Below are 72,089 nucleotides of genomic sequence, written 5' to 3' on the forward strand. Positions count from 1 at the left end.
AAATGTAATCGGTTGTATTAGATAAATGGGGACTTCAGTTAGTATCATACAACCTAGTCCAAGCCTCGCTCTGAAAACTCCACCTTTTCATCCACGAAGTCCACAACAGCGTTTTCTACTGCGACCATTGTTTGCATTGATCTAAGTGATATCAGAAAGTTCTGAAATTTATATATATATATATCATAGAATTATTTCAAAATTATATAGTGTGATTTATATTCAAATGGATAGGAATGAAGAAAAAATCTTGTAACTGAAAAAAAGATGGATTAAAATAGAAAAAGTGGAAACTCCACAGGTCGCTCAAGACGACAGAAACGAAAATGTTGCAGGCTCAGTTTGATTGAGCATGTTCAGTAAATCAAGACTGAAACCAAAGCTTTGCATTACGGTCTTTAAATATTTATATACATGTATATATAAAAGTGTAATCATGTTGATTCGTTTTTGGCACACTATAATTTTTTATAAGTTTTCCTGCAACTTGTTGCATCTTTCTTGTTAAAAGATAATTTTACCAGAAGCAAAATCCTAGACCTTATCAAATACAGACGGCGAGTAATCAGTAGTATCAGAGTTCGTTTGTATATGCAAACTGTGCGATACATGTCATTTATAGTAACAGTGCGAATTTAGTTTCTATGTTTCATTATTTCCAGTAAACATCACAGCAAGTCTTACAAAAATAACAGTATATGGAACTGAAAATTTTAATTTAGATTGTAGTTTAAAAAATTATAAACGCACACTATTTTCGTAGCAATTGAGTTGTACTTTGTAAAGATGTCAGTCGCCTTTTCACACGTTTATGAACATCCCTCAGCTTATAAATAACATCATAGTCGGTGGTAAATAGCTACTGGTTAAAAAAGTAAGACCGCTTAATTTACCGCTTTCTACGTAAGTAAAAACAGTTTTATTGCCGGCAAAAAATAATAATGTCTGTCTTAAACATGCTAAGTCATTAACGGCAATTACATGCATTAGTAACATGATTTGCATGTTAAAACCTTTGTAATTATCATATCACTTACGTACAGAAATCGTTTTCAAATTAATGGAAAAAAATATCCAAGTAAAACGAACGTTTATATTAGGAAAAAATATTTAAATGGACAAAGTGATTGATGGGTTTAATTGATCAAATTGTAGAGCTAGACAACTTACATGTATATCAATTATATATAGCTAAAAGTACAAAGAAGTATGATTTCCTCTAAATATTAGTTAATTTCTGTAACTACTGCTTTACACAAAAATAAATAATCTAGACCTGTCGTGACATCAAATTATGTTTGTTTAAGAGGGATAAAAGATTGTACCTATTTTTAAACAAACTAACAGGAAAAAACAACTATTTTTAGAAGGAAACATGCCTAGATAGATATAGATACATGACATGTAAAGATGGTCACATGTTCCTTACCATCTTTCTGTCAATGATTGTTTTTCGTAATACAAAATAATTGAAAGATTTTAAATAAGTGAAGTCAAGAAATGTATAAGTATATCTTGAACTTTAAAGTACTCTAGGAATCTACTTCAGTCAGCGCTTTATTTAGTATGCGTACTGTCTGCCATACTGTAGATAAAATCTACAAGATGATCCATCGGAAGCGTAGAACTCAATAAAACACATTGGTAGCTGGCACGGGTTGACTCAATGATTTTAATGGAAAGAAAACCACCGTCACACCTCTACTCCCAAAGGACCAGAACGTATAACAACACCAAGTGCAAATATGATGAGTGGCCAGATAAAGTTATGCAATAATACAAATTAATGGAAATTATTTCAACACAATCATCGTGAATGATACAGTTACTAATACAAGAAGGCTGAATACACATGAACGCCGTCTTTGTTACATACATATTGCATTCTAGAGGCATCGGTAAACATGAATATCATCGGTTACTAAGAGAACGATTTCATTTTTCATTTTTAGCAGTAGTACATTATTTCCAATTTATCATATCAAAAATTTTCAAATGATCATTTTTTTTTCAACAAACTAGATTAACAATGACATTATTGTATCCATTGATTATTTTTTAACGAAAGTCTACAAGGGGTTGGATTAAAGTATATACAGTTTATAACGTTTACATTGAATGGCTTACTGCCGCTTATACAAAAGCAAACAATAATGCTATCGAATTATTGCATTTCCCTGTGTGAAACAAATGTACCAGCAGTGCCGCATCTTGCAGCAGATAAACATGTATTTGATGATTTTATCCGAGAACCTGAGTAACATTTAAGGAATCGAGAGCGAGGCTTTATGCACCACTTTAAACTCCAAAGTAGCGCTGTACAAGACGGTACCGCAGTGTGTACGTTGCCTTTTTGGTGACTTTAACTATTTTTATGTGTCTGTCTATCATGCCCACTAACATGAGGGGACTGCGTCCTTAGAAAGTGGAGTTTTCTATTGGATCTGAGCAAGTTTCATGTTTACTTTTTATCACTTAAGACAGAAGTAAATAAAATCTGTACGACGATCCTTTGGAAGCATCGAACGGAGCCAAGCGAATGGTTATCATTCTGATTAACTGAGGTAAAGAAAGACTACTCGCGTCCCTCAAAACTGATTTATACAGAGTTATTTGGTGTGTATACTGAATGGTCTCGATGGTCCCACATGACAGGAATACAGTCATTTTACAATAAACGGAAGTAAAATGAAGTATTAACGCACGCCGGTTACCAGTTGTCACTTTTATGTCATGGAACGTACGTTATAAATACGTCAAATGAAGTAATGGAAGTAAATTGATATAAGGTATTTTGTATGACAACCAAATGAACCTGTCACTAATTAACTAAATATTACCAGTTTATATAAAGTATAAAGACTATTCAGACAAAACTGCCATTTAAAATCGCAATATGCCAGAAACAATTAAAAACTTCTATAATTAATTAAGATACACATCTGCTGTTGCGTCCATGTTCAGTCTGAAGTTTACAATAAAGTCTTCTGCTTTAAAGTACTGCCTTTATTGTTGGCTCTTTGTTAATTTTGCGTACATTTTAATGCAGTTTTTAAGTTCGTGCTACCTCGAACTAGAAACAGCTGAGCAAACTTTCATCAGTATAAATTCCTTCAGTCGGTAATGAATACGGACACTGCCTTATCGTATAGTGCATATTCGCATACGGTGTAAGGAACAGTCTGTGGTTTTTATGAACTATTATTTCTTCTGGTTACCTCTTTCTGTAATACTGTATCATATGCAGATATTATAACCATCTTGGTAACTAATGTATATAGTTTGAGAGGGTGGTGCTAATCAGTTTACGCCTGATCTGATCTGGTGTAATAATTGATTTTTTAGATCCGTTTCTAAGTCGTGCACCTTTGTGCTAATATTGCCGATCATCTTTTATGTTCTTTTCTTATGGCAGATTTTAGGCTTATTAATGTTAGCAAGGATAGTCAAGATTAGCACCGCCAGCTCAAGTTTTGACTTTAGTTAGATAGGCTATGCAATATTGTTGTAAATACTATTATAACAGTCTCGTATAATTTTGTCTTAGAATGGTCTTGCAATTTTTAATTGTATAGATACTGCTGTTTTTATGAATGTATATGCAAGAATGAGACTATAATAAAAATGAGAATATAGGGAATGAATGTTTTCATTTGAATATCAAATACACCGGATGTGTTTATACGGGAAAACTGAAGGTTTTTCCGTCTATAGATAATGTGTACGTGTATATATGTCAAAGTAAACCTATATACCGTTTAACTTGGGAATAAGTTCTATACCTTCACCGGTTTTGTTGTTGTTGTTCTCCCATAATTCTATTGGACCTGCTGCCGTTCTTGCGCAATAAATAATTTTCAGGACGACATTTGATAAAATAAAATTTCTTATGAACGCTCGGGCGCCGCATTATTAAAACAAATTATTCTATCGAGTTGAAAGTTCGCGGTATCAATAGAAATCGGTGTTATTCGGGTTTCTTCATGAAACGAGTTTATAGATGATTCAAACGGCCCGCTTTTCGTTTCCAATAATGAATTATGATGTAAGCTACATTACTGCACTGTTTGAATAACAAAACCGTTGTTTATTTACTTCTTTGATTGTAGAAAAGCCAATAATTTCAAAAAAGGTCAATGTAAAACGAATATAGACACGCTGTCCTAACAAAATTTATTTATATATACAATTTTAGCACACATTTATGTCAAAAGTCTCTATGGTCCAGTGGTTAGCTCACAAAATTTCCATGCACGAGGTCCGAGTTCGAATCTCGTAGGTTGCTTGAATTTTTTTTATTTTATTTTTTTTTTTTTTTTAGCTGAGGCCCAATTTACTTTTTTTTCTTGATATTTATCACACTTTTTTTTAATTACTGGAACACAAATCAATAATAAGTATAGTTAACCAATATTCTGTCTGTAAATTTTGAACAAAATATTCGAAGGCATGGAAAAGCATATATCGATATTGCTTATCTACCCTCCCTTCCACAATCTTTCACATACATTGCAACTACTTTCTAAAAGTCAATTTATTGACTAGAGTTTTAGTAAAATTACACTTGGAAAAAAATGTTGGCTATAAACTTGAGAGGCTCACTACGATCCCTATCAAGCTAAGAAATTAACCTTAATCGTATTCAAAAAAAGGTCCCAGACTGTTAGCAGTTAGGTAAATTAAATTGAATTTCGACCAAGAGTGTTTGTGTTATATATAAAATTCTGGTCAAGAACTTTTTACAATGAATTTGAAATAAGAACTTTACAAGTAAATGGTTGTTTGTCATTCTCACATACACGAGTTTTACCATAGCTGTATTAGTGGAACACAATTTGTCCTAAAAGAGTGTCATTTGACAATAATGGCATTTAAAAGAATTAAAATAGTCCGTGTTTAGGATAGCAGGATTATGTAAGTTCCGGTATCTATACTACAAAAGAATATCAAAACAAGATGATATTGAATGTGATGTTACACAGGCATAATGTGTAAATTGTTTTGTTTTATTTTTTGGATTGTTTTGTCGTTTTTAGAAACTATTTGTTTATAACATATGAACTGAAAAGAATATGTGCATTCCTGGATTCAGAAATTTTTATCAGAGAAACAAATTGATAGCAAAGGCATGATCGTTGTAAACAGAAACAAAATTGGTAATATGATGTATAAATAAATGACTTGCATTAAAATATTTATCCAAAACTACTGAGGAAGAGTGTGTTTTACGCATGCTCGCTGACAACACATAAAGACCTGATATTGGGTCTCTTTTGAATGACTGTTGCACCATATATAATACTATGAGGAAAATTTTGTAAATGACAAAGTGTTCGAATTTATCAATGTTCGTACAGCCCCTATTTTACATATCCCTTTCCGGCGCTCACTTCGTGTGAGTTAAAATTAGCTTACTAAATATAAATTTGAATTATGTAAAGTTTTCAGCAAAAGCATTATTTTGATAACAATAAATGATACCAATTTGCAGAAATAAAAAAGTGACAGGTAAAAAATCCCTCGTTATCTGTCCGGGTTTATGAAACAGTTTTGTTTTTGTCGTGTTGAGCGGCATGTGAAGTTTCCACTTTTCTCTATTTTATCATCAGTACAACTAATGGTGCATTTTGGGACTAGATTCTGTGCACCCAAATATCAATATTATCTTTAAGTTCTCATGAACACTATTTTCCATTGTCTGTTTAGTCTTGATACATTTGAAGAAATAATTAGATCTATGTTCATTTAAACAAAACTTTCTAAAACATTTCCCCTTCTTATTTTTATAACAATAGCAAAACCATCCAGCTTACTGTCAAAACTGAAAGCCAAACAGAAAATATCAGAAAGAACAATTTAATGCAGAAAAAAAGAAAGAATCCGTATCACTATCACTAGGTTTTCCCGTCAGATAGGCAGCGCCTAATTTCATATTAATATATTAACACAAGTATATATTACGAAAAAAAACGACATTTTGTTTACGCTTAAAATAACTATGGATTTTTCTAACATGTTGCAATTAAGGATGTAGGAGCGTTTTTTTTTTAGGATATCCGCCATTTTGAGAAATGTTTCTTCGAATATTGCTTTCTAACAAAAGGTTTGCCAAAAATCAATGCTAAATAATTAAAATATGGCTAATAATATACCATTTGACCAAACAGATTCTACTTTTTGCGAAAAACAAATTCCACCATTATTTTTGCCTGGCATTTGCCTAAAATTGACGTAAGATTTACAATGGGGTAGGGGTAGGTAATTTCAAATGTCTATTAAAGTAGATCAGGTTTGGTTTTGATTCTGACTAATACATATAATGATAAGCTATAATTGAAATAAAAGTTTTTAAGATAGCACTTTATATTATCTAGAAAATATAAATTAAAACAAAAAGAATAAAAAAATATCAAAATTCACCATTTTTTAACAGTTTTTTTTTCTTAATAAATCTCTTAGACGCACGGTGACCCCAACTTTTTTTCCTTCCATTTTGAAGCATTGTTGTGTGTCATTAAAGCTGCAAAATATTTTGAAAATCTCAACGTCAATTTTTTTTTTTGGTAGGTCTAAATACGTTTTTACCATTACAAATGAAGTGGGTGGGGTAATTATGTCAACATGTAAAAATGAAAGAGATTTGTTAGTGACATTTATGCTTATACAATACTGACATCACCTGGTATTCATATTAACCTGTAATACCTGAAATCCTTATAACATTAAGTGGGATATTATATGTTTTATAAAGTACCACCATTTATTTCAATTTTACAAAATTTTAGAAATGCTTAAACAGTGGGTGAAGAAAATGCCCTATAAAATTAAAACGAGTTCGGTGGCCTGTGTTTTGTCCTCTCTTGTTTGTCTTAGAAACTAATGTTCTTCAAGCCCACAGAGTATGAAATAATTCTTAACGTTAGAAACAAATCGATCCTACATCCTTAAGTTTTATCTTTGAACATAAATCTGACATACTAAATTAATAGACAACAAGTTCCGGGTAAAGTAATTTGAGGTTAAAAGCAAACCAGGCTTTAAACCCTTTTTGATTGATGCAGCAGCAGATATATGTTTTTTATATCTTCCAAGGGATCTACTTTCCAGGTTTTATTTATATCGTGTAAACAACTAGTGGCCCGATTCAAGAAACCTCCTTTTTACTTTGAACTTATGATATACTGTTGAGTAAGCTGTGCAAAAACCTGTTTCACAAAACCTGTTTTAACATGGTTAAAATGTAAGACAAGTCAACTTTTGATGATGTCCAACCGTGACTTTTAATAAAACTAAATATGGTGACCGCATATGTTTTAATAGAGAGGTGGCGATTTCATACCTGCACGTGTACTCGTACGCGAGAAAAACAAGAAACATGGAAAAAATGTTAAAATTTATTTTGCTTGCTACACTTAGATGTACAATCTTAAAATACTTTAGATTTACTAGAAATTATTGAATGTGTAAGACTAAATTGTGTGAAAACTAGAAGTTATGGATTTTAACACCACATGTGCTTATGAAATGAAGAATAAAATCCTATATGTGTGCGTGCCCGTACAAGTATGACGTCGCAACCTCTTTAAGGAGAGAGAGAGAGAGAGAGAGAGAGAGAGAGAGAGAGAGAGATTTGAAACTGTCAGTAAATTAGGCAGCATTTTCATAAACTTGAGAAACACAGTTTTGAAGAAAAAATGAAAATATATAATTCCCAAATCGTTCATCTCTAAATTTAATCGCATTGGATAGGTTAAGCAACATAATCCTGCTGTAATATTTTATTAAATGCATCGCATATATGTTACCTTTTTACATCAAATTACACTTTAATGATATAACCATAATGCATTCAATATTCGAAACTTTCTAAGGCTATAGTGCTAGTAGAAGATCACATTTTGATTGGACATTAGGAAGAAATTCAAGAAAAGCACTATTACGGTCTTCATGCACCCAACATTAGAACATACGGGGGCTGTTTAAAAATAACGTAGACTTTTGCTGTCCAAAGCCACCTATTGTGTTCAGTACTAATGAAGCAGACGCCAAAATTATGTTCGGTCATCTTTGTTTTGATTTTCTTCGCAAATGGCCAAGAAGTGCTAAAAGACAGCGAATGTCGATGGAGAAAATAAATAAGTGAATGAAGTATTGCCATGCAATACAAAGTCCCCTACTGGAAGGCACCTAATTTTCTCTACTGCAGTATAACATAATAAACTTCTATCAATGATGTATAAACAATATTGTACTATATACACAATATGTTATAACAACATACTTGGATTAAAATGTGCATATATAAAAAACCACGGTTGTTTTCATATTGAATTGTTTTGGCTGATTATAAAAAAGTTATCAAATAAGTTATTTATAGTAACAAAAAAAATCTATATAAAATAAGTCCAAAAAAATCCTCTTGACCTTTGATCTCAAAATATGACCTTGACCTTTAAGCTAGGGTACTGGGTTTTGCGCATGACACGTCGTCTCATCATGGGGAACATTTATGCCAAGTAATATTGTAATCCCTTGATGGCTGACAGAGTTCCGGATCGGACAGGAAAAAACCTTATTGACCTTTGATCTCCAATTATGACCTTAACCTTTGAGCTAAGGATCTAGCCTTTGCGCATGACACGTTGTCTCATCATGGGGAACATTTGTGCCAAGTAATATTAAAATCCCTTCATGGATGGCAGAGTTATGGACGGGACAGGAAACATACCCTGTTCATGCTATGTTAACATTTAACTGCTACGTGTGACCTTGACCTTTGAGTTAGGGGTCTGAAAGTTGTGCATGACACATCGTCTTATTATGAGGTACATTTGTGCCAAGTAATATTAAAGTCCCTTCATGGATGTGCGAGTTATGGACCGGACAGGAAAAAAAACCTGTTGACCTCTGACCTCCCAATTGCAACCTTGACCTTTGAGCTAGGGGTCCGGGATTTGCGCATGACACGTCATTTTATCATGGGGAACATTTGTGCCAAGTAATACTAAAATCCTTTCAAGGATGGGAGAGTTATGGACCGGACAGGAAAAGAAGCCCTGTTGACCTTTGACCTCCAATTGTGACCTTGACCTTTGAGCTAGGGGTCCGGGTTTTGCGCATGACACGTCGTCTCATCATGGGAAACACTTGTGCCAAGTAATATTAAAATCCCTTCATGGCTGGGAGAGTTATGGACCGGACAGGAAAAAAGCCCTGTTGACCTTTGACCTCCAATTGCGACCTTGACCTTTGAGCTAGGGGTCCGGGATTTGCGCATGACACGCCATCTTATCATGGGGAAAATTTATGCCAAGTAATACTAAAATCCCTTCAAGGATGGGAGAGTTATGGACCGGACAGGAAAAAAAGCCCTGTTGACCTTTTACCTCCAATTGTGACCTTGACCTTTAAGCTAGGGGTCCAGGTTTTGCGCATGACACGTTGTCTCATCATGGGGAATATTTGTGTCAAGTAATATTAAAATCCCTTCATGGTTGGGAGAGTTATGGACCGGACAGGAAAAAAGCCCTGTTGACATTTGACCTCCAATTGCGACCTTGACCTTTGAGCTAGGGGTCAGGGATTTGCGCATGACACGTCATCTCATCATGGGGAATATCTGTGCCAAGTAATACTAAAATCCCTTTAAGGATGGGAGAGTTATGGACCGGACAGGAAAAAAGCCCTGTTGACATTTGACCTCCAATTGTGACCTTGACCTTTGAGCTAGGGGTCCGGGTTTTGCGCAGGACACGTCCTCTCATCATGGGAAACATTTGTGCCAAGTAATATTAAAATCCCTTTATTGATGACAGAGTTATGGACCGGACACGAAATTGCCACCTAAGTATGCAAATGTGAGCTAGGATGGACGGAATGACGGAAAAGCGCAATCCTATAGTCCCCGAAACTGGTTTTCAACCAGTAGGGGACTAATAATCCGTGATTCGATGCAAACATCAAACTACGACGCCTTGAAAAAAAGCCCAACCACTCACGGTGCGCACCCTGTCTTAGATTCTTGGCATAAGTGTCCATACTGTTTCCGCTTCGAGTGCAGGAGGTCATGGGTTTGAATCCCAGCCGCATTATACAAAAAAAAAAAAAACGTGCAAGATGCTACCAGTAGTTCTCTTGCGTGGCGTTCAGCATTAAAAGGGACACTGGCTTCGCTTCGCTCATACTCTCGTGGCGATGAATTTCATCAGGAATGAGGTGCCAAGAGAGATCCATATACGTTGTAGAATTTATTTCACAGTCGACCTAAAATAAATTAGTATAAACTAAAGACTAGAGACAAAGTCTACATTATTTTTGAGCAGCCCTTGCATGTACGGTTTAGACATATTCACTAAAAAACATGATTATATTTGTTCTTCGGTACAACCACTGTGTTTTTCTGGAGTACTTGCCTGTTTTAATGAAAGTCTTCCTCACAATTTACTGAAAATAAATTAGTATTTGTTTTAAATTTCTTATAGAGATTACAGATTAATGGCATTACTGCATAAGGTATTATATTACGGTTTTTAAGACAAGTCTTATGGTCTGTCTTAAATAACCACTATTAAGGAATGCATAAGTTAGCTCTGTTGAACAGTTTAGTTTATAATTTATGACACGCCAAAATTTTGTCTTAAGGTGTTACATGGGAGTGAAGTTTAGATACAACTCCTGCATTTTCGTATGACGACCACAGCTATAAACTCGCCCTAAAACAACCATTTCTCTTCGAGTTTAACTTATGCACCATTTTGCTGTGATAATAAGCCAATTTCAGTTACAAAATGTGTATTTCTCAATGGGATATTAATAGACGCATTTTTATCATTCATTTGTCAGAAACAAAATAAAGACGTTAGTGAATGTAGAATTAAATATTGGTACATGTATATTGTTTTCAAATAGTGAGAGCGGAACCTTCAGAAGTTTGTTGTATCCTCTGATATGTTTGAATTGACGTTCCTACTCATCTTATACGTGACGTGTGTTATACTTCGAATGTTTGTCCGATTGATTTGTTAACTATTACAACCGCAGTCTTTAAGTTCAGTGCTGCGGCCATAAAATGTATCTCCGTAATTGAACTCAGAGTTGATATTTTTGATGCTCCTTTGGGATCATAGACTCCATTCAAACAATTCCCCTTAAGTTTGTTCTAGAGAGATATGCATTATTGTATTCATTTGTAAACACTTAAAAAAGATCTGACAAAAAAATTAAGATCATCATCTATCATCTATTAGTCTGTCCGACTGACTAGTATTCAAAGGAAGATGTCACCTATTATGCAGACGCTACGGACACGTCAAAATCAACGCTACGTAACAGATTGAGAATACATATACGTAGTAACACCTGTTTCATTTATTCTATAATTTATTTGGAATTCATATGACACAAAATACACATTACATCGATCATGAATATCAAAGAGGTTGACATATTCGAATGGCACACGATGAAGAGAAATAACAATAATTGCCGTCAGGACATTCCGAATTGCCGTCACATGGGTTACAGCTGTTACCACCGCCTGCAGAAAATGAATATTCTAATGTGAATGTCAAAACTGAACAGAGTAGAAAATATATTACGAGGAAATGAATCTGCAATTATATGATTCATCAAGCTTTTGAACTGCTCAAGCGATATGCGATTTCGCTCAAGCGACGAGTACTACGGTTTGATTAACTAATTGACAATCCATCTAACATGTAGAACTGAAATCGTTGCAGACGTACTAGTAACTGAAGGTGTCATCTGCGCCACTTTAAGACTTTAGTATACCTTACATTCAAACGTGCATGAGTTGCTGAAGGCGTCATCTGCGTCATCTGTGCTAATTTATGACCTGTTATACCTTTCCTTCTGACGTGTCCAAGTTGATGAATGTGTCGTCAGCGCCAAAATTTGACTAGTTATATCTTACAATCAGACATACGAGTTATTAATTTATACCTTTCTATCAGACGTACGGGTTACTGAGCTTTACATTTCCTTCAGACGACGTGTACGAGTTAGTGAATGTGTCGTTTGCACTACTTTATGACTATTCAGACTAGTACGAATAAATGAAGTTGTCATCTGCATATGACAAGTCTATAGCTTACCTTCAGGCGTGTACAAGTCATTGAATAATACCTTACCTTCAGACGTTCGAGTTAATGAAGCTGTCATTTGCACTACTTCAATACTAGTACTAAATATACCATACCTTCAGACGTGTACCAGTAACTGAGTTTTACATATCCTTCAGACGTGTACGAGTTGCTGAATGTGTCGTCTGCGCTAATTTATGACTAGTTATGCCTTATATTTAGACGTGTACTAGCCACTCATTTCTACCTTACCTTCAGACGTAAGAGTTATTGAGTTATACCTTACCTTCAGATGCACGAAGTACTGAAGGTGTCGTTTGTACTACTGTAAAACTAGTACGACTATCCTTTTGTTCAATTTGAATGCTGCTTGTGGTCCTGTCTCTTGAGTTTCTCCACCCAATAGATGTAAAATTTTGTATTTCAGGATTCGTAGAATTCTGAAGCAATTGCAAGTCCCGCGATCTTCCAAGTTCATTTCGGAGCACATGATTAATTGCTGAAACAGAGTCACTATTCCATTTGAAAAACCATCATGGATATCAAAGAAAAGAGGTAAAAGGGATTATAGCTAGTACTGGTTCTTCCCAGGAAAGACGGCTTCGCGTATATCGGTGCTATACACACGGCACGTGATGTCTATTCGCAAAGAGCTGGGCTAAGTTAGCCGGACAGGCCTGTATCTAAAAGGACTTCTCTCTCTCTCTCTCTCTCTCTCTTTGGGGCTTTGTCTCACTCTGTCTCTCTGGTCAGATCACTCTGTGTCCGTACTAGTAGAGGATGAATTTGGCGTCCTGACTGGCTGCCCTTGTGAAGCGCCTTTGAACGTGTTTATTATAAAAAGGGCGCTAAATAAATCTGGTAGAATATAGCATACGAATGTAACAATCTTATTTGCATTTAATTTCAACGAATAAATATATTTAATGAGAGCACTTTCATGATTGATCAATTTAATAGCTTTCAATGTAAAAATGTTGAGAAAATAATCAATGAATTCAAATATTGCTAGAGAAAAAGGAGAAATACTTTTTGAAATTGGTTCGTAAATGCTCAATCATCTTTTCATAAAGTTTTGTTTGTAACTGCTTTTTATTGATAATTTGAGAAAGAGGTGACTACCATTTCCGATTCGGCTGTTGTTTCGTAGTCGCTGTTGTCTTTGTCTTTCTGCATGTTGCTGATGATGCTCGTTTAATGTTGATGTACCGGATTGTAAACGCTGTATACGTGGTAAGCTATTTTGACGGGGTACTATTACATGGGTGTTATCGGAAAATCCTCTATCCGATAACCTTTCTCTTCGATAAATAAACTGTCCGTCTATCCAGTCTGAATGTTGAATTAGGCTTCTTTCTTGTACTAAGTGACCGGCAAATGAAAAATAAAACATTAATGTGTAATGTGATCTTGAATACTAATAATTGCGCATTTCTTGTGCATACATTCATTTTAAAATCAAAATAAATATATACTTTTAAGCAGAGTGAAATACATTTTTATATTACGTTGTTAACGTCATAAATGCCGTCATCAAACATGTCATCAGGGCACGTATTCATGAACTATTAGATATGAAACTTAAACTTTAAAAAGCGTTTTGCTCTGTAGTTGTTAAATTAATACAAGTAGTACTGAAACGTTATATGGATGTAAATTATGCAGCTAAGATAAGACAAATTACATCATTATGAAAAGATTATAAATAAAAAAAATGTCAAATTGAATATCTGCCATGATTCTTAAGTCTAAGACTATGTTTCAGACTATAAACGCTAATGAGTACTGGCCCTGTTTTCTCATAGTCTACTAAAGTGGTTTTAAGCTAATTATTTAAAGACAATGTAGTGTCAGTGCGATTTGAAATATTAATGTACAGGTTGAATTAAATGAACACATGAGCGTTAAAATCAGTGTTGTCGTTACTATATACTAAATCGGTTCACTTACGATTGCATCTCTGTACTGAGCCTCTGAGGACGCATGCTATGTACCCTGGACATCTCCTCTGAAACCAAAGAAAAAGTATTCCAAAAAAAAAATGAAATTTTACTTTCAGAGACAGTAAGACATTTACAATACATAATAATATATATTTCGAATCCAATTACTTTGCCGTACGGGTGTGCCTTATTACATGTATATTGCTGACGACATTATCTTTTTCTACTTATAATATCCGCATCGGTATACATCATTTTAAAGTCTCATAATGCCTTTGTTTACAATGTGGCCTCCGCATTTTCCGCTATGAACATAAAATGCGTTAATTTCTTGTTAAATCCTATTTCTGATAATTTCTTTCTTTCTTTCTTTCTTTCTTTCTTTATTTATTGTTTGGTTTAAACTTGCATCGACACAATTATAGCTCATATGGCGACTTTCCAGCTCTGATGGTGGAGGAAGACCCCAGGTGCCCCTCCGTGCATTATTTCATCACGAGCGGGCACCTGGGTAAAACCACCGACCTTCCGTAAGCCAACTGGATGGCTTCTCATATAAAGAGTGAGGCTCGAACCCACATCGGTGTGGGGCAAGTGATTTGAAGTCAACGACCTTAACCACTCGGCCACGGAGGCCCCCAATAGCTTTCTTTTACATTTGTTAAAGGTTTGAATATTGCTGAATATACTAGAATGTTTTATTAAACCTATTGTTTGTATTACCTCCCTTTAATGCTCTAAATATAACAGTTCATGTATTAAAAGTAGTAGTGCTTTTCTAACCATGTAAGTACGCATAACACCTATTTGGAAAGCTGTTCCATCTGCTTTTACGATGAAAATTTAAAGCATTATGGACCTTTAATATTTCTCTGTATAAATATATATTTACTTTTGTGACATTTTTCTGCGTTTATTTCCTTATGTGTATTGTTTTGTTTTATTCAAAGTCGACGCCACTGTTAATGGTTTTCTGTTAAAATATTCACGATATTGCGGTTAACTGTTTTATTTATTCTTTCACGTCCTTATATATGTATTATATTAATTACCAGATGGCAATTCCATTCGTTTATTTCGTTACATAATACTATATTAGGTTTTTTCCCTTATATCTGTTGATGACAGTTGGACAGTTGCTAACAGGATGCAGGTGATAAATGGAACGGCAAATGACGCCCAATTAATATAGTATTTATTTTATTTTATTCAAGTCTCATCAGCATACATAAATAAAATCACAGTACATATTTGTATTACACATAATATCTTAAAACATATTTAATGCTGCCACTCAATACTGAGTTACTTGAGACTATATATCGTGATATAATTTATATCAGAGATTATATCATATAAAACAAACTCCACATTATATTGCACTTATAAAAAACCCATATTGTATGCTATCACAAAAGGGTTATTACTATTATATTAAAGGATAAACATATACCCTCTAATTCAACCCCCTATGTGATATTTACATCTACTATTGTAATCTAAATCTATATATATTTGATATATTTTACATTATTAAAACTTGAATCCATTTCGCTAATCTTTTGTAGATAAAAACTGCCATAAAATTTAGCTTAAAATACTGAAAACGCAAAACAGGCATTACTATGCAACCGTTAGAAAATGTGTGTAAGGAATCTGGTCCAACATTAATCAGATTAATGTTGGTTTGATTAGCAAAATGTATTCAGGGTTACATAAAATTAAGTAAAAACATCAATGTATTAAGAAATGACTACTTATTTACAAAGACATAAAATTCTTCTTTGTAAAATATCATGACAGGTTTTGGCTGTACACCTTATCATTTCCTGGTTGGACATAATAAAAATTATCTTTTCCAAATGAGAAAAGTTGGTAAAATATGCTTCTATTGATATTGCTTTAGTAAACAGGACCTGTCTTATATCATTGTAAATGTGGCAATGAAATAGAGCATGTACTTCAGTTTCAACTTCTTTACAAAACGGACACAATCTATTTTCAAAACTTAAACTCTCAAATCTCCCTGTTTCCACCCGCAATGGTGCTACACCACACCTGAACTTGGCTAATGCAGACCTGTGTTTAAGTGGTAAAATAAATTTACAGTACTGCTCAACTTGGAGTTCTGATTTATACAAACGATACATTCTCAGTTTATTTCTTCCTTTATGAGATGGACCAACAACACTTTGTATTTGACTCAATCATGTTGCCTTACATTTTTCTAATAATGCTGTCTTAACAGTATTATACAATGATGGAGAAATAGGGGAAGAAATGTCAACACTGAGGTCAATATTCAGCTTCCTCATTAATACAGTGATTACAAAATATATATTCTTACATGACCCAGAAGCTAGTTAATAAGCCCACAAAGCTATACGTTTGTTCAGTCTAGTTACATTAGTGTTTGACACACGTTGCATAGACTTAATTATACATAACACTTGTTTAACATAAGCTGGTTCCCATCCCATCTCTCCAATAAGTGCAGCCTTTGGTGTATACTTTCCCACCCCTAAAAAGAATCTCATGGCCCTGTTTTGAACTGCATTAATACATGAATACTCCTTAAACCCCCAAATGGAGGCAGCATAACTTATAACAGGCCAAACTACTGAGTTGTATAATTTTGTAAACACATCATATGGTAAACCACCTGCTAACTTACACTTAGCAATAAGTAAAGTATGTTAATTCTTCCTGTTTTCAATATAAATCAATCCGCAATCATTTCATTCTCTAATTTACAATACCATCAGAAAAATTTGCTTAACGACTTTCTAACATGACCCGATTTGTTTCCTAATTGAACAAAGAAATTATTATGCAATACATGCATTATTTTTACATCAAAGTTATAACGTCATAGTGTCAAACATTACAGCGGTGCGGTTATAACGTCATAGTGTCAAACATTATAGCGGTGCGGTGGAGAAGAAAACCAGATAAAACAGGTAAAAATTTGGTAAATATCTTCAAAGCTTGATAACGTGCTAGAATCATTGTTCAGGATACATTATTTCTTGAATAATATACAAGCAATGGCTGTTTGACCGTGCAAAAAAGTGATATTGACTTTGAATGTCAATATCAGCTCACTAATCAAGAATTATTTTAGAATATGAATGAATGAATGAATTAATTAATTAATTAATTATGATTATGAATGCTTATGATCACGACTGATGATAACTGATGATGACTCTGAATGAATAATGGTAATATTCATGATGGCGATAATGATGAAAATGGTGATAATGATGATTTTATGAAAGAAGATGAATGATGATGATCAAAGATGATTAATAGACAAATAATGATGATGACGACTATCATAATTACCATTACTATTACAATATTATACAATTATTGCCTTTTGGTGAGGTCGATATGTGGATTTACCGACCTGATAAAAGCGATATCGACCGAGGGCGCAGCCCGAGGTTGATATCGCTTTTATCAGGTCGATAAATCCACATATCGACCTCATCAAAAGGCAATAATTGTTTTATTATTAAATCCAGCCAACTCATAAGTATAAACTTTAAATACAAATATCTGCAGTCTTTGGTCATTTTTCGAGGTAAATTGTGTACGACGTCGAATTGTTTTGACGTCAAACCGTGATGACGTCATGGGTGGAGGTCAATGCGTGTTTTTTGGCTCCGCCTTCGAGTCAATACGACTTTTTATCACTGATCATGTGACTACATCTAGACCAATGGAAAGGACCATAAATATAAATTTAATAATAATATATATCAAGGTGATGATGTTTTTATGATTGATTGATAATGATATTGGCTGATGATGAGTGAAGATGAAGAAGATGATGATAATGAATGAAGATTATGTATGATGATAATAAGCATATAATGAATAATAATGACTAATGTTCATTACAATGATTATGATTACGGTGATGCTGCTGCTGCTAATGAATGCTTGTGATATGTAAACGATTACTTGTAATGTATTATAACCAGCAAACGATATTGATTTTTCAAGATGATAAATTGTTTAATTATGATTATAATTATGATGATCATAATTTATTAAATGAACGAATGGTGACTACAAATGGCTTACTAATGAGACGCACACAATTATGTTTTAGATCTTATATTCCAGATGCAGGTAGCGGTTTTGACCAATGAGAATGTCTGTAGTTATAGAAAATATTATAAAAAGATTTATAACAGTACTTTCGGAAATAATCATACATGATTTATATAAATGAGACCGATATTGCCAATAACGAAGAAGCCCTCCACGGTACTGCAGGAAATAAGCAAACAGACTGTATATGAGTTAAACACGAGTATGCTTACATTACAAATAATTCCATGTTGTAAACCAGTACGGGTGTGAACTCGATGATTATGAACTAGCTCCGTCCAGCTTTGGAGTATAATCTGCAGTTGAAATAAAAAGGGCCGTCAGACATTATTATTTTTAGAATATCTTTGTCTGTAATATTGTTATAAAGATGCAGCACTAAAATGTCTTAATATTTAAACACCTTTTAACAAATAAACTCTTGTTGTGGCTTTTCAGTACTTACACAATGTTATTTATAGAAAAAGTTCAACTGAATTATTCAATGCCTATTTCAATGATAAATGATTATGCAAATGGTGAATTTATATATACATTAATTAACTGATTATAATTTGAAATGAATAACTAGCGGCCAAATAATTAAAACTCGGACACGACCCACACTCGGACACGACATCAGATGTTTAAGTTTTCTGGTGATTTATATCAGATGTTTAAGTCTTCTGGTGAATAAGTATAATTATTTCTTATATATTTTTAATTTACTAAGTATTAAGAGTGTTATGCAGTGTAGATTTTGACAACAAACTTGAAACTACTTACCAGTACGAGCATCAAATAACCATGGCAACAAAACATACTGTCCTGTCTTAAGTTCGGATTATGTTTTAGAAGGTAATATTTTCTTCATTATACGCAAAGTCCAGCACGACTTATAAACCATGTCTTTATCAATCATTTCTAAACAAAGAAACATGTGTAATACTGAAACCTCAAACAATCTAATTTACTTTGGACATTTACTGCTTTTCCCTATTTTGAAACAAAACATCACATTGGATAACAGCAAAACAAACATTCATGCAACAATGATTTATTATATTCTGAAAACTATTTACCACAAAATTTGGGGCCGTATTTTAATATCAATATTAAAATGTCTGCATAAATTATGTGTTCTTTCGTAACTTAATGTTGAAATCAATCCTGTTTACTCGTGATTGAATACTTTAACCTTTTTGTCTCAGGCATTAACCAATTGTATTACAGGGAGAAATTGCAATTCATAAAATAATAATTCCTTTTTAAGTATAAATAACCAACTACTTGTAACTGTTACTATGAAATGAAAGCTTCCGTTTACGAGCAGTTATTCTGAATTAATCATTTCTGTTATGAAAACTGTCAAACACAGTAAGCTTTTAAACACTTGTTTATTTTGGAAGCTGTCGAAAACACTAAGCCTGTAAAACATAATTGTACGGTAGCAAATTAAAAGCACTGTTTAGGTTAAACAACAACAATGTCTGTGCTGTTGTTGTAACTCAAAAGTAGCAAAGGACAAGGTTTGTTGAACCACTAGTTCAAACACCTCAGTAAATAGTTCTCACATAGACGTACATCAGTTGGATGGTGGCTACTACAGAGAAATGAAATCTACTAAAAGAAAAAAAACGTGTACTTTTCGAGCTCAGCATCATATGATCATCCTATTCAAAACGCTGAAAGTACTGCATTTTTGGACTTACTAGTAAGTGAAGATAACAGAGCTTTCCTTGTCACAAATAGGAATGTATTTAGACTAAAAGTCCGATAATTAAATATTTTGCACTTATAATCATCAGCATCCACAAAACTGTTTCCGCAATTAGAGGTCGAGTTAAAGGGCAAATAATTTCTACAAAGACCTGCTTTAAGATTACTGGGTTTTATTTTTCATTGACCCCTGTTCCAGTAAGGAGGTCGCGACGAGAACAGTATTTTAGTATTTAGTTGTGCGCTAGTTGTGTCCCTTTGTATTTTGGACGCAATTTGTAATGTAAAAAAGCGGGAACTTTGGATTTGCTACGTTTGCATGGCCATTTCAATCCTCATCAGCAATGGAGAAACAAACATAGACTTTCACTGAATTTATCTTGCATATAAGCGATGATCGCGTGGTATTCATTTTATATAGAAGTTGTTTACTACAAGACTCAGAAAATGCAAGTTAATTCCGTCCTGAGGAGTTATCCACAACCTGAAGGAATATGATTGGTAGGCCTATAAAGATCTTCGGAATAAGTGTGTGGACAAAGCAGCTATCGTGGCTTTTGAAATGGTTACGGTCAAAGTGCATCTTCATTGATAGAAGCGTCTTAGACACAAATGAATGGTGAACCGGGTGAGTCGTATTCTTTAATTAAGTTCATTAAATTCAATTCAGTGATAGAAAGAATCTAAGTAATATTTTAAGAATGATCGAAAATGCGGTCATATTGTAGACAGTAGGTCAATGGCGTAGCTCAAAGAGGGAACTGTAGGCAAAGTGCTAAACAATTGTCCAAATAGCGTCACATATAGCTCTATATAAGGGCAGAGATATGTACCATAAGTACTATAAGCTTGAGCGTACACATGATGTCTGGTCTGCCAGGGCTGTTAAAAATTTTGTTTGCATGTTTAATTTGAGCCACAAGTAGTATTGTTTATATTGTGAACGCATTAAGCATTATTGTGAAAGTGTAAACATTCAAATAATATTATTTTCCATTCTTTAGCCCGTTTTTATTTTATTATACCCCCACAAAACGAAGTTTGGGGGGGGGGGGGGGGGTATATAGGAGTGGCTGGGTCGGTCGGTCGGTGGTTTTGGGTTCTGGATGATAACTCATGAAGGCTTGACGATTTGAATAATGTTTGTACACAGGTTAATTAGAAAATAAGGTCATTCGATGGAATGAGTCAAAGGTCAAAGGCACTGTGACTGAACAGTTAAACATTCCGAACTGAGAACCTGGATTTGAATAATTTTGGTACACAGGTGTAACATCAGAAATACAGGTCAAATTCGACTTTGGGATCTGTAGGTCAAAGGTCAAGGTCACAGTGACTCGGAACAGTTAAACGGTTTCCAGATGATAACTTGAGAACGCTTGGGTCTAGGATCTTAAATTTTTGTACACTGGTGTAGCATGATTAAATACAGGTCGTGTTTGACTTTGAGGTTAGTAGGTCAAAGGTCAAGGTCACAATAACACAAAACAGTTAAACAGTTTCCGGATGATAACTTGAGAACGTTTGGGCCTAGGATCATGAAATTTAATAACGAGGTTGGTTATGACCAGCAGATGAACCCTAATGATTTTGAGGTCAGCTGGTCACATGTCAAGGTCACAGTGATCCGGAACAATTAAATGGTTTCCGGATGATAACTTGAGAACACTTGCGCTTAGGATCATAATGTTTGGTACACAGGTGTTACATCAGGAAATACAGGTCAAGTTCGACTTTGAGGTCTGTAGGTCAAAGGTCAAGGTCACAGTGACTCGGAACAGTTAAACGGTTTCCAGATGATAACTTGAGAACGCTTGGGTCTAGGATCTTAAATTTTTGTACACTGGTGTAACATGATTAAATACAGGTCGTGTTTGACTTTGAGATTAGAAGATCAAAGGTCAAGGTCACAATAACACGAAACAGTTAAACAGTTTCCGGATGATAACTTGAGAACGTTTGGGCCTTGGATCATGAAAATTGATAGCGAGGTTGGTTATGACCATCAGATGACCGCTAATGATATTGAGGCCAGCAGGTCACAGGTCAAGGTCACAGCGATCCGGAACACTCAAACGTTTTTCGGACAATAACTTCACAACGCTTGGGACTAAGATCACGAAATTTAATAGGGAGGTTGGTTATGACCAGCAGATGACACGAAATTATTTTGGGTTCCAAAGGTCAAAGGTCATTTAAACCTTTTCCGGACAATAACTTGAGAACGCTTGGGCCGAGGATCATGAAACTTCATAGGGAGGTTGATCATGACCAGCAGATGACCTCTATTGATTTTGAGGTCAGTAGGTCAAAGGTCAAGCAAGTGCAGCTTTGACATTGGCTTAGTTCTGTGACAAGGCCATTGTGGGGGTATAATTCGTCACTCCTGTGACAACTCTAGTTCTTATTTTACAAGTACAAGCACCCGTCGAGCTCAGTTATAGCACATCAAACTACAAAAAATAAAAAAAATAAAAGAACTATCGAAGTGTGAGGGAGCACAGGTTCAAGGCCCACATTGAGCACTGGCTAAGCCCTACGTAAGATAAGTTTTCTAATTTTAATTATTAAGGTAATTTTATTTGTGCTCATTTTGAATCAATAAAAAATAAGGGCAAATTATTAATTGGGCGCTGTGAGTTGTTTTTCGTTCTTTATAAGTTTCTCAGCGGCGCAGTGGGCTAAAGCATTGAGCTGTTGTACCTTTCATTGTATCTTTTGGAGTAATGACTGAAATGTTAGCATAAATGTTTGGTTGCGGAATTATTTGTCCATATGTGCTATTAGCTAAAACGAACTATATATACTGCCACCCAGTTGTTACGGCAGCTTAAAAAATGTAATGATAAATATATAGGCTGATTATAAGCGTGTAAGCGTGCGTAAGCAGGGATATAAATAATCAGGGACCCAGTAGCCCTTGGCCCCTAGATATTTGGCTGGGCCCCTAAATTGTTGGATAAAATGCCCATATACCCAATGTTTAACTTTTAGTTTGAACAGTCTGGGCCCCTAAATGAAAACAAAAAGTTAGTTTATATCCCTGGTTTGGCAGATAAAATGCCTGCAGCCAGGTCTTCATAATCTGTGCAGCTATGATCTTTTGTTGTGGGGACACAAGTACATGCTTTATATTGGTTTAAGGGGTAAAATAAAGTAAATAAAATAGATAAAAGTAAAACCCCTTAACTGTTAGAGGCAGCCTTGATTATAAAAATGTCGGTTGAAGTGTCGTCTCTGCCGGCTTCCCTTAACTGACCTGCGCTTATATACTTCAAGGTAAAATGTGCTTCTCATCGGCCGTTCCCAGGGGGCGAGAGTTGCAATAAAAGTAAAATAAAAAAAATGTCTATGCTAAACCTCTAACAACCAGGGTCCCACCAAAGAGGACACCTTTGAAGCGTATCCGTCTGTTTGGTCAGTGCAGGTCTGTGTTTGGGAATAACTGTATGCGCAGTACAAGTATACTGTATCCCTTTGTCCTTTGAACAAGTAGGTTTTAGTTAAAATAGCAAAATTCGTACAAGTAAATTTTGTCTATAGCTAATTTGAGTTCCGCATATAAGGGCATGGCAGTTTTGATTCCTGTTTAATGATTATTAGATGACGTCATAGGTTGAAGGCAGTAGGATTCGGTAGTCTGTAGACTCGACGTGATCAGTTTTCAGTTACTTTGCTCAATGGCTGGTCTGCTATAGACATCAGGGTCGCATGTTTTGCTCGCCCCCAAGATACGTGATTTTTTCATTTGACTGTACATGCCTTCGTTTCACAGTGCAGACCTATCTTCGGGACCTTAGTTGCATAAATGGTCAGTGACATGAGTAAAGTGTACCAATATTAACTGTACGTCTCTGTCCCCTGCATCTTTTCTTCATACGGTGCATTTAATTATGATAACCACCGTTATTTCAAATTAATTCAGAACACTTTTATATAAAGTGTATATAAAATGCGCTTACATGTACTTTCGTGTTCTTCTGCTCCCACTGGTTTGTGAAGTTAGGCATGGCAATTATACGAAATTGTTACAGAAAAATGACAATCATAGAGTATTGATATACATTTTAGCATGCTTGAATTCGTTCCGTTTTTCAGTATTTCGAGGAATAGTCTGAGCATTTCAATGTGTTATACACTGGCTACGGAAACACGTTTCCTCTTGTCCTAGTTAAAATCGGGGAGGGGGTTTTTCGTGTGCGGCTCGTATTCCGTTTGAGAAATATACAATCGAATTTGTAGCGACTTTAACTGTATTATTTAATATACAGATTCGATTGTGGCATGCATATCAATTGATATGACGGCATCTCGTATACACTTCGATGCCGTATGTTTGCTTTTCTATTATCAGAATGTAAAACTGTTGATTACTGTTTTCTGTTAGAAGAAAGATACTTTTGTACTCTAATAACTTCTGTGTACGGTTAGTTTTTCCCCCTTTTACAGCCATCGCTGGGGATAATTGTTCTTTCGATTGACTCAATTTTTATCATATTTATTTAATGTATTTTGTTTGTACCTTTTGTGTGTCGCTGGGGCAAATGAAATTAGGTTATTTTCAATATACATCTTTAGCTGTTTGTAGAGTATGTGCATTTTAAACATTATCTGACCTTGCCAGTCGCCATGAGAAATCTTTAAATAAAGTCGCGGCCTTTTCCCACTAAACTGTGTTGTAGTTTTCATTTATACTGATAATTTAGTTGTAGTGGGTGTGACAGACGTATATGGTCGGACGCTAACTCATCTGCCAACGAAATGAAGATATTATCAGTCATTAATAAATTTATTCTTGTTTTCCTTTAAAATGGCTGATGATTTTGCGTCTTGCTAATGGCTGCTGTAATTCCCTGTTATATACGGTCCATTGATAAAATAATACAACATACAATCACATTAAATATTGGTATGTTCTAAGAATTTTAGATAAGTGATACATTTTCACAATTGTACAGACACAGAGCAAACTATTTAATTTAGAGAAAATGAATATAATTATTGATTTACTGGATTCTTGATTGGTTACTATTCAAGCATGTTATATATGATTTTATCAAATTTCTGATTTGATTTCTTTGTAGCATCCATGCATAACATCTTAACTCTTAGGCAAATTGAAATGACTATAATTTAATTGGTACATGCATATCGCATGTGTAATAAGATATCTTCAAATCCCGTGATGCACAATATTTTTTAATAACGTTATAAATAAAATGAAATTTACTAGGAAAAATGTATGTTGGCGTCATTTTGCCTGGTTGAATTCTTTTGCTGAAAAAGCATCTTTCTATTTATACATTAACTATCACAAGAGCAGTCTTTATGTGCCGTGTAGACGTACAACGGCTCCCAGTACTTGAACACAGTGCTTTTACGTTTTCTGGTACTTTGGTATTGTGGAGTCCATTAATATACTAGTATTTCAGATTAAGCAGGTGTTGGGGGAAGGCGGGGGCGTCTGCGGCGTTGCAGGTTTTATTACCTCTCATGAAGAGACTCGATCAGTCCGAGTCTCTGTTAATGTTTGCTTTACTGCTTTCTGTGCTTTCAATGGATCTTCTTATAGAATTTTATTTACATACAAAGAAATAAACTGTTTCCAATATATAGATTTAACGCACAACTTATTTTTTAACAGAACCAGTATCATATTTGGTCATTGGTAAATATAAGGTCAAATAAGCGTTTACTGGCTCACACTGTGTTTATATTAAAGCATGAAGATTACTTTACCATATATAAGTAAACACTCGCACTGGCATTAATTGTATTACCGCTGTGATTATACATGTAGTTTGAATTTAGTGGTCTAAGACTTGCTTTAGATGGCAGCGATTACTTGGAACATCATTAACTTGAATATATCGTGTAGAAGAAAAGTGTACATCTTTGAAATCATTTGCGCATTCTTCGTGCATAAAATGATTATGTAGGACGTCTTAGATGTTAACAATTTCTTTTTGAATTTCGAAATAGTTCATTGTCAGACAATGTGCCTGAGGTAATATGTAGCAGAAATATATAAAAAACTGCTCGAACCTCATTCATTTTATTTGAAATTTAATAATACAGTAGTATATATCATAAATATATTTGTATGTTGAATAATAAGCAGGCAGCTCTTCAGGGAAATAGACGCTGACAAATTTGCCTGGCACAGGTAGCGGAGAAGTAGCAGTGCTTCATAGGTGGACAGGTATGCTCAGGGTTACACGGTGTGCAAACGGTACTGTTTCCTACAATACAAAACATTCTTATTGTTACAATATAAGAAGATATAATTGATTGTGTTTAAGCAATAAGTGTTATACTAGTAAAAAAAGTTATTATTTTATACGACAGCTTATTACAACACGATACCGAGTTCTAGTTTAATTGTGCAATGGTGTGGAGGGGTACGAACAAGTCCATCAGCTAGACAAGGTAGATTGCCCGGATTATGATTTGCTTTCCTTTTGCAGTTATTCAGTCAGAGAGTGACTGTTTTACTTTCGTCTCTCTGTCAAATGTCAACCAGTCTCTTTATCAAAAACAAAATGAAAGCTTATTAGACTTTCTGCTAGCGATTTCATCAGGTTTCTCAAAAACAATATAAACGAGAAGATACACACCGCAGTTTTCTTCACAACGGTTGGTTTTGATAGTGTGTATACACATGTAATCACATATAGAAAGGGCACCTCAATTATCGTCACGACTAATCCCTTCTAATATTTGTCTTAACCTACTCTATTTAATTTTAAAAATCAAATTTAATTAAGATATAAAAAACTGTTATATTTTGACTGACCTTTCTATGCTACTTAAAGTATAAAACTTGTGACGTTACTGCAATCTGCTGTACTCACCCGTAAAAGCGTTCGTTTTCTTCTGTTCAGAATGTTGCTGTAATGAAGATCTAGAAGTGGTGTTACCAATGCCTGGACGCTCTTTCCTTGACTTCTGGGTCGTAGAAGAATCTGCCCTCATTTGACTTGGCCATGGAACGACTTCTAGCTTATTGTCTACATTTGGTGATTTAGCTTTGCTAGTACGGCGGAAAGCAAGACCACCATCAGCAGTCCTAACTAGTGTTAGTCCCTCAAATTTTGATTTTTGTTTGTTTGATTCTTTGTTTACCGTGGAAGGAAAGTTTTGAAACGACGGGGAATTTCCTGTGTTTCTAGTTAAGTCGTTGGAACTGAACAGTTCTGGTCTTTTACCAAGGGATCTAAATCCTTCCTGTAAATCATGCTTAAATAAATCAGAGATAACAGGCATACGGTCTTTCACAGGTTGTCGTGGTTTAAACCCAGTATTTACTGCTTTAACTGTCTCTAAACCGGCGTCAGGTAATTCTTTAATCAAGGTTTCAAAAATATCAGTAATTTGTCCTCTAGCGGCTTCTGTATTTGTATTTGTGACACTTGAATCTCGGAGTGGTTTGTCAATATTTGGAGATGTTATTATTAAGGAACCATCTAACACGGCATTGTGAGGATCTATATCTACAATACAAGAACGTCTGTTTAGTCTGATGATATTCCTTAATTTTGATATTAATTGATTTGAAAATTGCATCGATTTTGCGGGACAACTGGTTTTCATACAAACAAACGACATGAAGTATATACTCAGTTCATGAAAAACATTAAACTTCATTTTGTTTTGCAAAAACTGTCATTTTCGGGTTAGTTTACATACATCTTTATGAGGTAACTTGCTAAATATTCATTCTGTAGAATTATTACCCCTAAGTAATTCATTGGAACTTGTGAAAACGAACATTTTAGTCCAGAGAGTATAATTACCATTTTACTGTCAATATATAAATGTAAATGTATATTATAAGGTTAAGGTCGTTGATGGTGCAGTTACATTTCACAAGTGTCTAAATAAACCTACTTAATTTTCGTGTGTATGAATTCAAGAATTCACATGCCTTTATCTACCTGAATGAAAACTCGTCTGCTAATTTGCACAGACAAAAGTACTCTTCTACAAACAATAAAACAGTAATAGTTCCATGGATTGCAATTGCTTTGTCCGAATTGTTTACTTCGTATAACCATTTCGAACATTTAGTTTAGTTAAAACACAAATTTCTTTATGTTTCATTTCAACTCCTGTATGGCTTGTACGATAAATAGTAGAATAAATATGGATTTCATTTTATTTTTAGCCGGTACGTAGGTCAACATGACTTCGACGTTATCGTGTGTTATATAAAACAAACCTGATTTGTCAAATTTGAATTAAAACTTCAGTATATATTGATATTCACATATGTAAATGTTATTCTATAAAACATCAAGACTGTAAGAACTTCAGTTGCAGTACTTACATTTACATGTAACTTTTGGATTCCCATCACTAGTCCTATATACAACACACGTTGTTCCAGACTGGCAACGAGGCTGGAAAGGAAGTATAGATATCCTGTATTCTACAGCAGCTGCTTGATAAGACTTAGTTATGATACATATAAATTTTCTACCAGGACAGTTTACTATTTAGAATAACATTGATGGTTCTACAGCAACGGCAATGGGGTCAATATGAGTGCACATGAAAAACCCAAAACGTAGGTAATGTGAAATTAACATATATAAAGTCATGAAAATTAATAAATTTACATAAATAAGAATATGAACCACACTGTGGTAACTGAATGAGGCGGATAAGATTATGTAACGGCATGGCGGAAGTATGACAATGTAAATGCATATAACTGGCAGTGGAAATTAAAGGTCTTTTCTATTTATTGTCTTGATCATTCGATCAGTTTTGTTGTCTTCATTTTTCCGTCATGTCTCATTTGAAAAGTTTTTTTTTGTCTTTCCGCATTCTTTCAAAGGTGTGCTTTTTTTGTCATATAAAGATATTTTAAAAGTGCTCGTTTTATCGTGTCGAATTTTAACCAAGTTAAACGTGTACGTTTTGTTTTGTCTTATCAGAAACGTAGGTGTATATATTTGTCATGTCGTAATATAAACGTGTTGAACGTTTAGATTTTTGTCATATCGTACTTTAAATGTGTCAAACTTGTAGGTGTAGTTATGTCGTATTTTAAACGTATTAAGAAGTATCTTTGTCATGTCGTATGTTAAACGTTATGGCTTTGTACTCACCTGACATGAATTGCTGAGATGGAAACCTTTAGGTAAAACATGCGTATGACCCAGATATACAGTTATCTGCAATACAAAAAACATATGTCTAAATTGATTGACATTTTGATATTTTCTATACCAAATTTTATTTTACAGTTCTGGAGTCGACAAAATGGAAATAGCTGCTAACAAATAGACAGAAAAAAGTGTTTCACTGAAAAAAATGTGGACATTCTACCCTTATAGTGAGACCCGTTTTAAACAATATTTTTCATATTTTTCTTTCATTGGTAATTGATAAACATCTTCTGTACATATGACATCTTCAAAAACATAAATATAAAAGAATAATTTAAATATTAGGCCTCTATGTCAAAGGTCTAAATTTAAAGTTACTAAAACGTAGCTAAGCCTTTAGAAGAAAGCCATAGAAAACTTTAACCATATACGCATGTACTCAATGACTTTATGAAGAGCCCTACGAAACAGAAAAATTCAAACAAACAAATAAACCATGCCAGTCCCTGTGGTCCTTAAAAAAGTTATATAGTCTTACATCTGTTCTTTCATACCATGTCTAAAAGGTAACCATAGTGTTCAACCATACCGAAGAATATTCCTCCGGCCAAAAATCGATAGCGGTCAGATTTTCTATATAGAAATAAGAAGGGCATGTACACATTTTACCTAGTAACAAAATTACAAAAAATTAGAAACCTTAGGTGCAAAAATATTACCAAAGTTCAACATTTGATTCATCACATGGTACGTTTTAATTAAATTTTACTTTTATTTTTGATTCGTTCCTAACATGATGTTTAATGCCATCATTTCGTCATTTTTTCCCTTCTGTTTTCCATATAAAATGTGTAAAAATCTCATACATGCGTTTCTTAAAAGCAATTTTTTGGACAAAAAACCATTGATATGTAAGCTTAGGTGCAAAGGTCCTACTCTCAATAAATTTATCTTTTGAATGATATTTATTTCATTTTTATAAAATAAAAATTTGATTCGTTCTTAGGCGGTTAGTTTCCACTGATTTTGAAGAATAATTAATTTCAGTGCGAAGTTGTTGTTGTAGCGTCATATTAATGTCGCGTGAACATGCGGTATCGTGATCAAAAGGTTAAAGTAAATGATTTAATCAGTTTAGTTAATTTGTGATTGAATGTTTTATTCGACACAATGAGTGTAAGTTTTAAATCAATTTTATTTCGCGAATAATTACTTTTGTGTTAATATCACAAATTTTACAACATAAGAAATTCAATTAAATATTGCAATTAATATCCTAGTTCTAAAAAGAAAGAGATGCGCATTTCTTCTTATGTTGTTGTTCTTATGTTTTTAATTTTCACTTAAAAATCAGTGTCAGTTATGCCAATCACAATGTATGTCAATTAAATATGAAACGAGAAAGGTTTCTATCTGCCATACAATAATGAAAGGCTTATCTGGAGAACAAGGTATTTATATAAAAACCTTGGTATAAATGTATTTTTTAGTTTTTAGATAATAAATTGCCAAAACTACACAGCGCAGCGTAACCAAATAAAAACGAATAAAAAATAAATAATAAATTCAAAGTCCGCCTAGGTCAAATCAAAGAGCTATAATTTATACTTCTTTGGTCAAATTAAAGGCCGAAATTATGTCCGGAGGATTTTGATGTACAAGAATGTTTTTGTAATGTAAATAAAATATCTGCATTTAAAACAGAATTGATTTTCCACCACATAACTTTCATGAAACTTTTGCAACAATAATGACGGTCCTAATAAAAACTAAAATATATCACGATTACAGATTTTTCCATGAATGCAAGATAAATATAAAAATATTTTAAGTCAGTGCTTTTAACTGCATCAGCAATACGTATGTTTTCATGATATCAACTAACTTTTATGAAATTATAAAAAAAATGATCATGATCATTTAATTTCATTGTGTGGAAATATATATTTATCTACAGAATAACTTTACACAATGATCTATCTGTAATATGTTTGATTAACAGCAGATAAAAAATATACATTAACCACTTACGAGTATGTACAATAAATATCCGAAAAACATTTTGAAACCACACTTGAACTGTATTAATGCTGCTGTCATACGGAAAGTCTCCAAAACTTTTACATTTTGCCTTGTACTTTAATATTGACATGTTGATGAAGCGTAACATTACTTAACAGATTTGGATGCTTCAGGTAAACAGGTTTTGTCTGTTGCAAGACACATTGAAGAACAATAAGTCTTTGTTCTATAGCATAGGCGAGACATTTGAAATATATTACACACGTATTTTTTACAATGATTTTTATCAAAATATATAACAGCTATTCGCATAAGTTCTGCTGATCATTCTCCAGTGTTTATGAGGGAAATGGTAGGAATATACCAATGGGATCAAAAGGCATGATTTAGTGTTAAGGACATCAAGTATTATAATTGCGTAAACTGCTATAGAAAGTTTTACCGTTTAACATTTGAGACGCAGATAAAATGACAACATTAAAACTGTTAAAATTTCCTGTTTTGTAGAATACATTGTAAACCGACCGATATTTAATATTGTTTAGCTAAATCCGTCTGTCTTGTTTTATGTTAATTTCACATAGCAAATTGTACGTTTTGTTTTTACTTTTTTCAACAGTATTTTAGTAATGTAACGCGGGCAGTTAACCTAACCAGTGTTCCTGGATTTTGTACCAGTTCAAACCCGTTCTCCGCAAGTAACTGCCAACTTCCCCACATGAATCAGAGGTTCAGGACGAATGATTTCAGACACATTTTCTTTGGAGTCAGTGTTGTTATGTTTTCTGGTCCTTTGGGATCATGAAGTCCATTTAACATAAGCGTAACAGAGTTCCGCTTAAGCCGGTGCTAGGGGCGTGAGAGGTGTTCCATATTTCATTATCTCTCATGAACAGACTTAATCAAACCGAGTCTGTTATTATTCTTCTTGGTTGCATTCTTTGCTTCCAAAGGATCTTTTTACAGATTTTATTTTTTTAACAAATCGTCACGGAGAAATACGCCTCGCTAGCATATTTAATGGGAGTGGTTTGAAACTTCACATAATTGTTCCCAGTGATGACCTTAAATGCAGTGCAAAGGTTCCATAACTGTATTTAGCCTTTTTCATTAAGATCTTTCTCATATTTCAACTAAGCAAATTTTAATATTTAAGCTGGTATCTCGGCACCCACTAACTGGAGAGGATTAAAGCTCCACACATTTGTTCACCTCGGTGGTCCGACAAGCAGAGGTTACGTAACTCTATTTAGCATTTTTATAAAGTTATGCCTCTTTTCTGACAACAATTTTTGATTATGTTTTTGTATATATAAGTTGAAATCTAAGTAACCACTTGTAGTTCACGGACCCAGTTACTGTGATAATGACATGAACTGCACTGGTCTCATAACTCTGTTGTTGTTTTCTTTTTCAAAGTAACGTTCTTTTCTCAACTCGGCATTTTTGCATTATTATAACTTTATATAACAATTATGGCATCTGATTGCCCCGCTTTGTTGTCCTTCGACAGCTGTTGTTTAGTTTTGTGGTCGTTTTTGCCTGTTGAATGGCATTTTTAACGTTAATATGTGTCAAGGAAAATTCTAAAGCCGAAGAAGAAATTCCGCCCCTTGAAAACGAAAATCATGACACTGCTATTTCTTACGTAGATAAAGCTACATTTTTGAACGATTACTTCGTGTCAGTATCAACTCTCGATGATTCCAATTCTACCCGAGTTTACTTCAAAGTTTAATGCAACTCTTTCCCACTTTACTATTTCTGAACAAGATGTAATTGACGTTTTAGATAACTTAGTTGTCAACAAAGCCTGTGGGCCAGATGGTATTAGTCATAAAATGTTAAAGGGATGTTCAAAAACCATAGCTAAGCCACTTTGTACTTTATTCAATAGATCTCTGATCTTAAATAGATACCCAGCTTCATGGAAAATTGCTAATGTTATGCCGCTTTATAAGAAAGGAGAAAAATCTTTACCATCTGACTATAGCACAATTTACTGATCTGTTGCGTAGGTAAAGTAATGGAACGAGTGCTTTTTTAAATATTTGTACAATCATCTAAACTCAAATAACCTTATATATAAAAATCAGTCAGGATTTCTTCCTGGACACTCCACCGTGTACCAACGTGTAGACATTTATAACCAGATCTGTACATCTCTAGACGAGAAAAAAGCAACTTGTATGGTTTTCTGTGATATATCGAGAGCTTTCTACCGAGTTTGGCATAAAGGCCTTATATTTAAACTGAAGCAGTATGGTATTTCAGGAAACTTGGTCAATTGAATAACAGATTACCTGGAAAATAGATCTCAGAAAGTATTTGTAGGACAATCGTTTTCAAATAGTAGGCCATTAACTGCAGGCGTACCTCAAGACTCGGTCTTGGGCCCTCTTTTATTTCTTGTATACGTAAATGATATTGCTGATTCTGTAAGAAGTACCGTTAGACTATTCGCTGACAATAGCTCACTTGCTATATCTTCAGCAGACTCCGTTTATATAAAAACTGTTTTAAATTCAGATCTAGAAAAAAATTCCAGTTGGGCGAAACAGTGGCTAGTAAAATTCAATCCTTCTAAAACTGAAGTCATGTTTTTCTCCTTTAGAGATATAGCTCAACCTTCGTTAACCTTTGATAATACCCCTCTAAACTTCGTTGACGGTCACAAACATCTAGGTCTTACAGTAAGTGATGGCTCTTGGCACACCCATATAAACAATATCACTTCCTCAGCTTCCAAAGTACTCGGCTCAATGAGAATGTTAAAATTTAAAGTTAAAAGATCTACTTTTAACAATATTTATATATCGTATCTAAGACCTTTGCTCAGCGTCAGTTGTATTGGATAGCTGTTCCTAATGTGAAAAGGATACTATAAAAAAACTTCAATACGAAGCAGCTCGCATTGTTACTGGTTTGACTCGTTCCGTTTCCATTCAAAATTTACGAACTGAAATTGGCTGGCTTTCTCTTGCAGATCGTAGAATTATGCAGAAATTAATATTAACGTATAAAGGAAACAACAGACTACTTCCGGATTACCTTGTAGATATTTTTCCACCAACAGGTCATAATTCTAACAACTATGAACTTAGAAATAACACTAACTTTGATACATTGCCTAGACGTCTCGAAATTTACTGAAAATCAGTTATACCCGATTCAGTAAAACTATGAAATAACCTTGACCTTCCGACATGCAATGTTAACACGCTTACATCTTTTAAGAACAAATTGAGTAAATTTAAATCTCCAATTGTTCCGTCTTTTTATCTAATAGGAGAACGATTCTATAATGTAGTTCAAACACGTATTAGAAACCGATGCAGCAATTTAAACAATGATCTATTTTATAACCATTTACGAGACTATCCCGATTGCTCTTGTGGACATGGTATTGAAGATGCGGAACATTTCTTTTTTAAATGTAGCCATTTTGCCAATGCTCGTCGATTGTTATTTATTAATACTCGAAGATTCCATCCTCTTAGTACTCACAAATTACTTCTCGGAATTGATTCACTAACTGATGAGGAGAACAAATCTTTGTTTTTAGAAGTACAAACTTATATAAAAAATACACATCGTTTCTCTAGCACTGCCTCCTGATCGTTTGACTATATATCTGATTTAAAAACTCTGGGTTGGGCTGGGTGTTGGGATTCGTCAGCAGGTGCGATGAGGGTGCACTGATTCATTTTACGCTTGACTGTTTTTTTTTGTTTGTTTTTTTCGATTGTTTTTTCCCCGCTTTTCTTCTAATTACTTTATTATCTTAACTCTTCTACTATATAAGTAAATTTATGCAAGCTCCGTAGCATTAGCTCCATATAACCAAGGTATATATCTTACACTCACTTTATGAGCTCTGTTTGATGATGTAGTAAATCAAATCAAAACCCAACACGTATCTTTGATTGAAATCTGTCATTTAATATCTAAATGACGAATTTGAAAACACAATTAACAATAAATGGTTCTGTTACAGCATCATACATAATATGTGATAGGTGACTAATTTTATCAAGAAAAGACAAATATTAACAGTTGATATGCATCATCAAAGGTGGGGATCTAACCTTTATGCCAATAAGCAATGAATGAAAGTCTTACATCTAGGAAAATACTAAAATACATATCCATTAATTAACAATGATCAGTATAATATTATGTTGAATGTCAGTCTTATAGTCAAAAAGTAATGGCACAATAACTAGCATAATAATAATAGCACACTGAATGTCAGCCTTACAGTTAAAAGTAATGATATCAATATATTTATATTTACATGTGAAGTATCAATACAGCATTTATAAATGTATGTTGAATGCCATGCTAACAATTAAGAAGTATGAGAAATATCTATTATAACAATGACTATCATATGTTGAACATCATTTTTACAATGAAACTGTAATGACATATCGATCAAGACAACAAAAATTGACTGACACATGTTGAACTATCTACAACTATAGGTATACTGAGCATACCAGGGATGGGAGGGAGGGTTTGAAGTTGTTGATAATTTGCGCGTAAGCTTTTCGTGCTCCGCAATTGAATAATATTAAAACCCGTACGGTCCCGTACTTGCATAAATATATTTATTTTTCAATAAATCTGTATTTATGCAAGCTCCGTAGCATAAGCTCCATATAACCAAGGTATATATATATCTTACACTCACTTTATGAGCTCTGTTTGATGATGTAGTAAATCAAATCAAAACCCAACACGTAACTTTGATTGAAATCTGTCATTTGATATCTAAATGACGAATTTGAAAACACAATTAACAATAAATGGTTCTGTTACAGCATCATACATAATATGTGATAGGTGACTAGTTGATATGCATCATCAAAGGTGGGGATCTAACCTTTATGCCACATATTGCAAAAACATAATAAATGAATTTCATTTATTAAGTTATTAGCAATAACCCCATCCGAAGAAAGTGAGTGTATCATTTATTTATCAACAGCTTACTACTGTGTTGTGTTACACCCTCTAACATGCAGAAATTGTAGAAAATGGTATATTTAACATGACAAAATACAGGTGAGCAACCCTTGGCACCATCACTCAAGCAAAGTATCAGTAACTCATAAAAACATGCAAAATTGCCTATACTATTAAACTTCATGTAACATGATAAATAAGTGCGAGAGACCCATGACCCCATCGCACCATTAGCAATAAGAATTATAAACATAAAAAACTAAATATTTACTTGATAACAATCATCCACCCCAACAAAGATGTATGATTTCTAAAATCCAATACTGATATTTGTCTTAAGAGGATAATAGAAGAATACTTGTTAACGTATTACACTCTCTAACATGCAGAAATTGTAGAAAATGGTACATGTATATTTGACATGACAAAATAGAGATAAGGATCCCTTGGCACCATCACACAAGCAAAATATTAGAAAATTGCCTATTAATAAACTTTATGTACATGTAAAATGATAACTTAAGTGCGAGAGACCAATGGCCCCATCGCACCATTAGCAATCAGAATTACAATATAAGAAAACTAGATATTAACTTGATAAAAATAATCCACCCCAAACAAAGGTGTATGATTTCTAAAATCAAATACTGATATTTGTATTAAGAGGATAACTGAAGAATACTTGTTGAAGGGTTACATCCTCTAACAGGCAGAAATAGTAGACAATGGTACAAGTATATTTAACATGACAAAATAGAGGCGAGCATCCCTTGGCACCATCATACAAGCAAAATATCAGTAACTTATGAAAACATGCAAAATTGCCTACTAATAAACTTTGTGTACATGTAACATGATAACATAAGTGCGAGAGACCCATGACCCCATCGCACCATTAGCAATAAGACTTACAAACATAAGAAAACTAGATATCAACTTGATAAAAATAATCCACCCCAAACAAAGGTGTATGACTTCTAAAATCCAATACTGATATTTGTCTTAAGAGGATAACTGAATAATACTTGTTAACATGATAATCACAAGGTGAGAGACCCTTGACCCCATCACATTTGTGACCATGATGTACCTATATGATTGGAGCTTGGACCCCATCTAATTTTTCTCCCATAGGAATGCGAATATACTTTTTATAAGCGTTTGAAAACCACCTGCCAAAAGATTGATTTTTTTTTCTGAAACTCCCCATAAACCTCTTTGCAATGCCGCACCAATGCGGAAACTATGACCTTTGTAAAAGTCATTACTATACCCTAACCGAGTGAGTGACATTTGAAGCTTGGTACCAAAAACAATATATATATATCTTGTCACTGGATGATTATCAAAACCGGAAACTGTGGGCCAGGTGGAGCGTTACTTAATGTATAATACGAGTACAATGCATGCAATGGGCACATACCTAATTCATAGTGACAACATGATATATGCAGTTTATGGGTCTTGCCTTGACTATAATTATAGCTTTTCAGAACCAAGTCAAAGCTATTTAGTTCGATTGAATGTTATATATACATGTTCTACTACTATAATATACGAGTCGGGAGAGGATGAAGTAAATTCTCCAACTCGAAGGAAAACACGAAAGGTCAATAAATAAATGGCTGTTAGCAGTATAAGTAGAAATTGCGAATTGCAAACTACGTCCATTGACCGTATTAAGTTATGCAACTGGCAAACGTGTGTCTGTTTTAGGAACTAAATTATGATAACCTTGCAATGTTTTTAAAATGTGTGTCTTAAAACAAAAAGTTATATCTCAAACATTGTAGAACTAATCTTTTGACCAGGCATATAATACTTAGGTCCTGAGATGTTTGTTTATTTACCAAGCCTACAACTGAATTGGAATGATTTTAAATGCATTTTGGACATACATTTTGACAGAAGCGCACCAGGTCCAATAGTTTTCACAAGTTCTACTGCATCATCAATATTTTGATATTGAGCAAAACACAATTCTGATGGGATTCCAGCCTTAACAGATTGACCTTCTGGAAATGATAAATAATATATTCCACGAAATTCACTGGGTTCTTGATTTGGTACTAAACCCAGAGTTGAGGTCATAAAGTTGCTGAAAGGTGGTTCATTCAAAGGACCCGGAACATGACCCGCATCAATTTCAACAGTGATTTTATGCCCTCTAAAGTTTCAGTCGCAGATTTTAAATTCCCAGGAAATTTATTAGAATGAGTACCTGTAAAAAGGTATTTTAAAGCCCTTGTGAAGCCATTCATCAAATATTCAGTTAATTTCAAGTCGCACCTTGGAGCCAGTATCGTAGGTTATCAGAATTAATTGGTGTAACAATATGAAAAGTAGCCTTATTTAAGACTGCAGGCACCATGCATAGGGTTACGTTACCAGTTCTTTGACTTGAAATTTGATTGCACCTTTTAAAAAACACACAATTCGTCCATGAGGACCGGGGCACTTGACATCTGTGCTGAAAGATGCACGATTTTCTGGCACTAGACCCATTGTTAAAATCAAAGCACGGGTTGTTTTAGTGGGATCTTGTGCCAAGAAAAGACTGTTTTTGTTTTGGCTTAATTAACCCCATGACCAGTGCCTGCGTGTATAACTGGGTATCGATTTCCCCATATGAAATCGAAGCCAATCTTGCTTCTTATAAGAGACTAAATTGTCTATCGTAAAAATGGCAGCGGAATCCCCCGATTGCTTTGCAAGTTTACGAACTATGTCGCAATGTTTCATTAAAGTAGCAGCAGATGTTGGGTGTCTGTCTGTGTAAACACTTGTAAAAATATGAAATGTATTAAACCCTTGATCCAGCATTTTTATACTGGTCGACGATTTAAAACTTTTTTGAACGAGAGTTTCCCACTGCCATTTCGACTAAATGATATTGATAATCACCTTTATTTTATATGGAATCTTACTCCACAAACTGATCTGATACAATCTTAGCCTTGATTTTTTCATCAATACCAAAAAAAAGTGGATGCAAAATGTCGCAGAATTTTGATTCATAACTGAAGCTGGCAAAGTTGGTGTTGAAGCAGATGTTGAAGTGCTTTGTGTGGATTCCAAAGGTATCTGTTCTTTTCCGAAGTTTTGGTTCTGAATAGTCAGGCGGTAGTACCTTCAAGTCGAGATCTTTTAAAACCTACGACATACCTCGTGTGACAGCAGGAACAGCATTTGATATAATTGTGTTCAAGTCTTTTTCTGATAAATTGGATGTGTTGGCTTCTAAAACCTGCTCAATTTGGTTTGTTCTTCGTTTGGTTTAGCTGCTTCCCCAGCTGCAGCAGCCTTCGCTGTCTTGGTGGCATATGAAATAGAAAACCATATACGAGAACATGTAAAGATCAACTTCCACGAGAAATACTGTATTTACAACAATCTCTTCTTGTAACATGTTACAAGTGTATGGCAGTCCTCCTGTGTTTAACCATACAGTAAAAATAAGCTATCGACTAAATAAAGTAGTCCATATGACTACATATAGTCCATTTGACTATACGAAGAAGTCCATCTGACTATAAAAAGTAGTCAATCTGACTACACTATAGTCCATTTGACTACATCAATACGGACATAATATCTGAGTAACATAGACTTAGTAGTCCATTTGACTCCATGCAGCCCATTTGACTACATAAATGTAGACAGCTGTCAAGTACAATCATTTTTTGTTGTCCATTTGACAACTTGCGGTGTATTTGACTACAGATTATTTGTCTGTAACCATTATGTATATAGTGGAACAGAATATAAGAAAATAAAGACAATGTGTCTGGATTTTATAATTCTAGTAGACCATTTAACTACATTTAAACTAATCGGCCACAAACGTATAAACAAATACAGAAATCTGTTTACACTTTATGATTTTATTAGTCCAGTTACTTACATTTAGTCTTTTACTACAAACGGGCAGACAATTTGTGATATACAAGATCTGCCATGTTCATAAGCCTGCAGAAAGTCTTGTTTATCTAACTGAAATGGTTCTATCATATATGACAGGCTAATATACTTACTATATCTATACTTACTAAAACAGCATGTAAAGATCAACTTCCACGAGATAATACTGTATTTACAACAATCTCTTCTTGTAACATTTTAAAAGTGTATGGCAGTCATCCTGTGTTTAGCCATACAGTAAAAATAATCCATCGACTAAATAAAGTAGTCCATATGACTACATATAGTCCATTCGACTATACAAAGAAGTCCATCTGACTATACAAAGTAGTCCATCTGACTACACTATAGTCCATTTGACTACATCAATACGGACAAAATATCTGAGTTACATAGACTTAGTAACCTATTTGACTCCAGGCAGCCCATTTGATTACATAAATGTAGACAGTTGTCAAAAACGATCATATTTTGTTGCCCAGTTGACAACTTGCGGTGTATTTGACTGCAGATTACTTGTCTGTAACCATTTTTTATATAGTGGAACAGAATATAAACAAATACAGACAATGTGTCTAGATTTTATAATTCTAGTAGACCATTTAACTACATTTAAACTATATAAACACATACAGACAATGTGTTTAGACTTTATAATTCTATTAGTCCATTTAACTACATTTAGTCTTTTACCACAAATGGACAGAAAATTTGTGATATACAAGATCTGCCATGTTCATAAACCTGCAGGAAGTCTTGTTTATCTAACTGAAATGGACCCCATATGGGTTTGGTTCTATCATATATGACGGCTAATATACTTATTATGTCTATACTTACTGTTATATGATAATATAGATACAACTGTGCCACCAATTAGAATACAGTATCTTCCAGTACATGTGTGAATTACATATCTGCAATGCACTTCAAAATCATTTCTCTCACATTGTGGAAAAATTTCAAATCCCAGGTTGTTGAAATGAACACGTACCATCTATCTGTAAAATGTTAGCATTAGAATGTTTCATTCCTTTCAAATTCCAGTACGTTAAGTATTCCAAGTTCTTACTTAAACACCCTGTTTGCTTTTCTCAGTAATAAAATCATTGTATATGTACGCTGGGATGTGGCGGGTGTGTTGCCTTAGAATAAATTGGCAAATAAAGATATGTTTCGGATTGTAGCAACGTAAGAAAAGTTTAGCAATTGAAACATTTCGTAATGCTGTGTTCTCTGCATTTAATGCAGTAGAGCCTGGTTAATCAATATCGTTACTACCAATGAACATGACACCATAGTCAGGATGATGCTTCACTAATCAATCTTGAAAGAACAGGACATGGTTCGAGTTTGTTAAACAACCGCCACTAATTCCACAGAACTTCACGTCAATTGCCGAATCAATATTAAGTAAATCATATCTTTGCAGTTTATAAATATACGCCAGAAATTGAGCTCTATGAGAATCTCCCATGAACAGCAAAGACATCTCTAGCACAAAATTGTAGTAAAACATCAGAACTGTACGTGCTAGAATCTCTTCTATTGACAATCTTGAAGTTGTTGATAATTTGCGCGTAAGCTTTTCGTGCTCCGCTATTGAATAATATTAAAACCCGTAACGTCCCGTACTTGCATAAATATATTTATTTTTCAATAAATCTGTATTTATATCTGAAAAGTATATTTTTGTTAAGCATATACTTTTTTCCATTCTAGTCCAAACAAAAATCCGCCATTTATTTTAATCTAGCATTAATTTGACAGCCAGGGACGGGCCGATTTCTAATGTTGGTAAAACTTGTGGTCCAACCCTTTTGTATTTTCGCACCTTTGCTAAGTTACCGAATGTATCTTAATGTACAGTAGTATTATATATGTCTTGATGTAATGATAGTTTGCTGTTGTATATATATAAACATATGTATTTGTATATTATTGTCTTGATGTACATTTACCATAATGTCTTGTGTGATAATTACCATAAAATATGATTAAACTAACGTGTTGTTAAAAAACGTAGGTTCGGGGATGAGGGTTTCTACTCCATTGGTAAAATAACACTTCAATTCCAGTTTTCTATGTTAGTTTATTATGAGATGTATTTATAGTCTAAGTGATGTAAATATAGTCATCAAAATTATGATTCTCTCATTCCTCTGGTCTAAAGTCACTTATTTCATTATAATTGTAAAATATTACATTTCTTGTTTCTAGATCCTATGAACTGTATTTTCAAAGTCCGAGCCAAAAGTAAAAATCCCCTCCCAAGTTCTGACCTAGGTTTATATACAAAAGTATGTACCCTTCCATATTTGGAGTGTATCATAGTAATGAAAGACAAAGATTACCCCTAATATTTATGAGGATAACCGTTGACTGATGGTACCATCCCAAATATGGAGCCACCTCTAACTCTAACAAACCAGACATGTTTACAATGGTACATGATGACAACATACCCTGATAAAATGATACTAAATGATACACATTCCAGTCCCAAGCATTTATGACTGGGTAACTGGTGAATGACAACTCAAGTAGCAGAAGCCAAAGTTTCTCATCAGTAGAATCAATTAATAAATCAGCTTTAATAAGACTGCTAAATTAACAACAGTGTATATGCATGAAAAAGGGTGAGTTATAAATGTGTAAATATGGTTTAAGAATACTAAAAATTGTAATATTGAAAGTAATTACCTTATATCGGCTTTATTATTAACATACTTAGCAACTTTGTTTGTTTTATTAGAATTTGTTCCCATAACAGCAGTCAGTTTCTGTCGCAAGATCTCGGGTGCTAAATCAGAAATTATTTCAGGCACACACAAGCAACCATCGACCTTCCACAAGCTAGATGAGTTGACACAGAATTCCAGAGTTCTAAGTGGAGTTCCAAACCCGCATAGGTGAGGGACAAGTAATGTGGTGTCAGCAATCTCTGATACTCTACAATGGAGGCTCTACCGGATGACGATTTTATACAATGACTTTAGAAGCTGTGATGCACGTTTCATTTGCTGTTGTGAACAGATGTGTGTTTATATTTTATTAACTATCACAAAAGTCGTCTTCAACTGCCGTTTTGGCGGCCGTAAACAGTTTACCCCGAACATGGACTCTGTGTTGCCATCACTTCTGATATTTTGTGATCATGGAGGTCACTGCCATTTTCTGTCATTTATGCTGATGCCAATTTCACGATAACTTTCATTTATAAAAAGTTCAGAACACGTTTTTCCTTTGTGTTTGTTTACTTACTAACTAAACTAGCCTTAAAACTATTGTATGTCGCTAACTGTTTTTGCGTTAGAGACGTGTTTTATTTCCTAGCTAACCTTCGCTTGTCATTTTCAAGTTATTTTATACGATCATTCATATTAAATATTCAAAGCGTGGTGTACATGATAAATAATAAGTTTTATTGCTAGTTTAAATAACATTTTATATGCACATGCTGTCTTATAAAGAAAGTTGGTTGTGTCTAAAGTCACGTAGTATATTTAGTCGCAATACCGTTTACCTGCATCCGTCATTGATTTTCAAATAACTTTCCTAAAAGGCCACTAGAATAAATTATCATAAATTCAAAGTTGTTTACATATTTACCATATAAAAAGCGGAAGACATGCAAGTTCACATTCCTTTCGCAGATTTTAAAATATGAACAATTGAGTGGAGTATGATCAAATTTATCAGCAAAACAGTACATTTAGGTTTCAGTACATGGAATTTATACTTATTCAAGAAAGAATGCTTATCTAAAATGATAAAAAAAAACTCAAATGAATAAGAGCAAAGTCCCCTTAATGCATGTAATGGCTACAGTAGTTGAGTTGATCTAGATAAGAGCGTAGAAATGATTCCATTATCAATTGTGAACCTGATAAGCAGCTCTTTTAAATGTTAAAACAAATAAACAAATTTCAGAAAACGCGTTTTTTCTATATTTTGCATGAACTTAAAATGTTCTTGTTGGATTTTTGAAGCAACCGTATATAATATTTTTCCGTTACAGCTTCTTTTTGTTGTGGGCCTACTTTGCACATGCGCGGCTCTGAGGCTGTGTTTGTGGTGCTCTGTGCTTCCAATGAACGAGGTTAAAAGGTCCGGTCGATGCGGTTGCGGGTACAATATTGGTATTATGTCTCCCCCCTTCTGGCCATCCGTCCGGCCGTACGTCACACTTCATTTCCGATCTGTAACTGGAGAACCATTTGATCTAGAACCTTCAAACTTCATAGGGTGGTAGGGCTGCTGTAGTAGATGACCCCTATTGTATTTGGGATCACTCCATCAAAGGTCAAGGTCACAGGGGCCTGAACATTGAAAACAATTTCCAATCAATGACTAGAGAACCACTTAACCCAGAACGTTGAAACTTCGTAGGATGATTGGTCACGTAGAGTAGATGACCTCTTTTGATTTTGGGGTCACTCCATCAAAGGTCAAGGTCACAGGGGCCTGAACATTGAAAAATATTTCCGATCAATAACTTGAGTACCACTTAACCCAGAATATTGAAACTTCATAGGATGATTGGTCATGCAGAGTAGATGATTCCTATTGATTTTGGTGTCACTCCGTCAAAGGTTAAGGTCACAGGGGCCTGAACATTGAAAACCATTTCCGATCAATAACTTGAGTACCACTTGACCCAGAATATTGAAACTTTATAGGATGATTGGTCATGCAAAGTAGATGACTCCTATTGATTTTGGGGTCACTCTGTTAAAGGTCAAGGTCACAGGGGCCTGAACATTGAAAAACGTTTCCGGTCAGTGACTTGAGAACCACTTGACCTAGAATGTTGAAACTTAAGGGGATGATTCATCATGCAGAGTAGATGACCCCTATTGATTTTAGGGTAACTCTGTTAAAGATCAAGGTCACAGGGGCCTGAACATGGAAAACCGTTTCCGATCAATAACTTGAGAACCACTTGACCCAGAATGTTCAAACTGCATAGGATAATTGGACATGCAGAGTAAATGATTCCAATTAATTTTGGGGTCACTCTATTAAAGGTCAAGGTCACGGGCCTGAACATGGAAAACCGTTTCCGGTCAGTAACTCGAGAACCACTCCACCCAGAATGTTGAAACTTCATAGATGATTGTTCATGCAGAGTAAATGACCCCTATTGTTTTTGGGGTCACTCCGTTAAAGGTCAAGGTCACAGGAGCCTGAACATTGATAACCATTTCTGATCAATAACTTGAGAACCTCTTGATCCAGAATGTTGAAACTTCATAGGATGATTGAACATGCAGAGTAGATGACCCCTATCGATTTTTGGGTCACTCTGTGAAAGGTCATGGTCACAGGAGCCTGAACATGGAAAACAATTTCCGATCAATAACTTGAGAACCACTTGACGCACAATGTTGAAACTTCATAGGATGATTGAACATGCAGAGTAGATGACCCCTATTGGTTTTTAGGGTCAGTTTATTAAAGGTCAAGGTCACAGGGGCCTGGTCGTGTAAAATCATTTCCGGAAAATAACTTAAGAACCACTTGATCTAGAATGTTGAAACTTAATAGGATGATTGGACATGCAGAGTAGATGACCCCTATTTATTTTTGGGTCACTTGATCAAAGGTCAAGGTCACAAGAGCCTGAACAGTGACTTGAGAACCGCTAGGCCAGGAGTGTTGAAACTTAGCGGGATGACTGGACATGCCAAGTAGATGATCCCTATTGCAGCCAACCAACAGTGTCTCTTTGACTTTCGCTCCTGACCCCTATTGACTTATTGTCTATATGACTTTGCATTTGGGGAGACATGTGCTTGTTTACAAAAGCAATTTCTAGTTTATTCTAGGTTTCTGCTAAATATTCAAACATACCCTAGTTTTCACTCTATTTTATTTCATTAACGTTTCGGCATTCGTTCCAAATAGCACAATACTATGAATTTAAATCCACGAGCGAAATATTATCTCCCTGACGTTTTTGACAGGAGATATTTTGTCTTAAGACATTTGTCTTCCATCTCTGGTTTATGAGCGACCTGTGGAGTTTCCACTTTTTCTATTTATGTCGTTTTTAGCGGAAAACAATTTAATACTGGTTCAAAATTAATGTACACTGGTTAGTTGGACAGACCCTTAACTGAAAACTTTTGTAAATGGCTTTAAACTACGGATTCCGAATCTTGTTTTGTATCCTACCATATTTCACTGACAAGTTATCAAAGAGCGGTGGTAAGATAGCAGGATTGCAATGGTCGGATAGAAGGATGGTAGGAAACGTGTAAATAAATGAGCTAGTAAAATAATATGAAGAAACATATATATCATTTTTCCTTTTGTTAAGAACTTCAAAAACAATGTTATAAATACATTTATTAAATGACTTTACAAATTAAGTTCATCTTAGCATGTATGAAATTCTTATGATTTGTCGGGACAAGGTCTTAAACCGTACACCTTTTGCGAAAATATGTTTATTTGTTAAGGATTCAGATGTAGAAATTAGACTTTGTTTTAGAAAACATATCATCATTATTTGATGTCCGATTCATAAATGATACTTTTTGGAATAATTATTACAAGCCCATACCTCAATGACTATGATCAAGCCAGATTCAAAGGCCGACGCTCAAAGTCCTAGGTCAAAGAAGAAAACCCGCACCCCCTCCCCCCCCCACCCCTCCCTCCCCCCAAAAAATCTACAAAATATAATTGACTTATGCCGACTTTACTTAGTTTCAGCGGCCAAATATGAGAACGTTGTATTATTATTCCCTGTAACAGTAACAAGCCCAAATCGTATCTGTATCAATATCAACCATATTTATAGTCTCCCGTAGTAGATGAGGACGAATACTATTCATGTAAAGTAATAAACGTAATGGAAGGAGACTATGGGATGCTGTAGGATGATAGTTTGTTAGCGAAGATAACGATAGTGAGATGATAGGATATCGATAGAACGAATCATAGCAATATTTTAGCCTGTCGTTTTACAATGTTCTATCCTACTGTCGCTATCCTGCTATCTTACCATCGTCAATTCTCCCATTCTACTAGACTCCTATCACCGCCCTTCTGTGCTAACATCCCTTAATCCTAAGATCGCTCGTTGATATTTTGGCAGAAAGAGATTGTAGGACTTTAACAAAACGGGAATCAGCATTGTACGCCTAACAAGCAACTTGCTTTTCAACGTACCATAGTGATGGTTTCGTTTGTAAACACCCCATGTTATCACTCTTACCAGTATGTTATACGTCTTATTTTGTCTATGCTCTATTTTTTATATTTTCATGATACACATTTCCATATATACACTAAAAGTGATTCGATGTGAGAGGGTTGCGTTCTTTGTAGTTGGCGCTTCCTTATTTGATCGTTGCCTTGTGTTTTGTCTTAATGCTTCACTCATCAATTACTCAAACAATGAAGTTTCCGCTTATCCTTGCCAAAAGTAAAAGCACATTTATTTTTGTGCTGACCAAATGCATATTTGTTTAACAAAAAGCGAAACATTTTATTTCATGTGATCATAAAATATCATATTTCTTTACTGCAGTCTCAAATTATAAAAATCAAGGTTAGGTTTCCCGGAAGCACAAAGCACACACAACACAGCCATAGAGCCATGCATCGCTAAGAAGGCCCACAACTAAAAGAAACTTAACGGAAAAATATTGCAGAAAGGTTGCTTCAAAAATCCAACAACTATATGCAAAGTACAAATTGGATAAGGGGTAGAAAATGTGGTGGGTGTTGGGGAAAGTGGACATAATTAGCATAAATAATTAACAGGGAAAGTCGCGCTCCTAAAACGCAGTCTCCCTACAAACACACGCACGCACGCACATAGGAAAAATGGCATTAAAGGGCAATAATTTATACTTTAGTGGATCACTGACAGTAGATTTTGCATGAAGGGAAATACACGGAAATAAAATGACTAAACAAAATCGATATCTTTTATTATATCAGTTTTCAATCAAATTTAACATGCTGACTGTTCACGCTTCAAATTGTTTATAATTGGAACATAACAAAAGTCATGGCATGTTTTATAGCTTTTAAAGCAATTATAACATAATGATTATATTGTTCGGAAACAGTTTATCTCGGGCCATTGGTGAGTTTCAACTATTCATCTTCACAACTTTGGGTAGTGCAGGCAACTTGTCCGTCCGTCTGACACGTGCATGTGTTACAGCCGTCGGTTGAAGGGAATTCTGCACCTGGATCATATCCATTCCCATCGTACTCACATGCTGTAAAATAGAAATGTTTTGAGTTAAATATAAGACAAAAAAGCATGCAAAAACATATCTATATCAATACCGAATTGTTCACTATTTTAATATAGTATTTAGAGAAAAAAACTACAAAGCTATCTGAAAAACCTGACATATCTTAATAGATTTAACATACTGACATGCACACGCATATCTCTGAACAGTAGTTTTATGTTTATTATCAGATATCCTGCTTCTGATGGTCAAAGAATAATCTGGCGACTGGTTTGCTGCGATATATAAAAGTACATTCGTGACGATTTAATATTTACCTTCCTCAGCCTCAGCGTGTTTTAGACTGGTTGCTAAGACAACAGCCAAGAGAAATAATCCAAACTTCAAACACTTCATTTTACCTGCAAGAGTAAGTTTTCCATCAGTTAGATATGTAAAGTAATATAGAATTATTGAATTTAAGACGTTTTGTGCACTGACAACAAAAAGAAATAAAATACGAAGAATGCTATTATGACAACCTAACAATTGATTTATAGTAATGCAAGACCTGAAGTTTTTTTTTCATAGCAAATGAAAGAAACAAAATATATGAAACAATGGACGCGGCAACAAACAGATCAGGTACGAATTCACCGCTCTCTTCATGTTTAGGTTTTTTCAAGATTTGATTCAAAATATTTGTTGTCATCTTATATGAAAAGTATTTAGGCAATGCTTCTCTGTATTTCTGATATGTGCGAATTTAATTAAAACTTTGTATTGCCCCGTTGTACCTTTCGTCAAAAGAATCATATTTGCAAAATACAGCAATACCAGGTACAAACACCACCGAGAGGTATACAGACAGTCGTTCTAGTACCAAGAATGTGCATTCTAACAGATTTGTTCGACAATCTGGATCTGGAGTTTGCACTAAATATTTAATCCCACATGTCTCCGCTATAAAAACAATAGTTTAAACAGCCCTTTTTACTTTTTTATATTTTATACGTCAAGAAAAGTTCAAACGAAAATTAACCATTAAACTTACCTCTATTTTATTCAAGCTGAAAATGAAATGAACAACATCGGCTGCTCACTTTTATGGCGGCAAAATAGTGCGACAGACTGATTTTAATAACTGGAATCATTAATAAGCTGTCTAAACTGACCGTAGTGCTTGTAACATATGGTAAAGTTCAAAGTTCATGAAACATAATGACATATTATGCTTCCGTTGAATATCAACAAGAAAGAAAATGTGACGCACATGCATAACTCGAACTTTCGCTGAAAAGGGACCGGTAAAATGTGTAAGCTGCAACATGATAAACTTTACTCCAACATCTGGTTCTTAAATCGCTACAAGAAAGTTCACTAATTGATAAATCATAATTATGCACTTTAAGGAAAATCTGGCCCCAGTTTCACGAAAAAAAAACTAAAGTAATTATTTAGTTAAGTCTGTCATTTTAAAATCGTTCTGTTGCTTCAGTTATTGTTATTTAATTTTGACGTTTTCTATAACAATGTATTTAGAGATAAATTATACTATGGGTAGTAGTATTTGACTGTAGTACTTATTTCAGTCACGAAAATATGATATTTCTATCTTAGCATGATATAACGAACTTAAGTTTTCTGTAAATGGTTTGATCTGCGAATCTATGAAAAAAGTCAGCACTGAAGACGCATAAAGAGCAAAACAAGCACATGAAATAACAGACTTAGCTAAGCAATTACTTAAGTTGTTTCGTGAAATTGGGGCTGATGTGTCTCATCATATTCTGTTCATGAGTGTAGATGGTAATATGCTACTAGACCATTGTTACTACTACAATGCCGGTAGAACATATGATTCCTGGTTGTGTGGCAAGGTTTCAGTTTATTCATACTCACAGAATATAGCTGCAATTATCACCGAGGTGTCAAGATTTTAACACGCGTTAATATTTAAAACGTGTAGGTCATGTCGCCATTTACAGTTACTAGTATTAGTAGGCGCATATTATAACGAAGAAGGAGAATTACTTAAATGAGTATACTTGTATTAAATTTAGCAAACTCTGTAACTGTTGCCACGGCTTTGTGTGCAATAACCTGAAACGAATGTGGTATCTTTACCTGTAAAACGTACCTTTTTGTTATAATGTTTTAAACATAATTTTAGCATGTGTCAGCCGTCGTCTATTTCAAACTGTTTCTTCGTAAGTGTTTGACAACTTACCTACATTGCACATGGTTTGTAGACAGCTGATCCTATCAGAATTGAAACGGACATATTATGCGTAACTTATGTGTTTAATACTAAATACACAAGTTGACTAGAGTAACTTGAAATATTTTTCAGCAAATTAGATGAATATGAGGGATAAAAAAGTAAATATTGACCATTCTAAAAAATTTATTGATTAATTTTTAACAGCAAACATCACACAAGTACAAGCTGAAAAAGAATGAAATATTATTAGATAATTACAGCGAATACACATATTTTACATTTTACAATATTTTTAGTATAAAAAAACTTGAATGTTTCTAAAACTTTTTTGCCAGATTAATGCAAGATTTGTTATTAAACATTATGATAAACAGTAAAATCAATGTGTATATGTATAAATATTGTTAACAAAGCATTGCAAATGCATTTATATTAACAATAAATAATATGCGTAATTAATAAGCAGAAAACAACATCATTTATTATACATTCTGATATGCTTTTATCTGTTAAAACACGCTTACACTAAAATGACGTCACGTTAACGTGCAATGACGTCAATGTTTTTGCTGCGACAAAGAAAGAGCGCGCTACTATATTTTTTCCACTGTTTTAGATTAAGGGCATATTAGAATCGGAATAATGTATAGCAAAATCGTGTTTTACCTAAATTAATACACTCAAAATCGGTTATAATCGACAGAATAACCTCTTTCCGTGCATTAATAAAACACGATTTTTCTATACATTATTTCGTAAATATGAACAATATACGTTTGGATCTGTTTTACTGCAAAACTTAAACCTCCTGAAAATCCGTATTTTAAGACGATATATTTACATTCACTATTTATTTTGTATGGAAAGAAGAAAGGCGTTTATTTTCATATAAATAACATTGATGTAATGGTATTAAAGATTGCCATTTCCACGAGATTGCAAGTACAATCTGACGTCATTCACAAACACATAACAAAGTGACGTCGTTTCAAAATTGGATACCAAAATTTCAGAAAGAACATAAAATTATAGCGAAATCTATTTTTTTCACAAGTAAAAATTTAATCGACACGACTATATGACTTTTTATATAGGATATACCGATATTTTGAATAAAAAAAAGGCAGAAACTATTTTTATTGGAAGGTGAATTACAACTGAACGTTGGTGGGTCTTCTTGGCTGTTCTATGTTGAAAAGATAGATATCCTGGCATTTGTTCTTTTGTATACTCATGGAAAGCAAGCCACTTATTTTTGTAGCAAGCTACTGCAGGACATGTAAATATAAGAACTGCATTTTTTTTTTCGTTTAAACCATACTGGAACATGAATCGTTAGCGCGATTCGTGGAATTGCAAGAAGTCCCAATGTGGTTTATACCTATATCACCGCACAAAAACAGCATTTAATTCATGACAAAACGCACATATCTAAAACACTTACTAAATTAGGTAATCATGGCGCTGGGCCGGTACATGACCAGTCGGCATAAGAAGCATCCGGGTCTTCTTCGTTCTCAACCCATACGCATGTGCAAATCCTCTCAAAACCTAATTTGTTATCTGTCACACCATCGCCTTGATCGTGGTAATCACCATTGTCGTCAACGCATTCTGTATATTATAGACAGTTGTTTGTCCTCAGACTGACGTCAACATATCATATTTACCATAACGACGTCTACAACTTTTTAAAAGATTTTAAATGAAAGGACCACAATCGATAATTGAATACAGCTGAGTCCCACTATTTCACTTGAGACGTTACAAAGTGACATATAAAGGAGATTTGCATACTACACATATTAAATACTTCGCAAACATGTATGTAGTGATATACTGTTTGCCGTCTTTAAAAAATACATTCCTTTAAGCTTTGGGATTTCTAAAAGGAGTTTAAAATGGCCACTCTTAATAATATTAGGCTGAAATAAGGGCGAAAAGAAGCTGTAACGCGTAACAATATGCTTGTCAATGCAGTCGCAAAAGTCCGTGCATTGTCATATGCATAATTTTCACGGTTTAAATTTTCAACAACATGGAGACACTCGATGTATATAGAACACTTAAAGCAGTAATATTGTAGATTATGACTATGACAGCTATTGGCTATTATTTCACTCAAAATGCGATTATATTTCAACTTTCTAAAGTATAACTACATCTATATTTCTTAATAGTTTCGCATTGTACATGCAAGTTACCTATTCACCTACTTGAGATTTCCTCAGAATTATAATATGAATAGATACATAGGTTCCTCGGCAAATTTTACTGTCGAAGCAATGTGCTGCCTTTTGAAATATTCCTAGAAATGTCATGTACTTAAACAATGGATAGAAATCACGTATACTAGTAATAGAGTTCATATTTTCGCAAGTGTTATTATACAATACAAAACAAAAAACAACAACTTACGGTCTTGTGACAGGACAGCGGCGACGCATGTAACTACCAAAAGTATTAAAAGCTGACTGCGCATTATCAACCTGTAATATATATATATGTGTGTGTGTGTGTTTTCTTATTAAAACAGTAAATAGGGTACTCTGATTGGTAACTAGCTGAAAAATATGAAATCTTAAACTTAAATTCAAAGGTGTTTTTGGTCGAAGGTTATTGTAGCCTAATAACCATAACCATAACCCTACGATTAGATTTAGGTTTAGAGCATACATTGTATAATGTATGCCATCAGGGCATTAAAATTTCCTCTTACAATAGAGATTCGCTGTAACTGTCTGATAACACTACCTCTAAAGTATGAACAAAGTTTACGCTATTCTTGTTATTTTCATCTTCTATGACCAGAATATATTAATAGAATTACTTTTATTCTGGCAAATGAAATATTTGGTAAAATGGGATGAATTTGATAAATCATGAAAAGTCACCGAAGTTTCACAGAAGGTAAAAAAGTTATTAGGCTCAGAAAATAATAAACATCTAAATCTGAATTCTAGTTTAAATTGTACATGCTAACAAAATTTTAATATCTGTAAGAAAGAGTAAAATGCCCCAATCAGATAGGACTTATAACAGTTAAATCCACATTACATGAGCTTTGCCAAATGTGCAAGATATTTATCTTAATATATATTGAGAATGGAATATAATTCGCATACATTAAGTTCTTTAAAATACTTACAGAAAATTTCTTCGACGATCAACCGGATTTAGACTCCAATTTTAGAATTCAGATTATTATCCCAATGTGCTGGCTTAAATACTTCTATTGACAATGATAAATGTTAAACTGGCTTAGGCAAAAAGTTCAACGTTTACCTATTTTCCTTTGATACCAGTAAATCGGCAAAATGTTTAGAAAATTCTGCTCTAGGCAGATTCCATTTCTGTAGTTGATCTACTAATCTTTAGGCAAATTATATGTTTTGTTACCTGGGGAAATCTGCTTACATCAGATGTTTCATCAACAGAAAGAGCAATGTTGATAGAGTGAGTACATTTAATTAGAATCGAGCATCAGTACTTTTTTTTTTGATTCATTATAAACAATTTCATATGAGTATCATTTCATCTCAATTTTGTCAAAAATGTTCATACACAATTGTACATTATATCATAAGACTGATTTTTATGTCCATGTATATGTAAATCCTAACTAAATTACTAAAACATTAAATAAGTCCCGGTTGGAAATATTTACTAATGACAAACGATATTTTATTTCAGTAAGGAAACGGCTAGTTACGCTAGTAGATCTATGGAAAATAACAGAAGAACATGAAAAAAATCGGCTTAAACGGGGATTGTTACGACAGTTACCACAAATTTACAGGCAAAAAGAAAATTCGACAAAAACTGGGACTAAATAATCTTGTACGAAAGTACTGGAAATAAGAAAATGTGATAAAATCACTGATGGTATGTCAATAATCTAAGGTTTCTTGAAACAATTTTCCTATACGAAATTACAGGAAATAAGAAAGATTTGTTGAAACAGGGACTGATACATAAATAGTCATGCAAAAAATTACAGGACATAAGAAAATGGGCCAAGAACAGCGATTGATATGTCAAAAGTCATATAAAAAAAATACCGGAAGCAAGTAAATATGGTTAGAACTGCAGCAAATGCGTCGAGAAAAGTTATCGATTTATCAATAGCCCTATAGAAATTACAGGGAACAAGAAAATGTGACAGGAACAGTAAATCGTCAATTATCTTATATACAGTTATAGGAAAGAAAAGTATGTGGTATGAAGAGAAATTTATACATGAAAATCCTATGCAAAATTAAGGAAACAAGAAAGTATAACGGGAACGGGGGATGATACGAAAAATATGTGATAAACAAAAAAAAAAAAACAACAACAAAAAAAACCAACAGAAAACAATAAACTAAAATGGTTATATCATAAAAAGAAGAAGAAAAAAAAAACACTTTAAAAGATCCCTTAGAAGTACTGAACGTAACCAAGCAAAATAACGGCATACTCGTTGTGTTCACGAGAGCTTATGAAAAGTGCATTTATGTCCCTTCCGTTCCTGATATATACTTTATATATCATATAACTCTAGATTTTAGAATGCATTCTTACATTTGTATAACATAAAATTATGTGTCCAGTTCGTGTTAAGTGAAAGACTGTAATATTGAATCGTTCAAACTGTAAGTAAAACTAAACAATACACAGCTCTTGTTGTATCTGTATCAAACTTACGTTCTGATACTATATGACAATGCTTGCTATATTCTAACAACGTAATCATGTGTACATTGTTTAGTGACATTAGACTTGTAGATTAGACTTATAGAAAATCGTCCACTCAGCGTTTCATATTTTCTTCATGCAAACCCCTCGGCATATTAAACAAAATATCGACAATGAATAGTTTGTGTTTTTGTCACCGACACATTGACTAAGCAGTGTAAGCATGACATATTAGTTTGTTGACAGCGTTCCACTAAATATAACTATTATGAGGGCGTTATATGTACCACCTGTCCATTGTCATTCTCATATAGCTGTCATACATGTCGTTATGCAGTGTCCTTGTGACAAATATATATATAAAAAACACAACAATTTGATGCATCAATGATTTTGGATGACATTGTTGCATTTTTAGAAGAATAATTTTGACTAAGCCCTACAAAATTGTCTCTTCCTTTTCTGTTGTAATTCATTGATCCAACATGTAACATAGTTAACATGACTAACTACTGTATCTATCAAGTGAAATCGTGGTCATTTGTGAGGGACTAATTTTCTTGGATTTCTTGGATGGGTTCGGACAAAAACAAAATGCATTGTACCTATATCTCTAGCAAAGAGACGAACACGGTTTTCAGGGACATGTCCTATATTCAGATATAAGGTTCGAGAAGTTCAATGTATTTTCCTCCACCATCAAAGCCGGAAAGTCGCTATATGACCTATAATTGTGTCTGTGCGACATTTAACCGAACAAATAAATAAATAGATAAATATCAAGTATTTCATAAAATTTTCACAAGTTCCACTTATCTCAAGAAGTTACTAATTATGCTGTCTTTAGAAGGGAGAAACGATTGACTACGAAGAGTAAAAATACGGACCTATTAAAGTTTTAGCGTCAACGTTACATGACTTCCTTGGAGGTAGCTACTATCCAGCCAAATGTGACGTAACATAAAATGGATGATGGCACCAAACAACTGTATGTTAACGGAGTGAATGAACGATATCAACGATGTTTTTTCCGGGCTAGTGTCTGGCATATATACGCACGCCGAAATTGTTGATGTAACTTCTGGTTCTTGTGATTAAAATTGTAGGTATCGTATTTAGATTAGTTGGACAGTCTAACCATGTATATTGTTTCGTTTTTTTTTTTTTTTTTCTTTTTAAAGCAACAACTTTGTCTGTAGGGCTGCAATCAAAATAAAATGAGATATCTTGTAACATCTTGAAGTGTGTTGAAAAAGAAAACCGTTTAGTAGCATAACGTGTTCATACTACATGTTCATACTATATCTACTTTTACATTTAGTTGTTTGTACTATTTTAAACTCATTATTATAATTTTATACATACAAGTAGGTTTATTTCATGTTTACATAATATTATATACTGTGTAGTATTTGTTCATATTTACAAATACGAAATTTATGCATGATATATCTTAAAGGCTCATATTGCCTTTGATCATAATGTGGCCGCCACCTTTTTTATTATGAACATATTAAACAAATATATTAATTTCTTGTTAAATACTATTTTCAATAATTGTTTTCTCTAATATGTGCCAAAGGTCTGAATTTTGATTGATAGAGTACACAGTTTTATTAAAAACATCGTTTCTGATTACCTCCCTTTACAGCTCCAACTGTGTAAGTTGATGCGCAGTATTTTAGCTTGTGCTTTTCTAACCATGTAATAATACATAACATTTATTTGGACAGCTGTATCATCTGTTTTAATATGATATTTAAAGCCTTATGGGACTTTAAAAATGTCCCTACACAAAACCGATTTCACAGAGTACACTGCAAACTTTTCAATGCTTACTGATTTGTGTGATGATAAACATTTGTCAAAGACCCATGACTATTACGTCTTTAGGTGTACACCCTGCAAAATCTATGACATAACTGCAGTTAAACTCATTAACTATTCCGTTAGGCAGAAAAAACACAAGCATGATATAATCAATCTCCAAGCAAAGCGCACAGGTTGAAACATGAAAGTGCCACTTATGTAATGATTTTCTTGCTGTAGTTCCACTGTTAGCAGCTGCTTCTTTGTAGTTTTGATCTATTACTTGAATAACACTGTATGATCATATCAGAGCAAGTTGAAATCATTACATCTGTGTTAGGTTCTACATTAATTATACAGTTATACATTAAATGTTTTTCATTTCAATTAAAATGTTGGAAGCGGAGCTGGTAAAATTGTCTTCTGAATGACACACACTTCTCCTGTCCGTGTATTATTTTGTCCTGGTTGTATAAACTTATTTTTCCTGGCAAAATGTGTTCGACAAGAACATACATTGTACATTTTATTTAATGCAAAAAAGTTATTAAAATATTTGCCAGATCTAATATTCGAGTTGGTTTTGATTTCTGATATTTGATTTAATTCACAGTTAGGTAGTGGTAAGTGATTTACGTATGACTGCAATAAACATTGCCAGTGTTCGCTACGGCAACTTAAAACTGTTGATTTAAAAATGCCCGTAGGAACTGGAAAATGTTAAAAGAATCTGCTGGTGTTAAACCAACAAGTATGTATTCCTTTGTCCACGTTTTAAAGCAGTGAATAACCCAGATAGATTTTTTTGCTTTTTGCACCTGACGAAGATATTATTAGAATTTAACAATAACTATAGGGATAATGAATGTCTGAAGGGTTAAATACTATTATATCTAAAAACAAGAGCACCGCCTTGCGGGTGCTGACACTCATCTGATTTTTTTTGTATAATAGAAATATTGTCCTACCCATGATTTTCTAAGTCTAAAAAGGGCCATCACTCTTGCAAAAAGCAGGATAGAGTTATGTTTCTTGATGTACAGTGTCCACTTATGATGGTGAAAAACTGTTGCAAGTTTTAAAGCAATAGCTTTGATAGTTTATGTGAAAAGTTGACTTAAACATAATATTCAACCAAGAAAATGATTTTTCTAAGTCCAAAAAGGGCAATAATTATTGCAAAAAGCAGGATGGAGTTATGTTGCTTGCTGTACAGGGTCAGCTTATGATGGTGAACAAGAGTTGCAAGTTTTAAAGCAATAGCTTTGATAGTTTAAGAGAAAAAGTTGACCTAAACATAAAACTTAACCAAGAAATCTGATATTTTCTAAGTCCAAAAGGGGCCATAAATCTTGCAAAAAGCAGGATGGAGTTATGTTTCTTGCTGTACAGGGTCAGCTTATGATGGTGAACAAGTGTTGCAAGTTTTAAAGGAATAGCTTTGATAGTTTAGGATAAAAGCTGACCTAAACATAAAACTTAACCAAGAAAACTGATTTTCTAAGTCCAAAAGGGGCAATAATTCTTGCAAAAAGCAAGATGGAGTTATGTTTCTTGATGTACAGGGTCTGCTTATGATGGTGAACAAGTATTCCAAGTTTCAAAGCAAAGCTTTGATAGTTTAGGAGAAAAGTTGACCTAAACATAAAACTTAACCAAGAAATCTGATATTTTCTAAGTACAAAAGGGGCCATAAATCTTGCAAAAAGCAAGATGGAGTTATGTTTCTTGCTATACAGGGTCAGCTTATGATGGTGAACAAGTATTCCAAGTTTCAAAGCAATAGCTTTGATAGTTTAGGAGAAAAGCTGACCTAAACATAAAACTTAACCAGGCAACGCCGACGCCGACGCCGACGCCGACGCCGACAACCGCTCAAGTGATGACAATAACTCATCATTTTTTTTCAAAAAATCAGATGAGCTGATGACATAAGAATAGCAATAAACAAATTAAAACACAATCGTTCTGCAGTTCCGGAGATTGTTTTCATTGCAGGAAAGGACATTTTTTGCACCGGTATTGTGTATATTGTTTAACAAAATGTTTAAAACAGGATATTTTCCTGACAGATGGCCAGACGGCTGCTTCCTTTAAATAAGAAATGAAGTATTAGCGATGTTAAAAACTACAGAGGTATTACACTATTGAGTAGTCTAGGTAAATTAATTACAAGATTGAAAAGCTGGGCTTAGTCCTGTAATGTATATGTTGAGGCTCAAGCTGGTTTTAGAGCAAATATGAGTACTATAGATAATGTGTTTGAATTAAATGGTTAAGTATCCATTTTTTTAATCAAGGGAAGCAACTTTTCTGTCTGTTTGTTGATTATAGTGAAGCATTTGATTATGCTGTTCGTCGTATATGTGTATATGCTTGTTATGCCATGATGGGCTGATAGCTTTATGGAATAAATTAATAAACTCTCTTAACTCTCACTCTCTCAGGAAACATGTAATTTCATGATATTATCTGATACTCATTTACATCGTTTACTACCTAAAGAAAGTATTTTAGACCAAAAATAAAAAATTCTATTTTTTGTTTTCGTTTTCTCATTTTGGTTGTTTGGTTTAACAAAAATAGTTTGGTTTACATATTTTACAGACATGAGTGTTGCTATACATAAGTAAACCACAAAAAAAACCAGGCAAATATTTATTTGTCTTAAATTATAATATACATATAGTAATCTTAAATACCGAGTTAGAGACGAATGTACTTGTCAATCAGTGGTTTTCTCTTAAATAAAAGCATTCTTTATTGCTAATGTACGTTTCATTATTAGAAATGGCATTTCTAAGAAGTGCTTTTCTCTTGAATAAAATCTTTATTTTCGTTAAGATGCGTATTACTATATCATTCGGACTGCGCTCTCGTGGTATTGTTCCTTCGCATTTTAACTTCAGACAGTGTTTTCATTCAACAATGAATCACTGTCTGGGATGAGTGATGTACACTTCCTTCTACAACCCACTAAATAACTTTATTGAACATTTAATTGCGATAACTTAATGACTAACGCAAATTCTTTCTTTTTTTTTAAATCAACATCAATTTGTAGTCGAGTCCCTTCAATAACGTAACATTTTGTCAAAACTGTTATAATAATATATTTCCCTTCAAAATAACGTCAATGGACTTATCAAATAACATTTTGAAGAGGCATAATTGACAAGATTAACTGGAAATACTTCCGAGACACAGAGACTGTTCTTTCATAAACTTCAATAAATTGAAAGGATATACATCTTTACTTGCACATTCAACAGATTTTAGGTAGCAGTTGCTGGTTGTTCTTGGAAACTGGTCATGGCTCTACGGAAGACTTAAGAGTCTGTCAAAGGGAAACACCTGAAAATAAATACAACTGTAAACATTTTACTTGCTGACGAAGTAAAATCCATAGTCAACTTGTTACAAAGCCTGATTGTAATCTTCAGTCCGGAGAAGCTATCCGGTACGGAATTTCAACCCGCGAATACACTTGACAATTCAGCCTCAACTTGCTCTTTTTTGAATAGCATTAAAATGGTCGAGGGAGAGCTAGATGCAAATAATCCTTTGCATTATGCACACGTCTTTAAGACATACTTGCAGAGACGAATAAAACATCTGTCAGCTGATAACATTTTTAGTATTCTCAAATGTCTGTGGCCAATGTGGCATTTGACGGTTCATATGATCCTGTATGCTTGTATACACATTGTAAGCAGTAATACAAAAATATTGCATTGTAGTCTAGCTGCTTACATTCAATATTTTGCAAAAGACCATTCTTAAACTTGCTAATCAAACACACATCAAAAACCCTTACAAACTGGAAAACAGCCTTCATTTCAAGGTTTTATCTTGACAATGATTCGAATCTGCTGGAAACTATTAAAATATACCTGAAAATATTTGTAAATAAGAAATGCAAATAATTCAGATGCCATATTATTGTCAAACTGACATATTTAGCATAGTAATTAAAGTATACAAATTAGGTCACATTTAAGTCTATTTATAGAATATTTCCGACGGTTGAATTTGAAGAACTATCACAATGTTAGTAAATATGGTATGGAGAGATATCAGTATAGTGATTTTAACAACTCATAATCTGCACTGGGTTTGAACCTAAAAATATGTACACATAAAACAGTAAGGTGCTAGGTGTCTTTATAATTAAACTTGACCGACCATTAGTTCGTCCAGGTAACTGAGACAATAAAGAATCGTTTATTGTAAGGAAAATGACAACCGCCTTTCATATAACGAGCGTAAATGCCCAAGGCATTCCGCTTTTGACATATAGTAACTTTCTTAATCACAAGATAATAGTTTTTGTTTACTTGTGTTTTTTCTAATGTTTTCTTTATGTTTTTTGTAGAGAGGAACGGACTGATTATATAGTGCAATATAACTGTGCGTTTTATGCTATACATGAGACCAGGCGGAATGTACACGTTTATAAATTGAAATAAATATATATTTACTTTGAGATATATTAGTAAAATTATCAAACAAAGGATGTAAGCTACTTCAGGACCGGATTTACGCTTTAAATACAGACCACCACAACAATTGACGCGTTTACATGTGTGCAATAACTGTATAATTACATGAAACATGTATCAGTAGATAGTGCACAATTTCAATTGCTGTTCAAATATTTAGTTTAAATGAGACCTTATTAGCAAATTGATCAGGAGTATTATGTATCTAAATGCTTAATATAAAGTGGTTATATTTTTAGCATCTTAGAAAAGGAGTATACAAAGTATTGGAAAGTAACTTATGTAGAAGGGATGTATAAGTATACAGTATTAAGATCATAGAAAAAAGAAATTAATTGGATATTTGGTAACATTCGACGTAGCTATACATGATTAGAATTTTCATACCAACTGCAGTACCCGAGGAAACCTGAAATTCTACATTTCATCAAGTACAAAATTCCTTTCAAACAAACACAACTGATATACAGGCTGAGGCAATTAATATTTGTGTTTCCTGGTAACCGAACACCCTTTAATAATACTGTAAGGGTTGATGGACGGTCAATATAAAATGAAACGATGACGTCATGGAAGTATGCAAGATCTTTGAAGAAAGTGGTTTTCCACAGGAAATGCCTCATTCTCATGGCCGCAATATCAATGCCATTCTTTCTTCTAACTTACGGTAAGTAGATACGGTATAATTTTACAATTTATTCAAGAACCTAACATTGCCGCTCATATGATCCGCCATTTTCTGAAAGGTAAAACCAGATCTTTTTTAATAATTGTTTGCTTTCTCTAACATTCTGTCAATGTCACCCTACTTACCTTGAGAGAAATACTACTTGTTTTATAACATTTGTGTCTATATAAGAAAATATAATTGTTTTTGCACGAAAACCAATTTATTAGTTACAGTTACTGGTTTCTGCTTATATTTCAGCAAGGATGTGATAAGAAAATACTGTATACATACAGGTAGTGAAAATACATACGAAATAATAACCTCCACAATATATTTATTAACTGATGGCATGCACAAGTAATAAAATGTGTGCTACCTAATTCATATTTTAATGCAACTGCCTAACAATAATTCTTGAATTACATAAGGCAAAATGATATGGGTGACATTTGAATATACCAGGATCATTTGTCTTAAGTTGAATAACACATTACACACACAATGTCATGTTGCTACCTCAAAGGTGAATTTTAAACACATAATTATGCTGTACATTACTTTGATAATATGATTCATCGTACAAAAACGCAATATTGTTTACCAAACAGCATGAAACATAACATTATGTGACAGCGAAAATATAATTGCTTGCAAAACAAGGAGCGGAGAGCTCGTTTACACTTACTGACATTTAAGGGAATTAACTTTTTTTAGATCTAACATATGATACTCTTTAACGGATTGTCGTGCCCCTAAAAGGATTAAATTCATTACTGTTTTATCACTGTTATGAAATGTACTAGTATATTGTACGGTATATACGCTTGAAAGGTCAATAAGACAGTCTCTAGACAATGTCCAGCTCCGTATGAATGGCGGCCATGATTCTTTACAAAACGCAGTTACAGGCTGAACACCACTAAATCCGGCTGTTCTTTATTTCATATAAAATCCACTTACTTCGTAACGGTTTTTCGACATTTTCTAGCATATCAGATTTTCAGAGACTTATATTCCAATAAAGAACTATATAAAAAGAAAAGGGGGTGTTAACTTTTATATAAGAAAACTACAGTTCGTTAAATACAACCCGCTGAATTTACTACTTTTCGCTTCTTTCAATTTCTCTTTTCGAGACATTAATTTTTTACGCCGCCATTTTTACCTAGCATGCGATAGGAAAATGCCGATTTCGACAGAACGCAAAGTGATACATACTGAAACGCGGTAGAGTAAAAGTAAACAAGTTGCTGTTGAGAAAAGACACTAGGAAAGGAAAAAAGATTAGCACTATTCATATTTGGACTACTTGTGACCAGCGGAGGTTTACATTTGTTTTGGTTGTGATCAGCCTTATATTATCATATTCATAGAAGATGGTACATAATGTTCTGAAGCAGGTTTTATTATCCAATTATTTCAAGCTACCTAACGATGTTTCTCTTTAAAAATAATGTCACTATAAATTTGTAATTACGATCAAAAGACATGACACGTTAAAGTTATTCCATCAGTATTAGGAAATGAACTGTGTAGAAAACTTTCTAAAGCCGTAGTCACGCTATAAGAATTTGATATAAAATTAAAAGAATTAAGGTATACTCTTTATCATACACATTGAAATACACTTAAACTATACTCAGTTGCTATCTGTTCTAAAAAGAAATGTTTTTTTTTTTAAACTTTCTTTAGAGTTATGTCCCTTTAAGCTTTCATCTTTTATCAATGATTATATGTGCCAGCGTTTTAAGATGCCTTTAACCTTGATCGCGGCCTCATTTCCATGTTTTACAATTGATGAATTATTTATGAGACAATTTACACCACATACAGAAATGATTCAACGATAAACAATGAAAAAGATATTTGGGATCCTCGCGGCGATATGCGTGATACTAAACAATAAGTGCGATAATTATTTTCCTTTAATGTTAATAAAAGAGAGAAAAACAACACGAATGTATTATGTAACATTTTGAACTGGCATAAGAAGACATGCCTATTACATACAAACGGCGCCATATAACTGTCAGTAGTATTTTAATTGACAGGTAAAACATGGCCTATATCACTTTGTCATATTTTCTGCTTGACTGTTAATCTATTTCAATATTAAACACTTATTGAATGGATTGCCAAAGGACCATGGCTTAATACTTTTTTATCATTGATCGGCAAGCGATGCGATAAGTGTATTATTACATTACATCAAACATAAAATTTCATACATTTGTTATTTTTTAGCCCAGCAAACCTATTTTGAAAAAAGACAGACCATAAAGCACACACTATGAACCGATGTAAAGATTCACTTAATAATATTTACAATAAATTTCAGTGTCTTGATTTATGCGGTTGTTAAAATGTTTGTTATACAAAAAAACTTTCTGCAATGTTTTGCAATTCAGTGAGCACGAATTCATGTGAATTCAAATGCTTTATACTGAAACTTTATTTGAAGAATTACGGTTGTCACGGTAGAAATGGGTATACACAGCATTTATACTCTAAAACATTCACGTAGAAGATATAAATGAAATACAAAGTGCAAAATGCATCGATTGGTTTATTCAAACGAAAACGTTTTCATAATTGCATTTAGCGGATATGTGCGTTTTCTACTTTTTGTTTCGTAATAAAACAAGGCAGAAAGGATACCAATGGTTGTAAACGTCAGAAAACGGTAAACAACTTGTCTTTCAAAATAATCGTGCATACTATTAAATACAGTCATTGTAGATCTTACAATGGAGAAAATGACAATAACTGTCACAATGTGTATAATGCTAGTTTCAATGACTGACGCCATAAAAAGCAAAAATAGAAAGGGCAATCATACGCCCTGCATGCTATGGCCTTTGGTAAATCTCTACTATTTACGCGAACTTCATTGAAGTTATGTACGTTAAAATTTAGCCTGCTGTTGGCAAGTGGTTCTGCCTTTGCGACATCCATGCCTGCACTGTTCGCTATTGTCAGTAAATTTTCAGTGAACACCCCTTCGAATAATAAATGGTATTGCCCAAGTAGAATGATGGACCGGTCGTTCGATGATAATTTGAACACTGCCCTTCGCTCGAACTCATCGTCAGGTCCCAACAAAATCCCTGTATAATGTATATTGTTCGGCGGCTCGAACTACTAACTATTAAAATCAATTCAAGTGTGTTCAGTTTAATTTTAGTTAAAGATTTATGAAACATCAATAAAATCAAATTCCATTCCTTTTTAAAGTTTCAAAGGAATAAATCATGTAAGATCTTTTAGAAGCGTAAGAACGGAGCAGTATTTTATAATACATGTTTTCGGATGGATGTATCATAAAAAGTCATATAATTCTAGCAATGTTCAGGACATTATCAAACATCTTTTCCTGAAACACTCATATTTGTATACATTTATTACAAATTACTGTCATAGAGAATAAACTGACTACAGTTACACAAGACGCTATTAGATAATATTGTCTTTATCATCATATGGGCATGAATGTTGATGACAATGCAAGTGAGCCTCGCCATGAGAAAACCAACATAGTGGGTGTGCGACCAGCATGGATCCAGACCAGCCTGCGCATCCGCGCAGTCTGGTCAGGCTCCATGCTGTTCGCTTTTAAAGCCTATTGGAATTGGAGAAACTGTTAGCGAACAGCATGGATCCTGACCAGACTGCGCGGATGCGCAGGCTGGTCTGGATCCATGCTGGTCGCAAAGCCACTATGTTGGTTTTCTCATGGCACGGCTCAAGTGTTAATTTATCAAGTTGCATTATCTCATAGTATAATCAGACATTCTATTTGACAAGTTAATCTTTATTTACAACCACTCTCATTTGTCTTTGAAGGCAACATGTCATGTCTAGTCGCCCCAGCCGCGAATCCTTAAAATTTCCGTTTAAATCATACATTTGTCAACAGTGTTCTCACAATAATATTGATATAAGTATCTCATCAACATAAAAGGTATTACTCACAAACAGTATATTGTGGTGCTTTTTGACCTCGCTTTTCCACTTGATTTTGAACTTATTTTGAATTTTCCATAAACGAAAAATTTTACGAGTTTTATATATGTTGAGTCCTTCATTATTTAGGTCCGATAATTTGAGCCAAACCAATAGCGTATACTTTGAAATAGTTTAAACGAAGTGTTGAATATACTTGTGCAAATGTCGAATGCATCTTTATTAGGAATTATGGAATATTACAAGATTTGGCTAATCTTTCAAACTTTGTCAATTCCAGGTGCTCGTGATTTAGGAACTGTCACCAAAGACAAAATATGTCAGTTCAGTTAAATATGTTTATACTTTGTTTAGTTGAAAAACACAAGAGGGCTACAAAGCAAACTATTTCCTGACATACTGCTCAAACGTTAGTGTACATGTCCCTTTCAAAATTTAAATACACAGGGTTTTCTTTTATTATATAACTGTTTGCATATCCCTATTGAATTTAGTAAATTTTAGTCAAAGTAATGTTAAATATATTTGAATATGAAGCGTCAAAAGCCATCAAAATGGAATACATTAAAATACCTGATATTACACTGCTTTTAATCGCAATTTTAATACTTACATCGGTTATTATGGTTAACTAACCACAAAGTGAACTAATAAGCCCATACTACTTTACACCAACTATATATAAGCTTGTTCTAACGCTGAATACAGAAAAAATAGGAATACTTGAAAGAAAGGTTCGCGTCAAGCGGTAGGGAAGTAATTAAAAATAGGTGTCTCTTTAAAGAGTTATGAAAATAAAAATGCTGCTCATCGTATAAACAGCCTAATTTTTACATATATTATCGTTCGATAGAAGATACAGGATCTAAATTACAATTGAAAAATAATGAAACACAGAAAGCTTGATATAATTGCTGACATCAGTTATCCAAGTCTGCCTTGCAGCCCTTTTATGGTCAAGATTTTATTATTTTTTATCACGTGTTTGACGTCATGGGAATGAAATAAAGCTATTACATAAATTTGATGATATTTTAACGTTATAAAGTTTTGACTTTGACATCGTTTCAAGTACAAGAGAGTTCGGTTTAATTGTCTTGGTTTATAGTAGGAAAAGAAGGAAGAAACAGGAAAATCTACATGTGATAAAAATAATATTACAATTGTGTCTTTCCACTTTGAACTTATCTAACTCGTTATTTTTTTTATAAATTGCTCGGCAGACACTCGCACTTTAATATTTTTAAGTTCTATATGAAAAGATACTCGTGTAATATCCTCTATATTTCAAACAAAACGTTATTTTCAGAAGCATAACTACCAGTTGATATCGCAAAAGATTGCTGTACTTGTAAATTTTATGTATCCTGTTTAAATAAAGTCATCTGAGTGGGAGACAATGTAAACAATGACTTAGAATAGTTTATTTACCAAAACATATCCGAATGTTTTAGTTGATAACAGTATCTTTAAACATAGCCTTACTCGTTCGGCTTAATGGGATGGCTTATTTTATATCTACCACGGCACCGGTTTCAATACACAGTATACCGCCGATGACACTAAATTTCAGAAACACAATAATGCCAGAGGGGCAATTTCATGCTTTAATGTCAACATAATTTCATTATCAGAGATGTAATCATAACAAAGACAACAAACATATACCAGGAAACGTTCCCAACGGATTTCATTGGGGATTTCCTAATATATTTCCTATATGCAGAATACGTTCGGACGTGTCGCTGTCCCGAAACGTACTATTATTTGGACTAGTTTAAACAAAGAGCTGAATCCCTTTTTAAAGACACCTACTCATTCCGGAATAATTTTCAATGAAGTGCCGTTAGGCTAAAAACATGAGACTAATTACTATGTATTGAATTTTTTACACATACCCATAGAAACAGATATGGGAGCATTTTGTTCTGACAAGTCGTATTTAATTGCATGTTTCGTACTTTGTCAGTGAACCGAATACTTATACATAATAATCGCATACGTTTTACACAGACATGCATGTAAGATAGTCATCATTCTGTAGTACTATTGTTGGCCTGTCCCATAGATGATTGCTGATCTTACCTGTATCATTACATACAAGAGATCATGCTTTTATTATACCTATATCATTACTCCCCTTTAAGTACGTACAGGAGACCATGCCCTTATCTTACATCTTATCAACGGCTTGATGAAACTTTACCAAACTTGGTCTGTAACGTCCTTCTAAGGTACACTCAAATGGTTCCACTTGACTGATTTTAGGGGCTGCCAGACCTAAAAATAGAAAACGTTCTGCTCATGAACCGTTTGATGATATGGATCATTACTTAACTTGATCTATTGCAGCTTTGCAAGGTCCTCCCTAGATAATTTTTAATCTCCGCTTGACTTATGTAAGGGGCCACCAGAAATAGAAATAGAGAAAACCCCTTTTAAACGACTTCTCCTCTTGAACTGCCTGATGGATCATCACTAAACTTGGTCTGTAGCATCTTCATCTTCGTAATTTAAAAGTCCTCTCCAGAATTTATTAAAATGGTTTCGCCTGACTGACTTTAGGGACTACAAGCGCTAAAACAGAAAACACCTTTTTTGATAAACACTGTTGTTGACATTCATGATTCAGTGTGCCACATTATATATTCAAGGTCAAATACGTGGTGCTCAGTTTCAGTGTAGCAACTATGGCCACTATGATTCTCTTTTGTATTTAGTATAAACAGTACATTGGTTTACCCCTCAGCCTGTATAATGTACATATAATATCTCATATGATCAAAAGAATTCTAGATGTAACAACTGTTGAAAACCATTTGTTTGTTAATTATTCGTGTTAGATGGAAAAACTGTAATGTTTAGAAGTGTAACATGAAAATAAGTAATAGTATGTCTTTCATGGCATTTGAGCATGTCTTAATTTATATTTCAAAAAAATAAAGATGTATGAGAAATTACATTTATGACACAAAAACTGCTCAAATGTCAACACGTCTCATGGTCTCTGGAAATAAGACAGGTGAATGTTGTTTTATTTACCAGGTTACTGGTACAGCCAATTTCATATTGTACTGAAACAGCAGCATAGCACTGGTAGAAGATGGCAGTACTGATGTGTAAACGTCACTATTAATAATCATACTTTGTTGGGTTTTTCCACAATAGAATAGAAAATTGCATTTATATTTTTTCTACTTTCAGCAAGAAGAGGAAATGCATTTCTGAAAAACGATCTCCCGCCAGAAAATGCTGAATTTTCTGTAAATATCAGAGTATGTTGACGTTTCCCTTCAATGCTAGTACATATATAACAGAATAAATGCAAATATTTGTGTAAGGCAAACATAAGTAATCTAATGTATTGTTTTCGGCAAATATACCGTGAATACAGAAGATGACATAAATATTGTCCTTATGTTGTTAACAATTGTCGGAGTCCTCGAACTTGCTGACAAAATTTATTGTTTAGTGCATTGTTGTATAAATGAGACACACTGCAGGTGTGCAAAGATCGGAACTGAGACTGTAAGCAAACAATTAAAAAAAATGTGTGGATATGTTATTTTCGAGAAAGATATTGAAATGTTAAAGAGTTTTGTCAGAGTTAACAAGCTACTGTGAACATCTGCCATTTAGACCGACAATTGATGCACATTTAAGCATTTCCTGACATTTGTATACAAATTCAAATTGAAATTAAACTGTTTTGCTTAATCAGATACAAGTAAATAAATCATAAAACTTTTTGAGTTCAATTGTGATGAAAGTTTTTTTCTAAAAAATCACTCTCGTAACTTCATTGGGGCTCAAATTAATGATCTGCACTAGACTTCCATTTCTATTTGAAAGACTTGCACCGTAACCACCAAACGACCAGTTATATTTGGTAACTTTTGTTGAAATACTAGTAAAAAACTTCTATACTATGAAATCTATGACTTCTATAAGAGAAACAATAAAAAAAAGTTGAGGACAGTCAGGTGTTCTTATTCATTACCGTTTTATACTTAACTAATGTAGGATCAATCTCATTTTCAGAAGAAACTGGCATATCATGGAGAAGACTACTCATTCATTGGAGATCGATTCAAAAGACGAAGAGAACATCTACAGGCTCAGTGTAACAGTATGCAAGGATATTTTGAGATTCAGAATTCAGAAAACGCTGTGAAAGAACACCTTACTATTGACAAGAAAAATAGACTTGTTTATTGTGCAATTGAGAAAATAGGGTGTACTTTTTGGAAAAGAGTATTCCAGATTATAAGCGGGTTTAGAAACGTAACAGATCCATTTCAAATACAGGGTATTCGTGCTTATGAAGGCTATCTCACTGCCAAGGGAATGCCGTTTGACCGAATACATTATATTCTAAAACATTCCACAAAGTTTATGTTCGTAAGGGAACCTTATGAGCGGCTATTGTCCGGCTACGTTGACAAACTGTTCGCACCAAACGCCGCGTATTGGTCATTTATTGGTACATATATTGTGCAGCAGTTTAGACCGAACGCAACTAAACGCGAAAAGATCTGCGGTGATGACGTCAGCTTTGAAGAATTTGTGCGTTATTTCATTCGTTCACAACATAACAACATGAGACGAGATGCACATTTTGTGCCAAATTTTGAACATTGCCGCCCCTGTGAAATAGACTACGAGTACGTAGGGAAGCTTGAAACTTTTGAGGAAGATACAATATATCTCTTGAAAAAATTAAAACTTGACGACAAAGTGAAATTTCACAATTTCGAGAGAGAAACGGAAAGAGATGCTATAACAGATGCAGCAGATTATGTTTTTTCTATGCGAAAAGCAATAACTCGTTGTATGTCAATGAATGAGGCATTGTTTCGTGCTTACAGAAAGTTACAAATTAGGGGAATAATTAGTAAGGAAATTCCATTCCCGTTTGCACAGGAAACAAACAGGGAAATCGGGATCAAAGAATATAAGGAAGCCCTTTTAGTTGCGCATGAAGAATCAGGGCCATCCTCGAGCCGGAAGTCAAACAGAAAAGAAGCCTTTTTGGAGGCGTATTCTACTCTACCTCATGATCTAATAATGAAATTAAAAGAAGATCTTAGCATTGATGCCAAACTTTTCGATTATGAACTATACCCGGAGAGCCTTAAAAATAGAGAAAACTACAATAATGATTTCAAATATTTTCAGATCAGGTAAAGAAAGGACTTAGTCTAAAAAAATTCCATTAATTTGCATAAAAGTAACATGTTTGTGAAATAGTTTAGTTCGTGTTGGCAAATTAATTGAAATTAATTATAGATTGTTTTGCGCAGTGCAACTGTTACAATAATATAGAATGTAAATGGATTTATGCGCATTTAAAAGCCATATTGTGACTTTTGCGATATGCCGATGTCCATCTGTTTGTCTTGTGTTTCTTCCATTTTATAAATGCTGTTACATTATATTAAATTTACGCCTAGAGTACTGATGTGCAAAAAGCCCAACAGAAGAACGAGCTTACGTTGCAGTACTGATGTGTAAAGAATCCCCACAGATAAACACACTTAAGTTTGGAGTATTGATCTACTGATAAACAAGCTTGTGTTTTAAGTACTTATGTGTACAAAATATCTACACGGGACTTTTTTCCCGATGTATGCACATGCTTGTATTTTGTCTTTGCATTCGTTTGTTACATTTTGTTTTGCTAACATTTATACCTATCGCCAATGTCCTACTGAGAATTACTGTGTATGTGGATGTATTAAGCTACAACTTTTATTTATTAAATCGTCACTTATACTGTTATTCTGTTTCCTTCAAATTTCTTCAAAAAACGAAATCTTAGCAAGAAAGATTAAAATAGGTAACGGATATAAATAATAAATTCCCTCCTCAAAAAATACTTTCTGATATGCTAATTTAAATGTGTTCATACATGTATATACATATATCATGCTAGCAACAAGATTGGACAGACTAACATGAAGTGTAAATCTTCATAAGTTAAATCTAACTGTAATGTGAAATAAGGCACTGCCTCAATCGGGAATCGATCCGACTTAAACTCACCCCATAAGATTTGAAAAGAATAGTAAATATCTCATTCGGTATATCGCATGTTACCGTAGAGGGATCGATCCCGATTTTTGTCGCTAAGCGTAGGATTG

The 72,089-nt window shown here is 33.9% G+C and overlaps 3 protein-coding genes and 1 long non-coding RNA gene across 5 annotated transcripts; 1 reads left to right on the plus strand and 3 right to left on the minus strand.

Moving 5' to 3' along the window:
- Positions 1 to 11,354: 11,354 nt before the first annotated feature.
- On the minus strand, positions 11,355 to 19,139 carry LOC123553991 (uncharacterized). The gene is made up of 6 exons (XM_045343796.2): positions 18,935 to 19,139; positions 18,382 to 18,465; positions 14,052 to 14,109; positions 13,224 to 13,463; positions 12,388 to 12,600; positions 11,355 to 11,536 (listed from the first exon to the last, which is right to left on the minus strand). The coding sequence occupies exons 1-6, from the start codon at positions 18,968 to 18,970 to the stop codon at positions 11,430 to 11,432; spliced, it is 738 nt and encodes a 245-aa protein (XP_045199731.2). The 5' UTR covers positions 18,971 to 19,139; the 3' UTR covers positions 11,355 to 11,429.
- Positions 19,140 to 25,906: 6,767 nt separating this feature from the next.
- Positions 25,907 to 31,170, minus strand: LOC123555333 (uncharacterized). Its single transcript, XM_045345985.2, has 5 exons — positions 31,015 to 31,170; positions 28,984 to 29,049; positions 28,197 to 28,269; positions 26,722 to 27,360; positions 25,907 to 26,109 (listed from the first exon to the last, which is right to left on the minus strand). Exons 1-5 carry the CDS (start codon positions 31,081 to 31,083, stop codon positions 25,997 to 25,999), a joined length of 960 nt encoding a protein of 319 aa, XP_045201920.2. The 5' UTR covers positions 31,084 to 31,170; the 3' UTR covers positions 25,907 to 25,996.
- Positions 31,171 to 48,003: 16,833 nt separating this feature from the next.
- Positions 48,004 to 53,677, minus strand: LOC123553988 (uncharacterized). The gene is made up of 5 exons (XR_006686929.2): positions 53,474 to 53,677; positions 52,744 to 52,814; positions 51,770 to 51,939; positions 48,440 to 50,550; positions 48,004 to 48,143 (listed from the first exon to the last, which is right to left on the minus strand). It is a non-coding gene; the product is annotated as an uncharacterized LOC123553988 (long non-coding RNA).
- A 7,409-nt stretch (positions 53,678 to 61,086) lies between these two features.
- On the plus strand, positions 61,087 to 71,727 carry LOC123553987 (carbohydrate sulfotransferase 11-like). 2 transcript variants are annotated; one of them, XM_045343794.2, is made up of 3 exons: positions 61,087 to 61,980; positions 69,151 to 69,209; positions 69,988 to 71,727. In XM_045343794.2, exons 1-3 carry the CDS (start codon positions 61,875 to 61,877, stop codon positions 71,131 to 71,133), a joined length of 1,311 nt encoding a protein of 436 aa, XP_045199729.2. In that variant the 5' UTR covers positions 61,087 to 61,874; the 3' UTR covers positions 71,134 to 71,727. The 2 variants fall into 2 exon arrangements, with proteins under 2 accessions (XP_045199729.2, XP_045199730.2); XM_045343795.2 differs by having other exon boundaries at positions 61,090 to 61,980; positions 69,151 to 69,221.
- The last annotated feature ends 362 nt before the right edge of the window (positions 71,728 to 72,089 follow it).

This window comes from Mercenaria mercenaria, chromosome 7 (assembly GCF_021730395.1).
Source record: "Mercenaria mercenaria strain notata chromosome 7, MADL_Memer_1, whole genome shotgun sequence".
Lineage (NCBI taxonomy): Eukaryota > Metazoa > Mollusca > Bivalvia > Venerida > Veneridae > Mercenaria > Mercenaria mercenaria.

Bases quoted from the DNA above. Each gene is read 5' to 3' on its own strand.
- LOC123553991 (XM_045343796.2), bottom strand. From the start codon at position 18,970: ATGTTTTGTTGCCATGGTTATTTGATGCTCGTACTG. The intron at 18,466-18,934 runs GTAAGTAGTTTC...TTTCAACTGCAG, and splicing joins GTTATTTGATGCTCGTACTG to ATTATACTCCAAAGCTGGAC. The intron at 14,110-18,381 runs GTAAGCATACTC...CTTTGGTTTCAG, and splicing joins AACATGGAATTATTTGTAAT to AGGAGATGTCCAGGGTACAT.
- LOC123555333 (XM_045345985.2), bottom strand. From the start codon at position 31,083: ATGACAGCAGCATTAATACAGTTCAAGTGTGGTTTCAAAATGTTTTTC. The intron at 29,050-31,014 runs GTAAGTGGTTAA...TTTGTATTGCAG, and splicing joins GATATTTATTGTACATACTC to ATAACTGTATATCTGGGTCA. The intron at 26,110-26,721 runs GTGAGTACAGCA...TTTGTATTGTAG, and splicing joins GAAAACGAACGCTTTTACGG to GAAACAGTACCGTTTGCACA.
- LOC123553987 (XM_045343795.2), top strand. From the start codon at position 61,875: ATGACGTCATGGAAGTATGCAAGATCTTTGAAGAAAGTGGTTTTCCAC. The intron at 61,981-69,150 runs GTAAGTAGATAC...TTCTACTTTCAG, and splicing joins ATTCTTTCTTCTAACTTACG to CAAGAAGAGGAAATGCATTT. The intron at 69,222-69,987 runs GTATGTTGACGT...TCTCATTTTCAG, and splicing joins AATTTTCTGTAAATATCAGA to AAGAAACTGGCATATCATGG.